Here is a 56,835-nt window from a genome sequence, read left to right on the forward strand (position 1 = left end):
AACTGAAAGCTCACTCTGCTCTTCTCTCTATTTTTGCACATGTTTAAAATATTCCATAATACAAAGGAAGACAAAAGCAATACAGTACTTAGCGATAAAAATATTGCAAAAATAAACAGTATGGAAGTTTTGTAGATGTCACAGATGCTTGCTTCTGGCTTGTGATAAGATTTCCAATGATGACGTCATACACAGTTTCCAAAAGTGCTCTATTAAAATCCTGAGACATCCTAAATATGTATGTGCTGTGGATGTACTGCAGCTACCCTCCTGAAAGATTTAAAATACTGCTCTAGATATACACACGTTGGAATAAAACTGTTGCATGAAATGTGAGAGTGAGGGAAGCAGTATTCTTGATCAGTATATTCTTTCCTATGAAGGGTGCAGCTACATGGAAATTAAGGATTGTAAGAAAGAGAGAGTAAAAGAGACTTAAGAAGCATTGCTGTGTTGGAATAAAATTGTTGCATGAAATGTAAGAGTGGGGGAAGTAGTATTCTTCAGTTCAGTTCAGTTCAGTCGCTCAGTCGTGTCCGACTCTTTGCGACCCCATGAATCACAGAACGCCAGGCCTCCCTGTCCATCACCATCTCCCGAAGTTCAGTCAAACTCACATCCATCGAGTCAGTGATGCCATCCAGCCATCTCATCCTTTGTCATCCCCTTTTCCTCCTGCCCCCAAGCCCTCCGAGCATCAGAGTTTTTTTCAATGAGTCAACTCTTCGCATGACGTGGCCTAAGTACTGGAGTTTCAGCTTTAGCATCATTCCTTCCAAAGAAATCCCAGGGCTGATCTCCTTCAGAATGGACTGGGTGGATCTCCTTGCAGTCCAAAGGGACTCTCAAGAGTCTTCTCAACACCACAGTTCAAAAGCATCAGTTCTTTGGCGCTCGGCTTTCTTCACAGTCCAACTCTCACATCCATACATGACCACAGGAAAAACCATAGCCTTGACTAGACGGACCTTTGTTGGCAAAGTAATGTCTCTGCTTTTCAATATGCCATCTAGGTTGGTCATAACTTTCCTTCCAAGGAGTAAGCGTCTTTTAATTTCATGGCTGCAGTCACCATCTGCAGTGATTTTGGAGCCCAGAAAAATAAAGTCTGACACTGTTTCCACTGTTTCCCCATCTATTTCCCATGAAGTGATGGGACCGGATGCCATGATCTTCATTTTCTGAATGTTGAGCTTTAAGCCAACTTTTTCACTCTCCTCTTTCACTTTCATCAAGAGGCTTTTTAGTTCCTCTTCACTTTCTGCCATAAGGGTGGTGTCATCTGCATATCTGAAGTTATTGATATTTCTCCCGGCAATCTTGATTCCAGCTTGTGCTTCTTCCAGCCCAGCGTTTCTCATGATGTACTCTGCATATAAGTTAAATAAACAGGGTGACAATATACAGCCTTGACGTACTCCTTTTCCTATTTGGAACCAGTCTGTTGTTCCATGTCCAGTTCTAACTGTTGCTTCCTGACCTGCATATAGGTTTCTCAAGAGGCAAGTCAGGTGGTCTGGTATTCCCATCTCTTGAAGAATTTTCCACAGTTTATTGTGATGCACACAGTCAAAAGCTTTGGCACAGTCAATAAAGCAGAAATAGATGTTTTTCTGGAACTCTCTTGCTTTTTCAATGATCCACAGGATGTTGGCAATTTGATCTCTGGTTCCTCTGCCTTTTCTAAATCCAGCTTGAACATCTGGAAGTTCACGGTTCACGTATTGCTGAAGCCTGGCTTGGAGAATTTTGAGCATTACTTTACTAGCGTGTAAGATGAGTGCAATTGTGTGGTAGTTTGAGCATTCTTTGGCATTGCCTTTCTTTGGGAGACATTGTACAGGAGACAGGGATCAAGACCATCCCCATGGAAAAGAAATGCAAAAAAGCAAAAAGGCTGTCTGAGGAGGCCTTACAAACAGCTGCGAAAGGAAGAGAAGTGAAAAGAAAAGGAGGAAAGGAAAGATATAAGCATCTGAATGCAGAGTTCCAAAGAATAGCAAGAAGAGATAAGAAAGCCTTCCTCAGCGATCAATGCAAAGAAATAAAGGAAAACAACAGAATGGGAAAGATTAGAGATCTCTTCAAGAAAATTAGAGATACCAAGGGAACATTTCATGCAAAGATGGGCTTGATAAAGGACAGAAATGGTATAGATCTAACAGAAGCAGAAGATATTAAGAAGAGGTGGCAAGAATACACAGAAGAACTGTACAAAAAAGATCTTTATGACCAAGATAATCACGATGGTGTGATCACTCACCTAGAGCCAGACATCCTGGAATGTGAAGTCAAGTGGGCTTTAAAAGCATCACTACGAACAAAGCTAGTGGAGGTGATGGAATTCCAGTAGTATTCTTAGTCAGTATATTATTTTCTATAATAAATACAACTACATGAAGATGAAATATTATAAGAAAGAGAGACCTAAGAAGCATTGCAACTGAGTGTACTGTGTGGGCCTATTCACGGGTCTCACTGGAACGAATCAATGATAAAAAGATATTTTTGAGATAACTGGGAAAACTGATAACTTACGAGATTCTAAAAACTTGTTGATTTTGAAGGATGTTGTAGTAGTCATTATGATTATATCATAATGAAGACTGCCTTTATAATTACATTATCCCCAAAAGCTTTATTTATTAAAGACGTAAAGAAGCAAAACACAAAAGATCACATATTGTATGAAATATTCAGAAAAGTAAACCCAAAGAGACAGACAGCAGATTAGTGGTTAATGGTGAGACTGCTTAATGGGAGTAAGGAGTTTATCTGGGGCTGATGAAAACAGTTTGAAGCGAGACAGAATGCATGGTTGTACATTGTGAATATGCCCAATGCCACTGAATTGTATACACTTCACAATGGTTAATCTTATGTAATCTTTACTTCGATTTCTAAGATATTTATTTATGGCTGTGCTAGGTCTTTGGTTGGAGAAGGCAATGGCACCCCACTCCAGTACTCTTGCCTGGAAAATCCCATGGACGGAGGAGCCTGGTAGGCTGCAGTCCGTGGGGTCGCTAAGAGTCGGGCACGACTGAATCGACGCAGCAGCAGCAGCAGCAGCAGCAGGTCTCTGGTGCTATGTGTGAGCTTCCCGAGTTGTGGCAAGCGGGGGCTACTCTTCGCTGTGGTGCTCAGGCGAGGCGGTGTTCACTGCACTGGTTTCTCTTGTTTCAGAGCCCGGGCTCTAGGGTACATGGGCTCAGTAGCTGTGGCACTTGGGCCTGCTTGCCCCATGGCATGTGGAATCTTCCTGGACCGGGGATCGAACCTGTGTCTGCTGCATTGACAGGAGCATTCTTAACCTTTGGACCACCAGGGAAGCCCTTATCTCAATTTTTAAAAGAGAAAAAGATGATATGGGAGAGATGAACAGGTGAACACAAAGAAAGTGAGATTGTCCAGGCACTGTTAATGACTGGAGCTAGTGATGGGTACTTGAGGTTTCACTGTACTGTTCTCTTGATGTGATACAAGTTTAAAATGTTCTGAAATAGAAAGGTATGTGTGTATGTGTGTGTGTGTGTTTATGAGGAGGATTTCAGTAATAATAAAGCCACTGGTGTCAAAGATTCAGGAAGGCATTTGGAAAAATTAGTTTCATGAAATCAGAGAGTGGGAAGTCCAATATTTGCAAATTAATAAATTGCTATATAATATACATTATAACATGCAGTTTTAAAAATGAGCATATACCTACATTAATAAATAATATTTTATAAATAGTACAAGTATAATATTATAAACAAGCATCATTCTCCCTAAAAGTTTCTATATTCAAGTTGGGAAAAAGACTCTTTATTTTAGGCTTCTTCAGAACTTGGTGTGGTCTTGCTATATCCTAGCATTTAAGCTGTATTTCTGTGATGAACAAGAGGATCTCATCATTAGAAAGAGATCCTTATTCCTGGAGCAGAACTATGTCTGAATATTTCCGCAGAGCCTGGGTGACACGAGACCAACCAAACCGTTTGGCTTCAAGTCCTTGCCCATCAACCACCTCACTTTACCAACTTGGTTTTCATGCTGAATAATTCTGATCTTCCATCCACAAAAAAGGTAAATTCAGGGACTTCCCTGGTGGTCCAGTGGTTAAGACTTCGCCTTCCAATATAGGGGGTGCAGGTTTGATCCCTGCTCATAGAGCTAAGACCCCACCCACATGCCTGCAGGCCAAAACATCAGAACATAAAACAGAAGCAGCATTGTAACGAATTCAATAAACACTTTTTAAAAAGTTCGGAAGTCCCCCAATGAAGTCCATGTATTTCGTTAAACACCCCCAAATGAGATTTACCTAGAGCCTGCTTTACCAATACAGGGACCCAGTTCCCCTCGTATTATTCACCTGTCATTTCTGTGTGTTCCTCAAGCGCTGCTTCTCATGACTCAGGTGAATTTCTCAGTTTCTTGCCCTCTGTCCTTCTGACCACATCTGTGTCTTATGAGATGACCATGCCCTGGCTCCCTTTTCTGACAGTATTCTCCACAGCTCTCAGCTTTCTGACTCCCGGAGAAGATACAATTTTTCTTTGACCCCATATATCTCTCAGTTCCCCACAGAGCAGCTGTGATCAGACTGTAACTTCTAACAAAACTAGTATATTGAACGTTGGGCTTCCCTGGTAAAGAATCCTGCCAATGCAGGAGACATGGTGTCGATTCCTGGTCCAGGAAGATCCCACATGCCTCGGAGCAACTAAGCCCGTGAGCCACAACTATTGAGCCTGTGCTCCAGAGCCCAGGAGCCCCAACTACTGAAGCCCAAGTGCCCAAGACCCCTTGCTCCACCACAAGAGAAGTCACTGCAATGAGAAGCCCTCACGCCTCAACTAGAGTAGCTGCTGCTCTCTGCAACTAGAGAAAAGCCCATGCAGCAAAGAAGACCCAGAAATAAAATAAATGAATAAGCATTTAGAAATAGCATATTGGACATTAATGGATAATCCATAGCAGGGTCTGCAGATTTGCTTTTGTAAAAGGCCAAATAATAAACGTTTTAGGCACTGTGGGCCATGGACAATCTGTGTCACATAGTCTTTTTGACTGGTTGTTTGTTTTGACAGCCTTTGAAACATGGAAAGCCCCATCTTAACTCCATGGGCTGCACACAGTGGCCTGCAAGGGATTTGGCTCACAAGCCATCATCTGCTGACCCTGATCCACACCCTCCCAGCTGAGCCTTGGAAGGGACGGCAGCCCAAATCCACAGGGGTCAATCCACCCACAGCCTCCTTTCCAACTCCATTCTTGCCCAACTCCTAGCCTCAGCCCTCGCAGGAGCTGGTTTCTGGAGAAATTGTGTGCGTTAATCAGGATTCTCAGAGAAACAGAACAATAGAGTGTTTATCTATAGCTATATAAACAGAGATAGAGATTTATTTTGAGGAATTGGCTCACATGACTGTACAAGTCCAAAATCTGTAGGACAAGATGGCAGGCTGGAAGTTCAGGCTGATGTCACAGGGTCAAGCCGAAGTTTCACAGGGCAGCAGACGGGAAGCTCAGAGAGGATTTGTGTATTGCAAGGAGAGTTCCTTCTTTCCCAGAATCCTCAGGCTTTGCTCTTAAGGCCTTCAACTGATTGGATGAAGCCCATCACGTTGTAATGCGAAGAGCTGACTCACTGGAAAAGACCCTGATGCTGGGAAAGATTGAGGGCAAGAGGAGAAGGGGATGACAGAGAGATGTGATGGCTAGAGAGCATCACCGATTCAATGGACATGAGTTTGAGCAAACTCAGGAGATGGTGAAGGACAGGGAAGCCCAGTACGCTGCAGTCCATGGGGTCACACAGTTGGACACGACTTAGCAAATGAACAGCAACATCACATTACAAAGAACGATCTGCTTTATTCAGTCACTGATTTAAATGTTAATCATGGCTAGGGACGTCCCTGGTGGTCCAGTGGTTAAGACTCTGCACTCCCAAGGCAGGGGACCAGGTTCGATCCCTGGTCAGGGAACTAGATCCCACATGCCGCAACTAAGAGTTCCCATTGTGTAGCTAAAGATCCTGCATGCTGCAGCAGAGATCGGACGTCCCAGTGCCGCCACTAGGAGCCGGTGCAGCCAAATAAACAAATAAAAGTAAATAAGTATTTTTTTAAATGTTCAGTTAGTTCAGTCACTCAGTCATGTCCGACTCTTTGCGACCCCATGACTCACAGCACGCCGGGCCTCTCTGTCCATCACCAACTCCCGGAGTTCACTCAGACTCAAGTCCATCGAGCCGGTGATGCCATCCAGCCATCTCATCCTCTGTCATCCCCTTTTCCTCCTGCCCCTAGTCCCTCCCTTAACCACATCTAAAAAATACCTCCGCAGCCACATCTAGACAGGAGTTCAACCAACACCTGGGCATCTTAGCCTGGCCAAGTTGACACATAAAATGAACCATTTCATTGCCTGAGCCTCAGAGCGTAGGTTCAGCGGGCCTGAGGCCAGGGAACAGAGAGAGACCTTTGCTCTCCATCAGTCTGAGCCCTGTCTCCCCCACCCCCCACCACCATTTACTGTCCAAGGACTGGCCTCTTTCCAGGTTGTCTTACAATGGAATTTCTACCCCTTCCAGAGGAAACACAGCTCCCACTGACGCTGATAAAGGACACTTCCTTAGTACTGAGTCAGAGTGATGAGATCTTTATTCTCATTTCAGCTGTGCTGTGGGGACTGGTTTTTCACCAGCTTGGAGCCTCCTGCTAGACTCAATACACAGAAGAACCTTGTAGAACAGTGTAGACGTCCAACAGATGTGTGTTACTTTAGCTTTCAGTTCAGTTCAGTCGCTCAGTTGTGTCTGACTCTTTGCGACCCCATGAACTGCAGCACACCAGCCCTCCCTGTCCATCACCAACTCCCGGAATCCACCCAAACCCATGTCCATTGTGTCGGTGATGCCATCCAGAAAATAGCTATGTGATCAGAAAATAGCTTTATTTCGCTAGGTCAGCCCTCCCTCCCCTTGTGCGCCTGAGCTCTGTGTCTTAGTGCCCATGTTTGGCCCAAAGAGCAGTACCGAGGTGTTGGCAGCCTGGGCCCAGAGTGGAAAGTTAGGCTTCCTTTCTAGTAAGGAGAACTTATCACTGACCAGTGTCACACCTGCCAGACACAGTCAGAATTCCATCTATCCTCGAAACGGTTCTAGGTAATTTCGCCTTCAAGCATCTTTGCTGTCGACATCTTTGCCACAAACATTTTTGCTACAAACATTTTCACCACACACCTGTGTGTGCTCAGTCACAGTATTTCCAACTCTTTGTGACCCCATGAACTGTATCCAACCAGACTTGCCATGGAAATCTGTCCATGGGATTTCCCAGGCAAGAATGCTGGAATGGGTGCCCATTTCCTCTTTCAGGGAATCTCCACAACTCAGAGATCAAACCTGCATTGGCAGGCAGATTCTTTACCACTGAGCCATCCAGAAAGCCACCACATCACTAATTGGCTTTGAAAGATAAAATACAGTAAGTCCCCTACATACAAAGGGTTCTGTCCTGAGAGCATGTTCGTTAAGTCCAATTTGTTTGTAAGTCCAACGAAGTTAGCCTAGGTACCAACTAATACAATCAGCTATATATACTGTACTATAATAGGTTTATAATAGTTTTCAAACAAATAATATGTACATAAAAAACAAACAAAAAAATAAAGAAAATATTTTTAATCGTAGAGTATCTTGGAAAGCACAATAGCACAACAGCTGGCGTGTGGAGGCACGTCTGCTTCTTTGAAAAGTTCACAACATGACAGTTTGTATATAGGGGACTTACTGTAACTGGTGACGCTTCGGTTTCAATTGGCTGAAATGTGTTAGTGTTTCTTCCAGTTAATGATGTTAACTGATGGCTTTATCAAGCTGATCGATGACAATGATTGGCCCCAAGAGCTGGGGTTTTTTTTCTTCTCCCCCACTCAAAGCTTGTGGGATCTTTGTTCCCCAACCAGGGCTTGAACTTGCGTGCCCTCAGCAGTGAAAGCAGAGTCCTAGACACTGGGCCACCAAGGAGTTCCCCAACAGCTGGTTTCTTATTTTTAAATATACCATGTTGGAGGAAAAAGAGGCTGAGGGCCTTAAAGGCTCAGCGTTGAACCCCCATTTCCCACAGAACTTTGGAACATCTATCAACCCGGATATGGACAATGCACCAAGAACAAAAACAGTGCAGAGGCTTTCCCAGTGCAGTCTGGAGCTGTTACAAACACACACCCCAGCGTCTGGAAACTGACACCTCCCTTGAAAATAGAAATTTTAGTGAGAAAGGAAAAAAAAGTGTAATGAGAATACGAATCAACAAGCAGAAAAATGCATGATGCTAGGAACGACGTACGTGACACTATGAGAGACAGGGTTTAGGCGCAATCCCAAAAACTTATTTGTGCAGTTTTGTCACAAACTTACACACATGTTCAATTCGTTCAAGTGTTTTGTATTTCGCAATAAAGTTTTTTTAGTTGGATTTTGTTATTCAGGTTTCGTGTTTCAGGGTGTCCTTTTTAATGTCCCTCTTTCATTTTGCACTGTTTTATCTTTTACAGCAAAATTGCCTGATGACAGATTTGTTCTTTTTCAGTCTCTCAGTCACGTCCAAGCCTTTGTGACCCCCTTGGACTGTAGACACCAAACTTCTCTGTCCTTCACCATCTCCCGGACTTTGCTCAAACTCATGTCCACTGAGTCAGTGATGCCATCCAACCATCTCAGCCTCTGTCGCCCCCTTCTCCTCCTGCCCTCAATCTTTCCCACCATCAGGGTATTTTCCAGTGAGTAGCCCTATGTGGCAAAAAAAATAAATAAGTTGAAAATGTTTGCAGGGAAAATGCTTGTGGCAAAGATGTCTAAAGCAAAGAGCTTAGAGTAAAAATAACAAGCTCTGCTCACTATTGGCCAAGTCTGTTCTGATTGGACATTCTCTCCCAGCCTGTCCATATAGAGGGCAGCCTTGAAGAGCCTGGTGCTTCTGCCCATGATTCAAAGGGGACTTCCTGTGAAATAAAGATGGGTTCTCTTTGTGAACAGGAATTCTCAACTCTTTAGCAAGAATGAAATTTATCTAAATTTAGGCTGTCAGCAGAGTTGAGGTTTACCACAGAGCTGAACTCTAGTGGAAAGGGAACATTTTGCTCTGGGGAATTCGCAAAGGATTGAGATAGGGGTGTGTTTGTGTGTGTGTTTGTGTTTGTGCTTGTGTGTGTGTGTGTGTGTGTGTGTGTGTGTGTGTTTTGGTCTGGGGAATTGTCAAGGGATTGAGATAGGGGTGTGTGTGTGTGTGTGTGTGCGTGTGTGTGTTTTGGTTTGGGGAGTTGTCAAGGGATTGCGATAAGGGTGTGAGTGTCTGTGTATCTGTGTGTGTGTGTGTGTGTTGAGAAATTCAGTTGCAGCTGGAAAGAAGGTAAAGGAAGAGGAAGTTGGATCAAAATGTATAGGAGAAGTTGTGGTTGGGACACAGTCAGATTGAGAGTTTGTTTCTCTGTAAGGCACGGTGACCTTGGTTGGCAGCATCTCAGACGCGGATCCAGGTCAACATGTGTTCATGTCAGTGAAGGTAACTGAGAAATGTGAACCTCTTGTCAGCACTGGGCCACGAGAGTGGAAGAATATTTGCCCTAAAGTTGCTCATGTTTGCCCAAAGAAGATGACTTTTAAATTTCATTTCATAATCAAATAGCATTTTATTAAGTCATTTCTAAAATCCTCCTGGCAAAAGTTCCCTAACTGGGATAGGGGGAAATTCCTTGATGTCTGGACTTCCTCCTAACCCAATACTCACCAACACACAATGGCAGAACAGGAAGGGTTAATCATGGTATACACTCCCACTCAAACAGGAGAAAGATGGAAGGCTGCCTGCCTGGGATTGGGGAAAATTCTTTGACTGGGTATCGTTTCTGTCTCTGGAAGGGTCTCCCTAGTCCATTGTTCCCTGCGGCTCTTGAATCTGCTCCTGAAGAAGCTCTGTCTACACCATTACACCCAGCGGCCTTATCTGAAGTAAACTTTGGAGCACAAGTTCTCTGTGGAAGCTGAGTAGCCTTCTCAGTTTCCTTCTTGCCTTAGAATGTTAAAGCGTCCCAGGATTATTTCAAATACTGAAATACTTCCGTTTTAGTTCAGATGGATGGTTCTTTTGATGCTACAACTTTCTCAAAAATTTAGTTAGCTTCATGAATATGTGTCAGATGCAACCGAGAGAAACCTAGTCATGGCCCCAAATTCTGTCTTCTCATTTCTTTATCCCAAAGCCAAAAATTCATTAGCTAAGTCAACTTCCTTCCCAGTTAGTTCAGGTGATAGTTTTGACAAAGGTTTTGCCACTGTGCAACACAAACTGCCATTTTTTTCCTGGATCTCCAATGACTGCCAATGCAATTAATTTTAGATTTTCGTATTTCTAGGTAGCCAATTTTTGTACAGGTCATTATTCACTATAATATTACAATAACCACCCATAAATCTCAGTTGCTTACCAAAAGAAAAAAGTAAAGGCGATTTCGTGCTCACTTTACATGTTATTCTATGGTCAACTCCGCTATGCTCACATATCCCAGGCTGCAAGAACAGCTTATATCTGAACAAGTCAGGTTCGTGGCAGAGAAAAAGGACAAATAGGGATGGTCAGATCAGATCAGATCAGTCGCTCAGTCGTGTCCGACTCTTTGCGACCCCATGAATCGCAGCATGCCAGGCCTCCCTGTCCATCACCAACTCCCAGAGTTCACTCAGACTCACGTCCATCGAGTCAGTGATGCCATCCAGCCATCTCATCCTCTGTCGTCCCCTTCTCCTCCTGCTCCCAATCCCTCCCAGCATCAGAGTCTTTTCCAATGAGTCAACTCTTCGAATGAGGTGGCCAAAGTACTGGAGTTTCAGCTTTAGCATCATTCCTTCCAAAGAAATCCCAGGGCTGATCTCCTTCAGAATGGACTGGTTGGATCTCCTTGCAGTCCAAGGGACTCTCAAGAGTCTTCTCCAACACCACAGTTCAAAAGCATCAGTTCTTCGGTGCTCAGCCTTCTTCACAGTCCAACTCTCACATCCATACATGACTACTGGAAAAACCATAGCCTTGACTAGACGGACCTTTGTTGGCAAAGTAACGTCTCTGCTTTTGAATATGCTATCTAGGTTGGTCATAACTTTCCTTCCAAGGAGTAAGCGTCTTGTACCCACGTGGTTCATTAGCTACATTCAATAAATGCACATCCTGACTTTAGGAGTGCGGAGAGAATAATCTCCTCTAGGGAAAAACAGTAAATCTTTGGAACAATAATACAACCCACCACGGGGCCAATGAACAGAACTCTTTTTTCTTTTGGCCTCCCCTCACAGCACATGGGACCCTAGTTCCTTGACCATGGATTGAACCCATGCCCCTGCATTGGAAGCACGGAGTCTCAACCACTGCACCACCAGGGAAGTTCCAGAACCTTCTGTTTTAAATTTAATTTTTATTCTACATTGGGTTGTGGTTGATTTATCCCAACCCAGGGATCGAATCCAGGCCTCCCGCATTGCAGGCAGATTCTTTACCATCTGAGCCACCAGGAAAGCCCAACTTCCACAGACATACAGCAAAGTGGTTCAGTTATACATACACATATTTCCCTTCTTCTTCAGATTCCTTTCCCATGCAGGTTGTTACAGAATGTTGGGTAGAGTTCCCTGTGCCATGTTGCTTATCTATTTTATATGTAGCGGTGTGTGTATGTTAATCTCAATCTCCTGATTTATCCCTCCCCTCCCTTCTTTCCCCTTTGGAAACCACAGGTTTGTTTTCGAAGTCTGTGAGTCTGTTTCTGTTTTGTAAATAACAGAACCCTCCTTCTGTCTGAGTTTTGAACTAAGACAGAAGACAAAGGAGACAACATATAGACAATCAAAATGACTCCTTTAGGGGCTTGGGCTTCCCTGGTGGCTCAGATGGTAAAGAATCCACCTGCAATATGGGATACCTGGGTTCAATCCCTGGGTTGGGGAGATCCCCTGGAGGAGGCATGGCAACCCATTCCAGTATTCTTGCCTAGAGAATCCCCATGGACAGAGGAGCCTGGTGGGCTACAGTCCATGAGGCTGCAGAGTCAGACACGACCGAGTGACTAAGCACACATCACTGGTGGTCCAGTGACTAAGACTTCGAGCTCCTACTGCAGGGGTCCTGGGTTCGATCCCTGGTCTGGGAACTAGATCCCACATGCCACAACTAAGACCCAGTGCAGACAAATAGATAAGTAAATATATATATTTTTAGATGACTCCTTTATCATTAATATAGGCTAGATCGGAGAATGGCAGCTTGGTATAAGAGCCATAATGAGATCAGATATAAAAGCCCAGAGTTAACAACCTTGCTGCCCAGTCGCTGCTTTGCTGGATGGGGCAGGCTTAGGCAGGGAACCTGTTCTTAGAAGAACAGAAAATATATTCCAAGGGAAAGAACCAGCTCTAAAGCAAAGGAAAAGAGGGTGGGCGGTGAGGGGAGACACGTGAATTCTCCTTCAAACTTTCCAGGCAACTGAGTTATTCCAACTTCTCTGGAACAGAGGAAGTGGACAGACAGAGGAAGGCCAGGAGTGTAATGCAAATAAACTTCCACCACGTGGAGGGAAACATCAGGAGTAGGCAAGAAACACTTATGAAGTTAAGTACCTTTCAGATGAGGAAACAAGTTGGTGAAAAGCAGTAACTTACTCAAGTTCCAAGTGGGCAGCTGAGTATGACTCAACTTTGGGGAGGGAGGAACTGATTTCTACCTAAGAGACCGGAGGCTTCCCTGGTAGAACAGTGGTTAAGAATCCGCCTGGGGCCACAGGTTCAATCCCTGGTCCGGGAAGAACCCACGTGCCGCCACAGAGCAGCTAAGCCCGTGAGCCACAGCTATTAAAGCCTGTACTCCACAAGAGAAGCCACTGCACCGATAAGCCTGGGCACGCCCACAAAGAGTAGCCCTAATCTCTGCAGCTAGAGAAAGCCCACAGCAATGAAGACTCAGCACAGTCAAAATTAAATAAATCAAACCAAATAGACATTTTTTAAAAAGAGCAAGAGAGACCAGACTGTGCTTCATGGAGAGGAATTTGCCATCTGGGTAGGAAGGTTAAGGTTTGAAGAACATTTTATCTGTGCCTTCATGTATCCAAATTTGTATCTGCTGATTTCGTATAAACCTTCTCTTTGTGTTTGATGAGACTATATAGTTTTAAACCATCCCCTGTCCACTCCCCAGAAGGGCCATTCAAGAAACCAAAAATCAGCCGAAAAAAAATAAAGAAAATTGGTTGATTCTGAATAAGAACAGCCTTGCTGGGACTTACTAGGCTTACTTTATAGGCCCAGAGGAGCTGAAATGATGCCTGAAAGCCAGACATAGGAGGCTGGGCTGGGATATAAGCCCTTGTCTTGTAATTCCCATGCAGGGTTTCTTCTCTGCTTCACACTGTCTCCTCCAACGAGGGCTTAAATGTCTCAGTGCATGAGGCCCACGCCCCAGTCCCTGGAGGATGGCCTCCTGGCTGATGTGATCATAGGATGCCAAGCCAGTGTCAGGCTGACCCACCCAGGGGCCTGGAAGGGGAGTCTGCGTTTACCAGGCAGCAAAGCAGACACAGTGGTAGGAAGCCATCACAGACATGCAATTCCAGAACCTACTGCCTGGGAGTGGGTCAGAGTCACAAACCCTTTTAAAAGTCTCCCCAGATTTGCCCCAAGATGGAGCCAAGGTAACACATGTGAGTTGTGATCCCTCCCGATTCTTGTTGCCTCATCTACATGAGTTTTCTCTCCTGACTCATCCCAGGAGTGGGGATAGAGTCTGTTACCAGGGCAACTGGAGGAGAATTTCCCTGGGTTCTCCCCTCCCCCGTTCCCTTTTCCTTCTTCAGTTCAGTTCAGCTCAGTTCAGTGTCCAACTCTTTGTGACCCCATGGACTGCAGCATGCCAGGCTTCTGTGTTCATCACCAACTCCCAGAGCTTACTCAAACTCATGTCCATCAAGTCGGTGATGCCATCCAACCATCTCACCCTCTGTTGTCCCCTTCTTCTCCTACCTTCAATCTTGCCCAGCATCGGGGTCTTTTCCAATGAGTCAGCTCTTCGCATCAGGTGGCCAAAGGATTGGAGCTTCAGCTTCAGCATCAGTCCTTCCAATGAATTTTCAGGACTGGTTCCTTTAGGATGGATTGGTTTGATCTCCTTGCTGTCCAAGGGACTCTCAAGAGTCTTCTCCAATACCATGGTTCAAAAGCATCAATTCTTGGGTTTCCTTACTCTTTCTGCCCAAAGAATTGCAAACCAAGCCATCCTTCTGCTTCCCTTTCTCTCTTACTTTGCTTCATTTTTCAAAGTCTGAATCCTCCTATGAGATCAGATTGACCTTTGTCATCTCCCCCAGCCAACTCACTTATGACTTTGTATTCCTCCAGCCAGTGGGTACCTTTGCCATCTCCTGTATAGCAAGATCTCTCTCGGATTTCTCCTTTGGGTTCCTACGACCCAACAGTGAGGAGTTCAGAGTTAGGGTTACTTCTAGGGGTGAGGAAGTTGCAGGTGGGTTTTGAAAGAAAACACCCCCCTTGCTTTTTTGGGGGGAGATTGGTCTATTCTTGTGTTGTGGATATTGGGTCATCCCTCTATTGGTACCTCTTGCCTGTCAGGCTCTGCAGGTCTAATGGCTCTTAGTCATTCCCAGCCCTGGGGTACCTACCTGCCTACCTGGCCACATCTTTACAAATAGTCCCTTTACCAAGTTTCCCTTAAGGGTCCCATTTTTTAAGATAGAGTCTTGGAGGTTTTTGTTTGTTGTCTAGAGAAGCATGCAAGCTTCTGTAATTGCATCACACAGACCTTGTTGCCCCAAGGCAAGTGTGATCTCAATTCCTAGACCAGGGATTGAACCCTGCATTGGCAGGCAAATTCTTAACCACTGGACCATCAAGGAAGTCCCAAGAGCCTCATGGCCCCATTTTGAGTCTGTCTGTCATCCTTTTACTCCAGGGTCTTGATAAGAAAGACAGACAAGCAGATTTCAGTGGTTAGACCCAATGCAAGTTTATTTCTTGTTCATGTCACAATCCACTGTGGGTTTGAGTATCTACACATGTATAGGATCTGGGGAGGAGATGAGGAAGTTGGGTTAGACAGCATAGAAGGAAAGTTGTGGGTGGAGGTTCATTTCTCTGGAAGGCTTAGGGTACATTGACCCGAGTTGGCAGCTGGCAACACCTTGGAAAGTGACTTTGCAGGTCAATGTGAGTTCGCTGTAATTGAAGACGTGTCAATTACAGAGAAACAGGAACCTTTTGTCAGCTCTAAACTGCGTAAATCTAAGAGTAATTGCCCCAAACATGCTGATGCTTGCCCAAAGAAAATAACTCGGATTTGATAATCATTTACTTTAATCCACAGCTACTAGCATAAAGCAATGTATTCAGCTTTCTGGGATTTATCGGTTTGATGCAGACAAAGGATCTGCCCGCAAGAAACCTAAACTCTTTCATACTTAAAAATTATATTTTAAGTTTACACACAAGAAAACTTATTTGGGGGGGGCATACAATCCTATCCATTTTTAGTTTATTTTTTCATTTGCATTTTTTGAGCACGTTCTTTCTTCCCTGCAATATAATTCACATACCATAAAATTCATTCACTATTTAAAGTATAGAGGTCAGTTATTTTTGGTTCTTTATTCTTTAATTATTTGTAATTTTTTGGCCATGCTATGTGACTTATGGGCTCTTAGTTCCCCAACCAGGGATTGAACACAGGCCCACAGCAGCGAAAGCACTGAATCCTAACCACTGGGCCAGCAGGGAACTCCCTCAATCGTGTTTAGTATGTTCAGAGTTAGGCAACCATCACCACTAACTCTAAAACACATTTTATCACCCCCCAAAAGAGACACCATACCTCATTCCCTCATCCCCTCTCTCTCCCCCATCCCTTTGCAACCTCTAACATATTTTCTGTCTCTGGATTTACCTACTTTGGGCTTTTCAAAAAAGGGGAATCACACAATATGACCTACTTTTGGACTTGTTCATAATGTTTTCAAGGCTCATCTATGTTACAACTGTTTCAGTACTTCATCCTTTTTCACAGCTGAATATTTCACTGTATTTATTTTGTCTACCACGCTTTGTCTACTCATCTACCAGCAGATGGGAATTTGGGTTGTTCCCACATTTTAGCTATTATGAATAATACTGCTATGCTCATGCCTATACCAATTCTTGTTTGAACGCTGGTTTTTCAGTTCTCTCAGGTTAGGTACATAGGGTTAAAATTGCTTAGCCATATGGTAACTCTATGCATAGCTTTTTGAAAACCTACCACTATTTTCCACAGTGGCTTTAGTATTTTACATTCTCCTCAGCAGTTACGAGGGTTCTGACTTCTCCACATCCCCAGTAACACTGCAATTTCCATTAAAAAAAAAAAATTATAACCATCCTGGGGATTGTAAAGTGGTATCTCAGTATGGTTTTGATTTGCATTTCCCAAAAGATTCATGATCTTAAGCATTTTCTTATTGCCCATTTGTATATCTTCTCTGGAGAAATGTCCATTCAGATCCTTTGCCCAGTTTTTAAACTGGGTTGTCTTTTTATTCTTAAGTTATTTGTATATCTGACTCTTTGAGATCCTTTAAACTGTATCCTGCCAGGTAAGACTACTGGAGTGGGTTGTCATTTCCTCCTCCAGGGGATCTTCCCAACCCAGGGATTGAACCCACATTTCCTGTGTTTCCTACCTTGGCAGGAAACAGATTCTTTTACCCACTGAGCAATTGAGGAAGCCTATAAACTGAATACTAGACCCTAATCATATATGTAATGTGTAAACATTTTTTTTCCCTATTCTGTGGATTGTCATTTCATTTTCTTGATAGTGTCCTTTGACACATAAAAATTCTTATTTTTGATGATGTTCAATTTATCTTTATTTTCTTTGGTTGCTTGGGTTTTTGGTATAAAAACTAAGAAATTAGTGCGTAATCAAAAGTCATAAAGATTTACACCTATATTGCCTTCAAAGAGTTTTCTCCCATTCTGTGGGTTGTCTTTTCACTCTCATCACAGTGTCCTTTGATGCACAGAATTTTCACATTTTGATGAGGTTCAATGTATCTATTTTGACTTTTATAGCCTGTGCTGTTGGCATCATATCCAAAAATAACTGCCATACCCAATGTCATGAAGATTTCTTCCATGCTATCTTCAAAGTGTTTTTATAGTTTTAGGGTTTTGATCCAGTTTGAGTTAATTTTTGTGTGTGTGTGTGTGTGTGTGTTTGGTATAAGGATCCAACTTTAAAATATATATATATATATATGGAACCAGTGTGCTGAGGTTAAAAAAAAAAGATTCAACTTCATTCTTCTGCATGTGGCATCCAGCTTTCCCAGCATCATTTGTTGAAAAGATTATTCCTTCCCCCGTGAATGGGATTGGTGCCTCTGTCAGGAATCAATTGACCGAGGACTTCTCCGGCGATCCAATGGTTAAGACTTTGCCTTCCAGTGCAGGGGATGCAGATTTTCCCTGGTCGGGGACCTAACATCCCACGTGCCTTGCAGTCAAAAAACCAAAACATAAATTGTAACAAATTTAATAAAGACTTTAAAAATTGACCCACATCAAAAATCTTTAGAAAAAAATCAGTTGAGCCCACATGTGAGGGTTTATATACGATGGGTCCTCTGTCTTACTCCACTGTTCACCAGTCCTTTGGCCAATACCGTGTGTGTGTTCAATCACGTCCAACTCTGCGACCCCGTGGACTGTAGCCCGCCAGGCCCTTCTTTCCATGGAATTTTCCATGGCAAGACTACTGGGGTGGGTTGCCATTTCCTTCTCCAATGAATCTTCCCAACCCAGGAATCGAACCCATATCTTCTGCATTGGCAAGCGGGTTCTTTACCGACTGAGCCACCAGGGAAGCCCCAGATCTTTATGGGGTACCATAATTCATGGAAGTATTGCCCTTGATTTTTCTCCTTCTCTTACTCTGCATACCCACTCCATCAGCTAACTCAGGTGCCACCTCCAGATTGCATTCCAAATCCATTTATTTTTCTCCACCTCAGCTGCTGTGTCCAGCCATGGTCATCTCTCTCTAAGGCATCTTTTTTGTTTCATTTTTAACATTTTCTTTGTATTCAAGCATTTCACAAAATGGCCACCATCATCAGTCATCACAGAAATGCAAATTAAATCAATGAATACATCCTGGTATTGACAAAGATGTGAATCAACTGGAATTCATTTTTACTGCCGGGAGGAGTATAAAGTAGCCCTACCACTTTGGAAAACTCCTAAAATTAACTCTATCTTTATGCATTGGGTTTTCTGGGAGGCACACTCTGAGAGAGAAGTGGTCATTTATTGGGGAGTGCTCTTGGGATCAATATCTATGCCAGGGAAGGAAGCAGGATTGGAGAGAAAAACTGAGGCAAAATGAGCCTTGGTGAAGGTCTGTAACCGGACTCAGATTGGGCCACTCACCACTCCATAGCCAACAAGGCAAGCTTTGGTCAAGAAGAAAGTTATTTTACTTAGGGTGAACTGATAAGTTCAGAGACCAATCCTGAAGATTCTGCTCAGCCATGATAATTTTTAAAGGGAAAAAGGAGAAATGATCTCAGTTAATCATTAGGTGCATAAGTGTGTGTTACATTGGTTCAGTCGTTTCCAACTCTTTGTGACCCTATGGACCGTAGCCCACCAGGTTCCTCTGTCCATGGGATTCTCCAGTCAAGATTACTGGAGTGGGTTTTCATGCCCTCCTCCAGGGGATCTTCCCGACCCAGGAATCTAACCTGGGCTTCCCACATCGCAGGCAGATTCTTTACTGTCTGAGCCACCAGGGAAGCCCACATATGGATCGGAGGGACACAAACATTCAGGCCATGGCAAATAGTTTAAAATTTTAAATATATCCAAGAGTTTACAAAGGAATGAGCCCTCCCAAACTTAGTCCCCAGTCATGCAGTTCCTCTCCCTGGAAGCCTCAGAATTATTCCACACAGAGTAGGGTATCTTTTTCTCCCCAAGTCTTTATATTTATGGTAGCACGGTATATCCACTGATATTAACCTTGCCTCTCCACTCAAGAAAATATTTCACATATCATCCCATACTGATATATAACTTTCTCAGTTTTTTTTTCTTTTTATGGTTATAGAATATTCCTTTGAAGAATGAACCATTGTTTATTAATCATTCTTTCCATGATGGACATCCTGTTGTTTCCAGTATTTACTACTGCGGTAGATAATGTTTTATGTAAGACATATTCCATGGATGCCAATAGGTCAGTAGGTTAAAATCCTAGAAGTGGAAATGCTGGATCAAAGATGAGTGCATTAGTCATTTTGCAAGATACTGCCAAATTTCCTTCTACAGAAATTCCACCAACTTTCAATCCTCCCAGTGTCTGAGAGGGCTCATTTCCTTACTTTCTAAACCATAAATGATTCAGGAAAATCTAGTTTAAGCCCTCTAAACTTTCCACTTTCTTGGAATAAGATTCACATTGCTCACCGCAGCCTGCAAGGGCTCCCACTGTTTGACTGTTGCCAACCTGGCTTCCCAGGTCCCAGTGAAACCATGTGTTGGGAGAGATCCAAGGAAGATCATTGCAGAAACAGCGATGCCAGCCAGGTGTCCTGGGACTGGTGTTCCTTTCTCTGAGGGCATGTGTATTTAGGGAGTGGGCTTGCTGCTGTGTGCCCCACTCCACGAGTGTGGGAAAAGAGAGGTGGGGTAGGCTGGCACGGAACATGAATGACATGGAAGGCTGAAGCTACATTACCTTGGGGGCATGTTGGGGGCCATCCAGGATTTTGGACCTACTCAGATGTCCCCAGATCAAGCCATCCATCTAGATGTGAGCCGCTTCCCCGAACAGCCGGCAAGGGGGCAGTATTCTGCTTCGGATTTGGCCTCTTCACCAACAAACTTAAAGGACTCCTGCACAGAACTGTCCACCAGGGGGCAGTAATGATACTTTTGAACTGTGGTGCTGGAGATTTTTGAGAGTGCCTTCGGTTCAATTCACTCAGTCGTGTCTGATTCTTTGTGACCCCATGGACTGCAGCACGCCAAGCTTCCCTGTCCATCACCAACTCCCAGAACTTGTTCAAGCTCATGTCCATCGAGCCAGTGATGCCATCCAACCATCTCAACCTCTGTCATCTTCTTCTCCTCCTGACTTCAATCTTGCCCAGCATCAGGGTCTTTTCTAATGAGTTGGCTTTTAGCATCAGGTGGCCAAAGTTTTGAAACTTCAGCTTCAGCATCAGTCCTTCCTATGAAGATTCAGGGTTGACTTCCTTTAGGATTTACTGGTTTGTTCTCCCTGTAGTCCAAGGGACTCTCAAGAGTCTTCTCCAACACCACAGTTCAAAGGCATCAATTCTTTGGCACTCAGTTTTCTTTATGGTCCAACTCTCACATCCATACATGACTACTGGAAAAACCATAGCTTTGACTAGACGGACCATTACCAAAGTAATGTCTCTGCTTTTTAATATGCTGTCTAGGTTGGTCATAGCTTTTCTTCCAAGGAGCAAGCGTTAGAGAGTCCCTTAGACAGCAGGAAATCAAACCAGTCAATCCTAAAGGAAATCAACCCTGAATATTCATGAGAAGGACAGATGCTGAAGCTGAAGCTCCAGTACTTTGGCACCTGATACAAAAAGCCGACTCACTGGAAAAGACCCTGATGCTGGGAAAGCTTGAGGGCAGGAAGAGAAGGGGGCCACAGAGGATGAGATGGTTGGATAGCATCACCATTGGATAGCATGGAGTCCAATGGACATGAGTTTCAGCAAATTCCAAGAGATACTAAAGGACAGGGAAGCCTGGCATGCTGCAGTCCATGGGGTTGCAAAGAGTTGGACACAGCTTAGCAACTGAACCACAGCCCCAGTAAATGGCAAGTGTCTCAACCCTCTATGTGCATTTGTTTGTTTATGGAGTCTTAGAACTGAAGGTCCAGAAAAACTTTTAAAGGCATCTAGTTCCATCTCCAACCTGACGTTTGAATCACTTTAAGAGGCTCCTCAAGTCCCCAGATTGCCTCTGCTTGCACACTTCCAGTTGTGGAGAGCTCACTATCATCTAAGGCCCCTCGTGCCACAGATGAACAACCCAAGTTGTCAGAAAGTTCTTTCATAAGCCCAGAGTGGTGCCCTATTGTTTTCCACCTTTCATCCCCAGGTGTCCCCTCTGGAGGAACACAGGATAAGTCTACTCCCTCACCTCCAGGAAAGCCTTTCACATAGTCAGTGGTCAGGACCCCTGAAGCTTTCTCAGGCAAGTCTCTCTGATCTCTTTAATTGTCCCTCATCAAATAGGATTTGAAGTCCCCCTTTCCCTCCCCATCCTAGTCACTTGTTGTTGGACAAGCCCTAATTTTTCTACATCCTTTTCCAAAATATATGTCTGAAAGCAGATGCAGAACTCCTGGAGTGGCACAGAGGAAATGGGACCACCATTCCCTTCCTCTTTCCAAGGCCCAGACTCTGGTTCCAGCAGCCCAAGTCCCCACTCGCTATTTTTAGCTGCTCCACTGCACTTCAGAGTCATATGCTGCTTCCTGTTGAGTAAAACCTTCATTTTCACGCCCACTGCTGCATCATGAGCAGCATTAGTTTAAATCTACACAGCATGGAAAAGGTCTGTTTTCATTCCAATTCCAAAGAAAGGCAATGCCAAAGAATGTTCAGACTACTGCACAATTGCACTCATTTCACACACTAGAAAAGTAATGCTCAAAATTCTCCAAGCCAGGCTTCAACAGTATGTGAACTTCCAGATGGTCAAGCTGGATTTAGAAAAGGCAGAGGAACCACAGATCAAATTGCCAACATCCGCTGGATCATTGATAAGGCACGAGAGTTCCAGAAGAACATCTGCTTCTGCTTTATTGACTACACCAAAGCCTTTGACTGTGTGGATCACAACAAACTGGAAAATTCTTCAAGCGGTGGGAATACGAGACCACATGGCCTGCCTCATGAGATATCTGTAGGAAGGTCAAGAAGCAAGAGTTAGAACTGGACATTGAACAACAGACTGGTTCCAAATCGGGAAAGGAGTATGTCAAGGTTGTATATTGTCACCCTGCTTATTTAACTTATATGCAGAGTACATCATGCAAAATGCCAGGCTGGATGAAGCACAAGCTGGAATCAAGATTGCCAGGAGAAATATCTATAACCTCAGATTTGCAGACGACACCACCCTTGTGGCAGAAAGCAAAGAAGAACTAAAGAGCCTCTTGATGAAAGTGAAAGAGGAGAGTGAAAAAGTTGGCTTAAAACTCAACATTCAGAAAACTAAGATCATGGCATCTGGTCCCATCACTTCATGGCAAATAGATGGGGAAACAATGGAAACAGTGACAGGCTTTATTTTCTTGGGCTCCAAAATTACTGGAGATGGTGACTGCAACCATGAAATTAAAAAACACTTACTCCTTGGAAAAAAGTTATGACCAACCTAGATAGCATATTAAAAAGCAGAGACATTACTTTGCCAACAAAGGTCTGTCTAGTCAAAGTTATGGTTTTTCCAGTAGTCATGTATGGATGTGAGAGTTGGACTATAAAGAAACCTGAGCACCAAAGAATTGATGCTTTTGAACTGTGGTGTTGGAGAAGACTCTTGAGAGTCCCTTGGCCTGCAAGGAGATCCAACCAGTCCATCCTAAAGGAAATCAGTCCTGAATATTGATTTGAAGTACTGATGCTGAAGCTGAAACTAAATAATTTGGCCACCTGATGCGAAGAACTGACTCATTGGAAAAGACCCTGATACTGGGCAAAATTGAAGGCAGGAGGAGAAAGGGATGACAGAGGATGAGATGGTTAGATGGCATCACCGACTCGATGGACATGAGTTTGGGTAAGCTTCGGGAATTGCTGATGGACAGGAAAGCCTGGCATGCTGCAGTCCAAGGGGTCTCAAAAAGTTGGACACGACTGAACAACTGAATTGAACTGAACTGAACTGACACAGAATTCGCTGAAATATGTTCCATGGCTGTATATTTATACCCATAAAATTACGGTTATTTTTGAGTACTAAACACAAATGATGAAAAGAATCTCAGGTTCCCTTCCTGAGGTTCATGGGAACACAGATATTGCCAGAACCACTGACAGGAGAGCAGACTAGGTCTGGGAACGGATCTGAAAGTCCAGCACAGAGAATGAAGCATTTGTTCATTTCTCAGTAGTCAAATTTATATACATGTAGCAGTAGGCTGTGGAGAAGGCAATGGCACCCCACTCCAGTACTCTTGCCTGGAAAATCCCATGGATGGAGGAGCCTGGAAGGCTGCAGTCCATGGGGTTGCTGAGGGTCGGACACGACTGAGCGACTTCACTTTCACTTTTCACTTTCATGCATTGGAGAAGGAAATGGCAACCCACTCCAGTGTTCTTGCCTGGAGAATCCCAGGGACGGGGGAGCCTGGTGGGCTGCCGTCTATGGGGTCGCACAGAGTCAGACACTACTGAAGTGACTTAGCATAGCATAGCATTAGCATAGCAGTAGGCTGCAGTCCATGGGGTCGCTAAGAGTTGGACACGACTGAGCAACTTCACTTTCACTTTTCACTTTCATGCATTGGAGAAGGAAATGGCAACCCACTCCAGTGTTCTTGCCTGGAGAATCCCATAGACGGAGAAGCCTGGTAGGCTGCAGTCCATGGGGTTGCACAGAGTCGGACACGACTGAAGCGACTTAGCACCAGCAGCAGCAGTAGGCAGGATATTAGAGGGAAATAGTGAAAAGGGAAGAAAGTCAGCACTTAGCAAACAGGGATTCAGATCCTAGTCTTAGTCTGGAGCATCTGTTACTGAGGAAACAATAGTTCAGTTGTCTAAACAACTGGTGCAGGTGAAGGTGCTTTTCTTCTCTGGTGAAGGTGCTTTTCAGACTTTAAGGGCTAAAACAGACCTTGGTTATTATTATTGTTATATTACATCCCGAATACTTCAGGTCATTGGGAAAGATCCTGATGCTGGAAAAGATGGAAGGCAAAAGGAGAAGAGGGTGGCAGAGGATGAGATGGTTAGATAGCATCACTGACTCAATGGATATGAATTTGAGCAACAGATGGTTAGATGACATCACTGTCTCAATGCATATGAATTTGAGCAAACTCCAAAAGATAGTGAAGGACAAGGAAGCCTGGCGTGCTGCAATCCACGGGGTCGCAGAGTCAGTCAGAGTCGGATACAATTTAGCGACTGAACAACACTTCAGGGCCTTCCGTGGAATTCCTCCTTCCTCTTCTACCCTGTTTCTTTAATCCAGGCACCAAAACCTGTCTTTCAGTTCAGTTCAGTCGCTCAGTCGTGTCCGACTTTTTGCGACCCCATGAATCGCAGCACGCCAGGCCTCCCTGTCCATCACCAACTCCCAGAGTTCACTCAAACTCATGTCAATCGAGTCAGTAATGCCATCCAGCCATCTCATTCTCTGTCATCCCCTTCTCCTCCTGCCCCCAATCTCTTTGCCAGTAGCCAGTTTCAGGCCATAGCAACAGCGGGAACCTGAGTTCTAATTGTCTTTGCCATCTAACTGCATTACCCAGACCCTAGTGTCTTCCCTGGTATTATTGAAGGTAAACACAGATAAGGGAGGCTGTGTGTGTGTGAGAGAGAAAGAGAAAAAGATCGAAGGCTCTGTAAACTGCAAGGCACAATACTCATTAGGTAGCTAGAGCTGAGATGATTAAATCCAAAATTCGAGCCGCCCCGCCCGGTGCCCCGCAAGCGGCTCCCACCCGGCACTCTTAGCCAGTTCCAAGGATGCTGCAGCCAGAGATTACTGGCTGGACTCCCTGCGGCCTACGCGCGTGGGAGGCATGCCAGCGCGAGTTACCGGATTGGGTAACTCCGCACGGGGCGGGGCCTCTGGGAGGCGGGGCTTCCGGCCACCCCCGCCGCTGTTGCCAGGGGTGACAGCCGCAGGGAGGCGGAAGGAGCCGAGAACCAGCCAGAGCTGCGTAGGTGAGCGGGAGCCTTGGCGGCCATGGCGGTCTCGGAGCCTGGGTACCGGAGCTGGTCCTTGTGGCCCGAGGTGCCATCCGCCACCTTCTTCACCGCGCTGCTCTCGCTGCTGGTATCCGGGCCCCGTCTATTCCTGCTGCAGCAGCCCCTGGCGCCCTCGGGTCTCTCGCTGCGGTCCGAGGCCCTGCGCAACTGGCAAGGTGAGCAGGGCGGGGCCGGGTCCCGGGTGCCAGTCCTTTTTCCTCCGACCTCGCCAGGCCCTGGGCTCCGGCCTCCCAGCACCCACGCCACCCCGTCTCCGTCCGCACCATTCTCCCCACCTGGAGGACCAGCCCCATATTCCAAGTCTGTGTGCAGAGCCCCATCTTGATCATCCCTTGTAACCCTTCCCTACCCAGATTTGTTCCCGTCCCTGTCGTCATCGTTCTGGTCAGGGCTCTCATATCCATTCGTAGCAATTAGGTTTCATTCACCCCTGCTTGCTCGCCGAGGAGGATTTTTCTCTCCCTTGTCACATTCACACCTACGTCTGCTTTAGGGCCCAACCCCCCACTGGAAAAAAAAAATTTTTTTTCCCACCTTCTCAAGACACTTGAGCTGTATCTGTGGCCACCTCTGTAAGCATCCTGGCCTCCTGGGGTTTAGAATTTCTTCTGCATCTTTGTTTTATCTTAATCCTGAATCCGATTCCCAGCTTATAGCGGGAGCCGGGTGTCTTGTACCTTTGGGAGAGGTGTTGGTTTTCTTGGGGAGATGGAGATATTTTGCAGACCAATTAATTATAAATATCTGTTCATAAAAGACGTTCTTAGTCTCCTGTTTCTTCCCCATTCTTTTCTGGGGAGAAAATGGGAGATTTGTATAACTTTTGTTGTTTTGCAAATCACTTTCACATGCATTAACCTCTTTTAATTCTCATGGTGATCTCATGACGTATTATTACTGTAGGCATTATTGCCCATGGGCTATTGTTGTCCATTCTTTAAATGAAACTGAGGCTTAATGAGAAGACTCACAGAGCTTTTGAGTCATACAGTTGACACAGGAACCCAGATTGTTCTTTGCATCTTGTGACGTTTTTGAACTGGAACCTTGGGCTTTCTAATCCCCAAATTATATAGAATTGCTTCTAGAATCTTCACATGTACCCTTGGGATTTCAGTGTTGGAAGTACTCAACAATAATGACGATACTCTTCAGATAACGAAGCCTTACAGAGATGGCCTGACTGAGGTATATGGTTCTTAGCCTGCCTCCCTGCTCAAATCTAAAAGTGGTCCCCCTCACCCTCACCCTGGATACACACAGCACGTCTGTCTTCAGAGACAGATGCAAAATGCCAGCCTAAACTGAGCTCCCTTTTTTTTTCCCTTTACTTTGCGGCTTCTCTTGAGTGTGGGATTCATGGACAATGTGAGTATTAGACACGTAAGAGACCTTTGAGGGCCTCGAGTGTATCCATTTTATTTTACAGTAAGAACACTGAAGCCGACAGGGCCCTGTGTCTGGGCTGAACTCAGCCAGTCTAGGCGTGACAGAGCCAAGATTGCTTTAGACTTCCAAATCCAATGTTACTGCCACTTCACTGATCACCCCCCTCCTTCAGTTTAGTGTTTTGGCCTGCAGGGATATAAAAATACAGAAGCAAGGACTGCTTTTAGAAAAATAAAAGATTCTTTACTGTCTTATTGCATATTGAGCATCACTCTACCTCTAAGACTGGATAAGCACTTGCAAGAAAGACTTCTGAGTTCTGTATCTACATTCTTAGTGATAGTTTTCTCATCTTTACAGGTGCACAATAATTCATGGTCCCTTTTTTCTTCCTCTGAACAGCCACTATGGAAGGAGAGGTCAGGATTACTGCCGAGGAGACGGGCACAAAGAGTGTTAAGTGACACCCACTCAATCCACCTGAAGCTGTTACAATTAATTAACCCTCAAACTGCCCGGTGAGATAGGTCAGTATTAAAGCCTCAAAGAGGATTATAAAGGACATTACAAATTATAAAAGACCATCCCATGCTAAAAAGTGTTATTTTTTTTCCCCCACGTGGAAGCCAGTCACAGATAAGACTTGCTCCAGGTCTGGGAAAGAGCAAAGATTAGACATCCCCGCCTCTACTTTGAGTCCTGGGTCCTTCGCTGTTGCTCCCCTCTGCTTATCCCACTGGCTCCGGGCTGATTTTCCCTGGCAACGAGAGCCAGCTACTCCCTGTTTTCCTAGGTGGGTTGTAACCTGGCTTTTCCCTTCTGGGAGCAAGCCACCATCGGGCCTCTAACTCGGTTCCCTCTGCAGTTTACAGGCTGGTGACCTACATCTTTGTCTACGAGAATCCCGTCTCCTTGCTCTGCGGTGCCATCGTCATCTGGCGCTTTGCTGGCAATTTTGAGAGAACCGTGGGCACCGTCCGCCACTGCTTCTTCACCGTGGTCTTCACCATCATCTGCGCCATCATCTTCCTGTCGTTTGAAGCTGTGTCATCGCTGTCAAAGCTCGGGGAGGTGGAGGATGCCCGCGGTTTCACCCCCGTGGCTTTCGCCATGCTGGGAGTCAACTGCGTCCGCTCTAGGATGAGGCGGGCCCTGGTGTTCGGCGTGGTGGTGCCCTCGCTGCTGGTGCCGTGGCTCCTGCTCTGTGCCTCCTGGCTCATTCCCCAGACCTCTTTCCTCAGTAACGTCTGTGGCCTGGGAATCGGGCTAGCATGTATCCTTCCTAGAGGGCTGTTGTAGTAACACTGACACGCCAAAGGGTGAACCACACTGTAGGTCCTGGGGGTCGGGGCAGGGGGGTTCAGGCAGGTAGAGCTCACACTTAGGTATTCTGTGTGCTAGCTTCAGATTTGGAACCACGCGGCCTCAGGCAGGTCACTTCCTTTCTTTATGCCAGAGTTTTCTTTTCTGGAAGAGATCCCCTTAGCTCTTTCCATACAATGGCTTAGCACTGCCAGTTAATAAAATACTTTGATTTGGTTTTTTCCAAGGTGTAAGCCCAGTTGACTAATTTTTTTTTACTGGAGGATCCTGAAATAACCATGAGCTAGAGATGTTCCATGAAAGGTATTCCCGGGAAACAGGTTTCTTTGTTTTTGTTTTGCTTAGTCTTTTTCTCAGAAGAATAAGAAAAGAATATTTTTAAGGTAGGCTTTGACCATATGAGTGGTTAAAAACTTAGAATAAGCCTTATATTCCTTGCATAAATATTCTGGCAATTAGGCTGACTCTTTTTGGCCATCTCGGCAGTGACGGGCTGATGCAGGTCGGACGACCAGGGTGCCCTCACCTCTCTGGGAGCTGGTGACAGTGTGGGGGGCGGGCTGCCACAGAGGCCCACGGGAAGCTCACTTGATCACATTGAGGCAAGGCTCCTTCGACCAGGGACAAAGGACAAGATGTCAGACCTCCCAGAGGGTATTAGACTAGCCGCCTGCTTCATCCCACTTAAAGAGACAGAGGCACATGCTGGCTTCTGACGGTCATTACAGGGGCTCAAGAGGCCCAGGGGAGAGGATGGGTAAGGTGTCAGCACTTGCCTGCCTATCGTTGCTGCCTTGTGTTCCCTCCGAGGAACGGAGGCCAGAAACTCCAACTCTTGGTTTCCCCTGAGCTGGAAACTGCAGTCCAGAGATGATGGTGGAATAAGCCCAGGCCTGCGTGGAGCCAGCGTGGCTCCTGGGTCCTGGGGGCAGTGTGCAGCCCCCTCCCTTCAGCTCTCTCCACTTCTCCTTAATACACCGACCCCAGACGGCCTCACCTACTGCTTCTCCTTTGACGTCCCAGAGCAAGTCGCCGTGAAGCTCGACCAGAAGTTCCCCTTCAGCCTGATGAGGAGGATTTCCATGTTCAAGTACATCTCCGGCTCTTCAGCCGAAAGGAGGGCAGCCCAAAGCCGGAAGTAAGTTACAGAAGGCCGTGCTTGCTTTATTCCTGAAGCAGCTGCAGGGCCTATAAAGGCGCAGTCCCCAGCCTTTTTGGCACCAGGGACCAGTTTCATGGAGGACAGTTTTTCCATGAACCAGGAGTGGGATTGGGGGTGGGGGGGAATGGTGGTTTCGGGGTATTTCAAGCGATTACATTTTTTGTGCACTTTTATTTCTGCTGTCAGATCCACCTCAGATCATCAGATCCCAGAGGTTGGGGACCCCTGCTATAGAGGGTGCGACTGATTTTCGGTGTCCTGGGGAATAGGGAAGAGGGTGTGGGTCGCCCAGGCCTACCCAGCCAAACCTGTCCACAGATTTCTCCCCAGCATCCTGGATTCTGCCCAGCTGCTTCCAGAGTGGGGTCCAAGCAGGACGGGCATTCCATGGGAGGCATTTGAAGCCCTTGCACATAATCCCGAGGGACTTGCGGCCCCATCAGTGGCATCACCAGCCCTCAGCACTGACAAGCACTCTGTGGGGCTGGGATTGGGCTCCGGCAGGTGACGCTGGCAAGAAGCGCGATCCACCTGACTGACTGGGAGGCTTAGGAGGTGGCATGGCCTGAACCTCAGGGTGTTCTTGGCCACCTGGCGGGAGAAGGCGAAGTTTATTTACTGTTTTCCAGTCCAGGTGCGTTAACTGTCAATGGAGTGCTCACATAGCCTCACTCCCTCCTGTCAGAGAGGAGGCCCAAAGAGGACAAACGTCTTTCTCCAGGTAACACAGAGTCAGAAGCGCCCAGTCGAGAGCCAGGGGCTCCTGCTTCCGGGTCCTGCTCACTTCCTGTCCCTCCTGCACACACGCTGCCAGCCTCGGATGGCCTTCACTGGTTTTTGTCGATGCTGAGAGTTCACGATGGAGGAGGTTTCCCTCCCAGAGAAGGGGTTCACCGCAAAGTCAAAGTGCTTTGTCCATGGCCCGTTTCTGCCTTGGGCCAGCTATGGAGTCCATCTTGTCCCCAACACTGGCCTGGAGGCAGGATCTTGGTTGAATCAGAAGCTGTTGCTTATAGTTTATTTTAGGAGGCGGACTCTCAGCCTTCAGTGGCTCAGAGCCCTCTGACCATTTTCTTTTCTTTTCTCTTTTTTTTGGCCATGCTGTGTGGCTTGTCGGATCTTAACCCCCCTCCCCCAACCAAGGATCAAACTCGGGGCCCCCTCAGTGAGAGTGCCAAGTCCTAACCACTGGACCTTGCCGGGGAAGTCCCAGCTCTGACCATTTCTTAAAGGCAGGGGCAGGTAGTGAGAAAAATAGAAACGCACATTCACTCATTTTATTTCAGGCAGGTAATTCCTGGAGTCTCAGTGGGTGGGAGGTGTTGACATTTAGAATTAGCTGTATTTTAGCTTTTTGGAAGGCCCCTGATACTGGGAAAGATCGAGGGCAGGAGGAAAAGGAGACAACAGATCGTAAGATGGTTGGATGGTGTTCCCGACTCAATGGACATGAGTTTGAGCAAGCTCTGGGAGGTGGTGAAGGACAGGGAGGCCTGGTGTGCTGCAGTGCACGGGGTCGCAAAGAGTCAGACAAGACTGAGCGACTGAACAGCAACAACGGGTGGGAGGTGTTTACATTTAGAATTAGCTGTATTATATAGCTTTTTGGTTCTTAATTGCTGTTCTCACAGAATGTAGAGAGAACTTAGTTCTAAGCTCAGTTCAGAGAGAACTTAGGGGTCCTCATTTGCAAACTCCTCAGCCGCGCTCTGTGAAGGAAGCCCCTCTAAAACAGCTGACCATGTTGACCCCTGGCGGCTGGGGCCTCGCTCTACAAGGCAGCCCCCGGTGAGGACGGTCTTGCACGCTGGATCACACTCACTTCTCTGTAACTGTGACACCCGTGGTGCCCAGTGATCCTGCTTCCCCATAACGTGCAGACCTGGCTGGGGATATGGTGACCCACATGGCATAGTGTCCCACCCCATGTCATCCTGGCCTGTTGCAGGCACCCAGAACAGAACATGATGCTTCTGATCACGCAACAACAGGACATGGGCAACGTTGATGCACGTGTTGGTTTTGGCATCAGTCCTGGCAGCCTGGACAGCTTTGTTTCCCTTGGAGGCTCTTATCAAGCTTCTTATAGGCCAGAGCCTCTGCATTTTTAAAATTCCGAAAGTGCTGCTAAGTGTCATGTGTCTGTACTTCAGTTGATTTATAAGCCTAGGTTTGGACTGAAATGTATCAAAGTTTAATTGTTACCTAACACAGGTAATGGCACCCCACTCCTGTACTCTTGCCTGGAAAATCCCATGAATGGAGGAGCCTGGTAGGCTGCAGTCCATGGGGTCGCTAAGAGTCAGACACGACTGAGCGGCTTCACTTTCACTTTTCACTTTCATGCATTGGAGAAGGAAATGGCAACCCACTCCAGTGTTCTTGCCTGGAGAATCCCAGGGACGGGGGAGCCTGGTGGGCTGCTGTCTATGGGGTCGCACAGGGTCAGACACGACTGAAGCGGCTTAGCGGTGGCAGCAGCAGCAACACAGGTGTCAGTGGTGTTGACATTCGTTCTTCGTATTGAGAAATCTCCACAAAAGTTCACAGGCTAAATCCCTTAGAATGTGTCCTCCTTTGTAGTCCCAGCCACCTGTCTCCCCGCACCTGTCATGTCCGTTCCCTGCCTGCCGGGACTTTGAGCTATAAGCCTTCTTTCCTGCCGTCACTGGGGGACCATCTGCCAGTAGACGAGGCCTGGGCCCGAGCCCTGTGTTACCGTGTTGGAGCCCTGCCCTCCGACCACCACAGAAGTGGACCTGTTCTCTTTGGTTGAATCGCTAGGCCAGCCATGGAAGACGCTTAACTACCGTGATCCCATCCCAAACTCCATCCAACTTGCAGACTGCCCTTATACCTCAAGGGGTCTCAGGCATGGGCCCGATCGCCCCTCTTCCTGCTGGCTTACTGCAGGGCCGTGAGTGGTCCCTGCCCGCTCTGGGCATCTGTTTTCTGTTCAGTTAATATGACCTTTCTCCCCATGTGGCACTTTGACAGCTGGTTACAGGAGATGCCCGTCCACAGCATGTTGTAATAGAAGGCAGTGCAGCGAGTCCAAGCCTTTCTCCTGTGGATCAACAGTTCGGGGTGCTGTGTTCCTGGCATGACTAGCTCAGCGCCCGTCTTCTCTCTTGTTCCTTTCCAGGCCGAACCCTGTGCCTGGCTCCTACCCCACGCAGAGCGGCCACCCTCACCTGACCCCAAACCACCCTGCCGCCCAGATGCAGCACGCCAGTAGCCAGAAACTGGCGGCCTGGCCATCGTGCGCTCCTGGGCACATGCCCAGCCTGCCTCCGTACCAGCCTGCCTCCGGCTTGTGCTACGTGCAGAATCATTTTGGCACAACCCCCAACTCCTCGGGTGTCTACCCAGCTTCCGCGGGTGCCTCCCTGGGAGTCCAGCCCCCCGCCCCCCTCAACTGCCCCGGCACCGTGTATTCCGGGGCCCTGGCCACTCCCGCAGCCGCAGGCTCCAAGGAGTGCTCAAGGGTCCTGATGTCCTGAGAAAGTTGCCAGGGATACGATCTCCCCTCCTGGCCTTCTCAAAAAGGGCCTCTCTGAGCTGAGATTTTCTTGACACGAAGTTATTTATTGGACACCTCTATGTGCCATGCTCTGTGTTGAGTATTTTGATATGTGTCCCTGTTTATCTCCTTTATCCTCGTGACAGCTTCTTGAAGTACAGTGGTCCCCACTTCCCAGGTGCAGAAAGCAGGGCGCACGGTCAGGACACGTGGCTCTCATGGCACAGCTAGGGCGCTTGGCTTCAGGCCCAGGCCCCTCCCACCCACTTCCCTGCCCCGAGGAAACCTCGGGGAGGGGGCCGGCTCATCCCAGCTCTCTGTTCCTTCCTGGCCTTGTGCGTAGTGCTCTTGGTTACCCAGTGTCCGTGTGTCTGTGCGTGCCCTTCGGGGGCTCCCTGTCGGTGTGCTCGCCAGTCCCCAGGCCTGTGCAGTGTTCCTCCCCTGCAGTGACACCCCTACCACCCAAACTTCTGCCCCAGGGGTGGTGAGACGGACCTGCGGGTGCCCCAGCAGTATGCTGACGGGTCCGTTGCGTTGGTTACGTTTGTATAAAGAAACTGCCTCCAACCTGCCCTTGGCGTGCTGTGTCTTTATGATCGGGGAATACAGAGGGCAGCAAAGGGAACCACAGCCAGGTCCGGTCGGGCAGACGACGCCCCAGCAGGGATGTGAAGTGGGGCGGGAGATAACAAGGCTCCCTGGAGAGCTGAAAGGGCAAACGGAAAGGTTTGGCGACCCTGAAGTGGGTGGACAGCAGGGAGCCACTGGGGTGGTCCCTGCACTCTAGGCTGGGTCACCGTGAGAAGGGCTGTCTGGCGGGACCTTACACGGAGGAGAGACACGGGTACTGGCGGCGATGCTGTCAGAAGCAAGAGGTGGGGAGGAGAGCTCTGGCCTCCCTGCCTGTCTCCTGATCTCCGAGCAGGAGATCCTGTGGGCTAAGTTAACCAGGAAGCTGTTGGCAAGTGAACCCAAACCACATGGTGTGCAGGGATCAGCTCCCCACCCCCCCACCCCTCGAGGCAGGGCAGGACAGGACATGAAGGTGACTGAGCCAACGGGCACCTGATCAGGCCCGGGGGAGCTCACAGCTTCTGATCAGCTGTCGGCTGGACTCCTTCAGGTGGGCTCGCGTTGAGGAAACGCCTGGTGCAGGTCCGGACAAACACCGTGACTCGTGGCCTTTGTGTATTCCCGGAGCTTGGGCTGGCTTTTTGGAGAGGCCTGGGAATTAGAGATGGATAAGACACACCCACAGATCTGTAGCAGTGGTCAGGGCGGTGAATGGCCTGCACTGGCCGAGGAAGGGGGACGAAGCCTAGAGGGTGGCTCCCGAGCGGGACTGTGAACAGGATTCACCACCCAAGGAGTCCAGACTGCGGCTGAGACTTGGCTGCAGTCCCAAGAGCCTGGCATGTCCCACCACACCGGCACCTTTCCCGTAGGGTCACTCAGTGAGGGCAGGCTGCTCTGTGTCCCCTGGTCATCGGCCCTCCACTGCAGACTCCAGTCCCAGGCCTGTGCCCAGAAGCAGGGGAGGAGGCCACCTACCTTTCAGCGTGCTACCATCACCTCCTTCGTATCTGGCCCTCCCGGTTGGATCAGCCAGAGCTGTGGAGGCCGGCAGCCTGCCTCGTGGATGGCCAGGCTCAAGGACCCTCACGCGACCCTGAGTAGCAGGGCTGTGAGGGTCATCTGAGATCACTCTGTCCCATCGTCTCCTCTGCCACTGGTTTCCTTGACCAGCTCCCCAGGAGGCGGGGTGGGTCTGGCAGAGCAGCCAACCGCTGCTCTGCAATTGGCTCTTTGCCTGTTCCCCTGGGCTTTGCTTGGGCCGCAGCAAGCAGCCTGGACCAGAGTGTGGGCACTTGCAGAGGGGATCCCAAAGCCCTCCCCCACTTGCCTGTTGAATCATCCATGCGCACCCGCTTCCGTGCATGTGTGCCAAGCTTGGGCTGGGCCTAAAGACAAGACAGAGGTGAGCTCCACGAGGGCGGAAAACCCCCAGCGTGGGGCTGACACAGTGAAGATCTGTTGACCAAGTAAATGGACTGGGATGCCCTACTCCTGGGGATCTCAATCTGGGAGTGGGGGAGAGTAGACAATTGAAAAATTGTAATTCAGTGATGCTGTTCAGGCATCAGAAGAGGCCCCCAGACCAGCCTGGAGATCTGGGGGTCAGTCGGATACCGACCACACATCCTTCCACGGGGGTGGGGTAGCTCTGGAAGGAGGGAAAGGGGAAAGCCCTAACTAGGTCCTCTGGCTATTGTTAGGCGCACGAAGAACACAGACCACCAGGCAAAGGGAAGGCCATTGTTCCCCCGCATGATAGAAACCACTCTCCTGTCCCCAGGCCAGGACGGGCCCACTGATAGCCAGAGAAGCGTCCAGACGTCCTCCAATTCCCCCTCTTCATCAGCAGGGGGCAGGAGAGAAGCAGCCCCTTGGCCACCTCTGAAATCTCCCTGGGGCTGGTGCTGGGACTACAGGAGGAAGAGGGTGTGCATCAGTCCTTGGAGGAGCCCCCTTTGGGGTGGGACTGGGGATCCAGCTCTGTGCATAAATGTGACCGAAGATAAGGTCTGGAAGAGAGGCATGGACGCCCAGCTCTGAGAGGCCCGGCTCCTTCAGATGTCTGCTGGTTCATTCCTTCATTTAACAAGCGCTTTGCGGGCAACTGGCGGCTCAGACGGTAAAAGCGTCTGTCTGCAATGCAGGAGACCCGGGTTCGATCCCTGGGTTGGGAAGATCCCCTGGAGAAGGAAATGGCAGCCCACTCCAGTATTCTTGCCTGGAAAATCCCATGGACAGCGGAGCCTGGTAGGCTACCGTCCGTGGGGTTGCAAAGAGCTGGACATGACTGAGCGACTTCACTTCACTTCACTTGTGGGCAACTAGAGCTCCAGGCCTGTGTTTGGCTCTGGGGACACGAAGAAGGAAAAGGATGAGCCCAGGCTTCATTGTGCTCAGTCTGTTGCGGGAGACGTGCTCTGTGGCATGGGAGAAGAGCCAGGTACAGAGGTGAGGCGTGCCCACCTGGCCGGGACAGGGTGAGGCGGGGGAGGGCAGTGGAGGGGAGTTAACCAGGCAGGATGCAGGGCAACAGTGTGAGCAGAGACGGGAAGGGAGGTGGGCAGGGCAGAGGCTGTGTGCAGCTAGGAAAGAGCTGGAAGTGGTGGGTGCCCATCCTGAGGCCCTGGCTGAGGGGTGGGACAGACAGAAATGGAGCCTAGAAGGCAAAGTGACTTCCTGGGTCACAGCAAGTGAGTGGCCAAGCGTGTGCACACAGCTCTCCCACCTGGAGTCCAGTGTTCTCGCCCTGCCGGAAGGCGTCTGCCCGCCCGCAGGTGGCAGGGTGGGGGAGGGCCCAGGATTGGGTTGGAAAGTCCTGTAGGATGAGGTTCCCCCAAGTGAGGAACGAGGGGACGGAGGAGGATGGAGTTGGCTCCTGAGACCTGCAGGGGCCCCTCCCCGGGCCTGCATCCCAGGGTGCCCGCAGGGCTCTACTCAGAGCATCTCTGCCTGGATAACTGCCTGCAGCCAGAGGCAGCGAGTCCCCCACCTGGACTCGAAGCTCCGCACCACCACACCATCAGGATCTTGCTCGTTTTGAGCCTGGAGCTCGTCCCCCATGAAAGGTGGCCTGTCCAAGTCTGCTTAAACACCTCAAGGCTACTTCCTTGAGAATCCTCCTCCTGGGGGCCTGGCTACAGCATCAGAGGCGAGAGGGCTCGGAGCACTTGGGGCACAAAGCACACACAGACACATACACACACACAGACACCCACACGCAGACACACACGCAGACACACACACATAGACACAGACACGCAGACACCCACACGCAGACACACACACGCAGACACAGACACACACAGACACACAAACAGATGCACAGACACAGACACACACACACAGACACACACACACACAGACACAGACATGCAGACACACACACGCAGACACACACGCAGACACACACATGCAGACAGACACACACACACATACACACACACAGACACACACACGCAGACACACACGCAGACACAGACACGCAGACACAGACACACAGACACACACACGCAGACACACACACATAGACACAGACACGCAGACACACACACGCAGACACAGACACACACACACAGACGCGCAGACACAGACACGCAGACACACACGCAGACACAGACACACAGACACAGACACACACAGACACAGACATGCAGACACACACACACAGACACACAGACACAGACACACACACAGACACAGACATGCAGACACACACACACACACACACGCAGACACACACACCCAACACAGGCACGTAAAAACATAGACACGACATTCTGAACTCACAAATCTGGGCCCTTACCCAAGGGCCTTCCACGCCAACCTGCACTCTCTGTAGTCAGGGTTGTGGGCTCCGTTGGTGAAGGAAAGCTACGTGGCTCAAAATAGCCTGGAGTTAAAGCTCCCCTCCAGGCCCTCCCCACCATTCTATACAGAATAAAGAACTTTCTCCCCCAAAGAAAGGAACGGACATTAAGATTGATTACGTTCAGCTCCCAGCCGATCCCAGTCTCCAGCTGGTCTCAGGAATTCCTTGCCCCAGTTGTTGAAAGCTAACTAATCAAAAATAATCTTGAGGAGAAACAGACCCCTCAAAACAATGTATCTCCGTATATATATGTTTTCCATATACACCTGCTCTCCTCTTAGCGCAGCAGCCCACTAACCTGACTGCTGCCCCTTCTCGCTTCATTAAAGGTGATCTATTCCTGTAAAGTGCCCGTCTCATTCTTTCTCTGAATTTCACCTTCTCTAATTCCCTTACCCTATAGTTGTTGCTGCTGCTGCTGCTGCTGCTAAGTCACTTCTGTTGTGTCCGACTCTGTGTGACCCCAGGGACGGCAGCCCACCAGGCTCCCCCGTCCCTGGGGTTCTCCAGGTAAGAACACTGGAGTGGGTTGCCATTTCCTTCTCCAATGCATGAAAGTGAAAAGTGAAAGTGAAGTCGCTCAGTCGTGTCAGACTCCTAGCGACCCCATGGACTGCAGCCTACCAGGCTCCTCCGTCCATGGGATTTGCGGGTTCCCTCAAATATGTTGAAGGCCTAACCGTAGCCCCCACTTGTACCTGTGAATGTGACGTGATGAGGTCATATGGGATTCAGGTGGGGCCTAAACTCAACAGCTGGCTTCCCTATAAAGACGAAGCTACACAGAGACCCCACAGGGAGGAAACGGCCGTGTGATGAGGGAGGCAGAGTCTGGGTCGACGTGTCTCCCAGCCACAGGCGCCAAAGACTGCTAGGAACCACTGGAAGCTGAAAAGAGGGAAGAAAGTGTTCCTCCCTAGAACTCTTAAGGGCAGCACGGGCCCCTGGATGCCTTGATTTCAGACTTCCGGCCTCCAGGACTGTGAAAGAATAAACGTCTGGGGGTTTTTTTGTTTGTTTGTTTTTAAGTCTTTATTGAATTTGTTACAATTTTGTTTCCGTCTTATGTTTTGGTTTTTTGGCCATGAGGCATGTGGAATCTTAGCTTCCAGACCAGGGATGGAACCTGTACCCCCTACATTGGAAAGCGACCTCTTAATCACCGGACTGCCAGGGAAGTCTCCATGTCTGTTGTTTGAAGCCACTCAGTTTGGGGTGCGTTGTTACAACCACCCTGGGAAACAGGCAAGGTCATCTCCCTAGATGGCTACATTCAGCACATCACCACCCCCACACAGAATCCAGGGAGCTCCCCACAGCCGGCTCCTCTACCCGCACCTGGGGCCCCCCATCCCCGTCTCTCCTCCAGCAATGTGGTCAGTTCCATGGCATCCTGTACTCATGCGATGGGAAGGAAAAGTGGGAGGGAAGCAGAAGAGAAATAACATTTTGAACTCTCCCTGCTGGAGACAGTAGCTGGAAGAGGGAGGTGGTCTGCGGGCAGGGGCTCGGGGGATATGCCGCGTAGGGCACAGTGATTCTGTGGCCAAGAGGTTGCAAGGCAGAGATGGCCCGAGGCCTTGGGAAGACATGGTGCTAGAACCCAGATCATGGAGGATAGAGACCTCATCCCCCACCTGGTTCCCCAGGCCAGAGGGGAGAGAAGGCAGGGCTGGAATGAGTAGCCCCAGGAAGGAGCTCTGATCAGAAGGCAGAGGGGGGCCTCAAGACTCCAGCAGCCTCTCCTGGCTACCAGGCCTTGGGCAAGCCACTGACACCAGAGGGAGAATTACATAGGTAATATAGCTACTGCTATTTAGTCGCTAAGGCATATCCGACTCTGCAATCCCGTGGACTGTAGGCAGCCAAGCTCCTCTGTCCATGTAATTTTCCAGGCAAGAATACTGGAGTGGGTTGCCAATTCTTTCTCCAGGGGATCTTCCCAATCCACGGATGGAACCCAAGTCTACTGCCTTGGCAGGTGGATTCTTTACCACTGAGCCACCTGAACAGCCTCAGGTAATAAAGACAGAGGCATTATAAACGTGTTTGACCTGAGGGCAAAGCACACAGCCTCACCTGAGCTTCCTTCACTCACCTGTCAAATGCAAAGAGCCATCCCTTCCTTCAGGGATGTCAGTAAAGGACAGAGGCCCCTGTCATGATGTGACTGTAGCTTCCATGGATGGGGAAAAGGCTTTTATCAACGGTGGCAAATTGCACCAATGTGGGTGGCCTTCTCCAAGCAGGTGCCTGTCTATTGTACCTTGAACCTTGTGAAAAGGGGGACTGTCTGGCTTGTGTTCATTCATTCACTGAACATCTACTGAACACCCACTTTATGCGAGGCCCTATTCCAGTTATGGGAATGCAGCAGAGAGCAAGGTGGCCAAATGCCTACATTTAAAGAGCCTTACATTCTGTGTGTCAGAGGCAGGGAGGAAGAGAAAGACAATTACCAAACAGATGAATAAATGAAAATTAGGGGCTAGTAATAGCATGGTGCAGAGCATTAAAGTGAAATGAAAGAAAGTGAAAGTGAAGTCAATCAGTTGTGTCCGACTCTTTGCAACCCTACGGACTGTAGCCTACCAGGCTCTTCCTCCATCCATGTGATTTTCCAGGCAAGGGTACTGTAGCCTGCCAGGCTCCTCCATCCATGGGATTTTCCAGGCAAGAATACTGGAGTGGGTTGCCAATTTCTTCTCCAGGGGATCTTCCCGACCCAGGGATCAAACTCAGGTCTCCCACATTGCAGGCAGACTCTTTACCCTCTGAGCCACCAGGGAATCCCAAGAATACTGAAGTGGGTAGCCTATCCCTTTTCCAGCAGATCTTCCCAACCCAGGAATCAAACCAGGATCTCCTGCATTGCAGGCAGATTCTTTACCAACTGAGCTATCAGGGAAGCCCTTACAGAGCATTAAGACAAGACAATGAGGCATAGAGAGGGGAGAACCTTAAGTCATAGAAGGCCTCCTGGAGGAGGTGACTTTTCTGCAGAGATCTGATGAAATCCAAGGAACAGCCATAAGAGGATCTGGGTGAAGAACATTCTGGGTGGAGAGAAGGACAGAGAAAGGGCCAGATGGGAAGGGCCAAGCATGGGAGAGAATGGCCTGGGGTGATGCACACAGTAGGTGCTCAATGAATGCTTGTTCCCCTGGGAATCTGTATGTGGGCAGCCTGGGTTTGGGAGTCCACACCCATGCTCATGGCTTGGTGCTCTGAGCCCCGATGACCTAACCACCTGGCCCACAGGGAGTTCACGGTCAAGGGTCAGAGATCCTGGGAGCCCAAGTCCTCACACTGCCCGCCCTCATTCACTCACTCATTTCCTCATCAAAGAGTTACTGAGCATTTGCTACATTTAGGCCCCATCCAAGGGGCTGGGCCACAAAGATGACCACGGCCCGCTCTCACTGAAGTCTGGTGAGGGAGGCAGAAAGCCCCCTGGGAGACCCCAGCTCTGGGAGAGACCCCTGCTCACTCCTGCAGACCCCAGGCAAGGGAGCAGCCAGCCCTGCGGGACCCAGGGAAGGTGTTCCAGAGGAGGCAATCCCCGAACCTGGCCCGGAAGGCTGAGCAGGCCTCTCCAGAATAGAATGTGGAAAAGGGCATTCCAGAAGGAGAGGGCTGCCCGGGTCAAGATGCCCAGCCAGCCCGGAAAGTGTGCTGTAGAAGGGCCAACGGGGCCAGCGCCAAGGGATGGATGCAGAGAGGCCATGGCAGCCAGGGCGGGAAGGGCCCTCACGGCCAGCCTAAGGAGCCTGGACTGGACCCTGGGGGTGGTGGAGACCACTGTGTGTTTCCCTGTTCGGGAACCTGGGGTCTGGAGGTAGCCTCACAAATTCACGCAATTGAAGCCAGGCTTCTCCCCTGAGGCTGCCCTGGCCCAGGGACCTCGGGGCTGGAGGAGGACAGGTAGAGCTGGTTCTTCCATGTACCCAAGCTCTGTGCCTAAGGGTGAGCTGGCTCTCTGGGTCTCTGTGTGATAGGTGGGTTCCCCACCCCACCCCTGCCACCCCCCGCAGAGCCATCAGGAACATTCCTGTGGTTGGCAGAGAAGAAATCTAAAACCCCTGAGCCTCCTGTTTGTTCTTTGTTGTGCTCCGCTCCCAGGTGTGGCTCCTCTTCTGTGAACTCTCGGGACTCCAGGTGCACAGAAGGGTTACTTGCCAGGACCAGGGGAAGTGGGGCAGAGCCAAACTCCCAGAATGGAAGGTTGGAACACAGGTGTCCCAGCACCCAGATCCCACCTGCCCTGAGTTCTTCCCCTCTGAGGAAGTGGGAGGTGGGGAAAAGGAGGGTATTTCAGCTCTCCCTTCCTGAGGGCTCTGCCGGTGGGGATGGGTCGGGGGCCACCATCTTGGCCATGGCTGCTGGGACAATCCTGAGCCTGCGTCTCCCTGGCCTCCAGATGGAAGAGAAATCAGCTGGCTTTAAGTGCAGCTGTCAGATCCTGTCCATCTGGTATCCCTTATCTGAGTTGTGAGGAGGGACGGGAGACACCTGAACCTCCACTGGGCCTGAGCGGTGGGGCAGTAGGTCCCAGTAATGTCATCCCCCTCCCCTCTTCCTCCCCGGAGGAACCCAGGGATGAATGGAGGAGAAGCTGAGAATGTGTATGAGTACGGGGGCTCAGGGAGGTTATGGGCCAGTGCATCGCTCTGTGTGTTCAACGTGGAGCAAGGGGGATCAGCTTGAAGGTGCGGGCGGTGCTGCCTATTAGATACTCTCCAGTGGGAAAGGTCCTTCCCCAGCCTGGTTCAGCCTCGGAGCTCCGATGACCATGCTGAAAAGATCCTTAGACCCTCTGGTCCTGAGAGGAAAGAAGTCTTTCCTGAGGCTGCACAGGGAATGGACACAAACCCCACACAAAGGCTGCGTGGCCTGGCCAAAAAATATATATATATTAAGTTCCATGAGATCAGAGCCTTGGTTCCATCCACAGTGTTATCCCTCGCTTGTGCCCAGGACAGTTCTGGTTCTCCCTGTCCAAGCACCTAGCAGGCAGGCACTCAACAAATATTTGCCAGATATATATAGTAACTCATTTAATTATTGTCAGTCAGTCAGTTCAGTCGATCAGTTGTGTCCGACTCTTTGTGACCCAATGAATCGCAGCACGCCAGGCCTCCCTGTCCATCACCAACTCCCAGAGTTTACCCAAACTCATGTCCATTGAGTTGGTGATGCCATCCAGCCATCTCATCCTCTGTTGTCCCCTTTTCCTCCTGCCCCCAATCCCTCCTAGCGTCAGAGTCTTTTCCAGTGAGTCAACTCTTCGCATGAGGTGGTCAAAGTACTGGAGTTTCAGCTTTAGCATCATTCCCTCCAAAGGACATCCCAGGACTGATCTCCTTCAGGATGGACTGGTTGGATCTCCTTGCAGTCCAAGACCACAGTTCAAAAGCATCAATTCTTCGGTGCTCAGCTTTCCTCACAGTCCAACTCTCACATCCATACATGACCACAGGAAAAACCATAGCCTTGACTAGACGGACCTTTGTTGGCAAAGTAATGTCTCTGCTTTTGAATATGCTATCTAGGTTGGTCATAACTTTCCTTCCAAGGAGTAAGTGTCTTTTAATTTCATGGCTGCAGTCACCATCTGCAGTGATTTTGGAGCCCCCCAAAATAAAGTCTGACACTGTTTCCACTGTTTCCCCATCTATTTGCCATGAAGTGATGGGACCAGATGCCATGATCTTAGTTTTCTGAATGTTGAGCTTTAAGCCAACTTTTTCACTCTCCTCTTTCACCCCTCTGGAAGGAATGTTATGAGCAACCTAGACAGCATATTAAAAAGCAGAGACATTACTTTGCCAACAAAGGTACATCTAGTCAAGGCTATGGTTTTTCCAGTAGTCGTGTATGGATGTGAGAGTTGGACTATAAAGAAACCTGAGCGCAGAAGAATTGAGGCTTTTGAACTGTGGTGTTGGACAAGATTCTTGAAAGTCCCTTGGACTGCAAGGAGATCCAACCAGTCCATCCTAAAGGAGATCAGTCCTGGGTGTTCCTTGGAGGAACTGATGCTGAAGCTGAAACTCCAATATTTTGGCCACCTGATGCAGAGAGCAGACTCATTTGGAAAGACCCTGATGCTGGGAAAGTTGAGGGCAGAAGGAGAAGGGGACGACAGAGGATGAGATGGTTGGATGGCATCACCGACACAATGGACATGGGTTTGGGTGAACTCCGGGGGTTGGTGATGAACAGGGAGGCCTGGCGTGCTGCAGTTCACGGGGTCACAAAGAGTCGGACATGACGGAGCGACTGAACTGAACTGAACAATCTTATGATGTAGGAATGACTATCAGCCCTGTTGCCTAGAAGCAGTACAGTTAAGAAGCGAGGTTTGAGCCCAGAGGCAGATACCAAGGCTCTGGGTTTTGACCTCTATGCCAGCCTGCTGGGTACCTCCAGGGTCCACTCCCTGCAGCATTGGCAGGGGACACGAGGCACGTCATCATCAGCTGGGGACAACTTCTGGGCCCACACGCAGGCCTGGCCTGGCTGGTGTCCAGCCTGCTGAGCTCTCAAGGTGGTCCACAGGCTCCTCATGGTCTCACACGTCCTCTGCAGAGAGAGCCCAGCTCTGCTCCCGCTGAGAGCAGATGGGGCTGCACCCAGAGGGGGACAGAGAAAAACAAAAGAAGTCTGGGGGGAAAGTCCAGAAGGTTCCTCACAAGACAGTGGAAGGCAAAGGGCCAGCTCCCAGTACAGGACAGTATAGAACCAGAAAGATATGCCAGGGTGTCTGTTCCTGCCGACAGACATTGGTGCTGGAAGTGTATGTGTGTGTGTGTGCGCGCATGTGCGTGTGCACGCATGTGTGTGTGTCTTCTGCTGGGAGAGGAGGAGGAGGGGACTGTCTAGGCAGGGCTGAGCCCCGGAGAGGGAAGGACCACAGGGGAGCTGCCCGCTCCCTGGTGTGAAAGAAGGGGCAGCTGCATGGGCATCAGGAGGCCTGCTTTACTGTGTGAACTTGGCCTCCAGTTCAGGTCACTCAACTGCAAAACGAAGGTCATACTGCCCACTGCAGAGGTTGCTCCGGGAGCTGCTACGGCAGGGGCGAGGCCCATCTGAGGATGAGCAGGCTGCTTTGGAAAGTGGTCCTGTTACCAAGCTGAGCAGATGAGGGATGCTGTGGAGGCTGAATGTGATGAAGACCACTAACTCTGAGAATTTGGGCAGAATGGGGGCAGATCACAGTCAACCTGGGCCTCATCCATATAATGGGCATTTCTCCCCAGTGCTTGATGTCCTACTGTGAGAACCACACCTGGAGCCAAGTTGTCTCTCCTCTTCCCTCACCGCCCTGCACCCAAGCCTCATCCTTTTCAGGGGGCTGTACCTCCCTGGGGGCACTGGGAGGGTGGGATGATGGGGGCAGGGGTGTGAACAGACCTTACCTCTCTAGGGGTCTGGATCCCTGCTCAGAAGTAAACAGGGCTACCAGACATCACCCTTCTCCAGGCTCTGGTCCCTTGTTCAGGGCTTTCCTGGGAATTGCTGGGTCTCTGAGGATGTTCCTGCCAACGGCTGGAGGGTGAGTTTCATTCTGGACCAGTCAGTGCAGTGACAGAGCTATGTCCACAGAAAGAAGGCTCACTCAAAAACGGTGCTGGTGCTCTCTTTGCTGGCTTTGCCCCTAGATGGCTGGGTAGAAGGTGGCTGGGTGTTGGCATCTTCTTCCTGCAAGGAAGAAGCCAGGTGTCCAGAGATGAGACCCACGAGGTGGGAATCACAGGAAGACCCCCCAGACAAGGAAATGGCAACCCAATATTCTTGCCTGGAAAATCCCATGGACAGAGGAGCCTGGCGGCTGCAGTCCATCAGTTCAGTTCAGTCGCTCAGTCGTGTCCGATTCTTCGCAACCCCATGGACTGCAGCACACCAGGCTTCCCTGTCCACCACCAACTCCCAGAGCTTGCTCAAATTCATCTCCATCGAGGCCATGATGCCATCCAACCATCTTGTCCTCTGTCATCCCCTTTTCCTCCTGCCTTCAATCTTTCCCAGCATCAGGGTCTTTTCTAATGAGTCAGTTCCTCACATCAGGTGGCCAAAGTATTGGAGTTTCAGCTTCAGCATCAGTCCTTCCAATGAATATTCAGGACTGATTTCCTTTAGGAAGAACTGGTTTGATCTCCTTGCTGTCCAAGGGACTCCCAAGAGTCTTCTCCAACACCACAGTTCAAAAGCATCAATTCTTTGGCGCTCAGTCCATAGTGTCGCACAGAGTCAGAGACAACTTGCACACATGCAGAATGCAGAGGCTGGAATCTCTAGATTTCTTTTTGCTTCAGTGGGGGCCCACCTGGAATGGTCTGGGGTCCTCAGAGGCAGAACCAGAGACTTGAAATCCTCCTATCTGGTCTCCCCTCTCCAGCCTGCCGGTGCCTCATCCCCCATTCCTTCCAGCCCCCTCTGATCAGGAACCAATAGAGTGACCAGAATACAAGGAAACAAGCCACGGCTCTTCCCAGCTCACACCCCTTTGGTGCCTCCCCTCCCCACCCCTCCCCCATCACACATGTTGCCCTTTGTTCATCAGCTCGCTCAACAGACGTTCATGAAGGGTCTGCTAAGTGCCAGGTGCGGTGCACGGAATCAGCTTACAGGCTGGCGGAGAGAAAGCCAGTAATCACACAGCCACACAAATGATAGAATATCCAATAACCAACCATGCAGATGCTCAGGGGGAAAGGAACATGGTTGAGTTGCGAGGGGGTCCTTACACAGAGGACCCTGGCTGGCCAGGTAGAGGAGCAGGAGTTCACTAAGGACCCTGAGCAGGAGCCGAGGAAGGGAGTGCCAGGGAGTCATTAGCTGCAGAAGGCAAGAGAAGAAAGGGGGACAAAGAGGCCAAATGCCACTGAGATGTCAAGTAAGGTGTTGGTGTTGTTTAGTTACTAAGTCATGTCCTACTCTTTGCGACCCCATGGACTGTAGCCTTCTAGACTCCTCTGTCCATGAGATTTCCCAGGCAAGAATACTGGAGCAGGTTGCCATTTTCTCCTCCAGGTGATCTTCCCTACCCGGGGATGGAACCAGCACTGGCAGGTGGATTCTTTGTCACTGAGTCACCTGGGAAGCCCTTGAGTAAAATGAGAGAAAAGTGTTCTCAGGGTAAAGCACAGACTTCTTAGCTTGGTCCTCAAGGCCCTTCAGGCTGGCCTCATTTGTATCTCGATCCACCCCTAAGCCATAGCAATCACCACGCCTACCATGCTGTTGCGTGTGTGCGTTTTCCTCCCTGCCTGGAATTTCCTTCTCATCCTGGTGAATTCCCAAAGACCCCGCAAGCCTCAGCTCAAAAGCTGCCTCCTCCATGAAGCCTTCCCTGACCGCCACCCCTCTGGCAGAGCATGTCACTACCTCCTTGGGTGTTCCCATAGCCCTTGGTATAAACCTCTGTTTGGCGCATACGGCAGAATAGTAAGAATGAGGCTGGTGAGAATAACAGCCAATGGGATATATGGAGATGTTGAGAACGATAGGTCAGGTTTTCCAGAAGGGCAGTGCTGAGACCAGGCCCTTTGGGTCCACTGACAGGGGCCAGTGAGTAGCCCTCCCCGCACTGGCCTGTGGCTTGGTGTTGGATTCCCCCTGCTTCTCCTACTCCGGGGCCTCGTACAACCCACAGCACCTCCTGTCCTGCTTGGCAAGCTGCCAGGTGTCTGCCTGTCTCCCTGTGGATGCACAAATCCCTTGAGGGTTATTTCTTCATGGTCCCTTTATGCTTCAGCATAAAGTGCTCTGGAATGGAAAGCGGAACTCGAGGCCAAGGCAAGGGATGCTCTGCCAATTTCCTTCAGCCCCAACTAAGGATGTTTCTGGGCTCCCTCCCTGATTCCTTCATTGCACACGCGCTTCTCAAACGATGGAACCAGCCACTTAGTCCCTGGCCTCAAGCACTTTCTAGGCCTGAAACCTGAAAGGAGAGGAAGCTGGGTTCCTTGAAATGTTAGTCACTCAATCGTGTCCGACTCTTTGCGACCCCATGGACTGTAGCCCGCCAGGCTCCTCTGGTTCTCCAGGCAAGAATACTGGAGTGGGTTGCCATTTCTTTCTCCAGGGGATCTTCCCAATCCAGGGATCGAACCTGAGTCTCCCTCCTTCAGGTAGATTCTTTACCATCTGAGCTACCAGGGAAGAATTACTTTATAATATAGGGGGTGCCATCTGACCCAGGCTGGCCTTCCAAGATCATTGTGAATTCCAGGGCCACCACTAATAGATCTACCTACCTGGCGAGGTCCTAGGAGGCTGGGGCAGCAGCCCCCTGCATGGGCCCCTGGGCTGGGCTCTCCTGGCTTTGCACTTGGCCAGTCAGGCCCTAGGCTATGCTGAGAGTTCTAAGAGTTCTCAGTCTCAGTTTTTATTCAGAGACCTTACTGAGGACTATAGCCTGGGAAACAGTCTCTCAATAGCTCTGAGGGTACTACTCTGAAGAGGTTCCGGCATAGAGAAGACAGGATATATGTATATATGATTTTGGCTGCAGAATACAGGCAATCCAGTGTTTCTCTCAATAGAAGGTCACTGCTAGATACAAGGTACAGATATCTCAGTTAAAGATTTTAGTGTTTTTGTTTTTTTTCTATGTATGGGAAAGTGCAAGAATCTGGGTCTATTATAATTCTTCCTGAGATATATCTAACTGTTTAAGGGGCCTGTTTTTTCAAAGCACAGAGTGCTTTGTCCTGGTCTTGGTCTTAAATTCCTTTCAGGGTATATAGGTCAGTAACTGTAACGGCTGATGACTTAATTCTTGTAGAACTGGGTGGTGGGCGGCATTCTTTGATGGACATCAGGTGGGATGTGGATCCACTCAGAGCCTGTTTCTGGTCCAGACTTGCCACTGACAACCTATATAATCTTCAGCAAGTCACGCCAACTAATGGGGCCTCTGTTTCTCCCTCTGTAAAATGGGATGATAACCACCTCCTGGGGTTGGTTGCAACAGTGAAAAGTTTCCTTATGTAAAAACACTCTGTAAGCTATAAAGAGAGGTGGATGACGGCATGGGCCATGTGGGCTGGGGGGCATCCCTCCCAGTGATAATATTTTCCCCCACTCTAGGAAGGATAGGTACAAAAATAAGATCTTGATGATCTAGGTCTCAGTATTATCTATAGCTGTATAGCAAACTACTCCCAGATCTAGCAGCTTAAAATAACAAATATCTATCATCTCACAGGTTTTGCGGGTCAGAAATTTGGGAGCAACTTCATGGGGTGGTCCTGCTCAAGGTTTCTCTATTTTTTTTTTTTTTTTGGTCACATGGCATGTGGGATCTTAGTTCCTCAACCAGGGATCAAAAGCCCCCTGCAGTGGAAGCAGAATCTTAACTAATGGACCACCAGAGGAGTTCCTCAAAACTTCTGTTGAAGTTACAACCAAGGCATCATCTGAAGGCTTGACTGGGACCGGAAGATCTGTTTCCATGATTACCCACTGACATGGCTGTTGGTAGGAGAGCCCAGTTGCCTTGCTGGCTGTTGACAGAAGGCCCCCTCCTCTAGCACATAGGTCTCTTCATGAGGCTACTTGAATGTACCCAATGTGCCAGCTGGCTGGCTTTCCCCCACAGCTGGAGAAGCAAGAGAGAGAAGGCAGAAGTTACGATGGCTTTTGATCCAGTTTTTGGAAGTCACATATCCTTTCTGCCTATACTAGAAGTCATGTCGGTCAGTCTCCTGATACAGTGTGAAAGGGGACTACACGTGGCCTGACTATCGGGGCACAGGATCGTTGGGGGCCATCCTGGAGACTGACTACCACAGTTCTCTCCTCCAAGCCTTATACGATCACCCCTCCTCCTCACATACCAGGAATCCAGCCATCATGTTTCCCTCCCCTTCCACTCTCACTCTCCCTGAGTCACCAAGGCCCAAGGTTGGGCCTCTAGAATGCCTCTTTTACCAGTTGCCACATTTCACCCTCCTGTCCCCACCCAGGCAAGATCTTGGTCATGTCTCTTCTGAACACCCAGGCTCTTCTAATCCAAGATGTACATATTGCATGAAACTTTCATTGGCTCCCCAGCATACACAGACTCCTGTGTATGCTCCTGGGAACAACTCCTGGGTGAGGTGTTCAGTCTCTGCTCACCACTCCCAAATGGGCCTAATTTGAGCCTCAATGATGTTCTCTAAGCAAAGTTATACCCCTTCATTGACCTTGTTAGCTCTGCCTGGAAGACATTCTTTTCATTTGTTTGTAAAACTCCTAGGCATCCTTCAAAACCCATCTCCCAGAACCCTTCTCTTACTGCCCAGGACAGTCAGTTTGTCCCTTTCCAGATATTCTCAGCCTCTGCTCGCAACCTTCTAACCATCTAATTACCTGCCAGCCCCTCTTCACAACTATGAGCTTCCCCAGGGCGAGCACAGAGCCCGGCTCATCTTAGGGTCTTCAGAACAAAACCCAGAGCTGGGTGTATCTGCAGGTAGGACCTGGAGAGAAGATCAGGCCGGATACATTTAGCTGTGAGTGGGAAAGAAAACCCCAAATCAAACTGGCTTAACGAATGAGGACCTTCATTACCTTACATGGAAAGAACTCCAGAAGCAGGTGGGCAATTGGCACGGTGTGACCAGCGGTTCAGGAACCATTATTGGCTTCATTCTCTGGCCAGTTCTCTTCATGGCTGCATGAGGGCTACCAGAGTGCCCAGGTCACCAATGGGCATGATAACATCCAGAGTCATAGAGGCACCATGTCCTCTGAGATCTTTCTCTTGGGAGCCTCCTCTATGCAGCCCCTCAGAAGACCTCCCCTCCTTGTTTCCTTGACCAGAACCAGGTCATGGGTCACTCCTAAGCCAGGTACCACGGGGGAGACTGTCTGGGCACAGAGGCTGTTGGGAGGCCACCTTCCAGACTGGAAGGGAGTCACAGCCTGATCATGAGAGCATGTGGGACATATTTACAGATGGAGCTGGGAAATGAGAGAGACTCTGGCATGTCTAGAGCAATTAAGGTGAGATGTGAGGAAATAAGGTTTCTAAGGATGGGTTTCCAGACCCCTTGTCCACTGTAGTCATCTTTCCATTCATTCATTCATTCAAATAGTGATTGAATAGCTTACGTGCTAGGTTCTGTATCAATCCTATGAAGTACGTATTATTATTTACATCTCAGAGTGAACAAACTGGGCCACAGGTGGAATAACTTGTTCAAGCTCCCAGAGTAGGTGGGAACAGTCATATCTGTGTGGCTCACGGTGCAAAGTTCTGAGTCACCCCAAGAGAGGACCATAGGCTACAATGGCAGGTTGCATGTCCAGAACTGGCCTCACTCGCCTAGGCCCTGACCAGCCTCACAGGAAGGCTGGGCTTGGCTGGATGGGGCATCTGTGCTGTTTTGTAAGGGATGAGGGTCTTGGCCAAGGCACAAACCATTCTGGAACCAGCTCTGATTCCAGCACCTGGCAGGAGCACTTGGGGTGGGGATGTTTTTCAGATATAGGTACCCCGGGCTCCACCCCTAATCCTTCAAACCACACCTCTCCACTCCATAAAAGGCCACCATGGGTCTCAAGCCCTGGGAAGGCAGGACGGTGCCTCAGCCGAGGAGCTTCCCTGGCCGGTTGGCCCTGTCCAGGGCATCCACACCAGCAGCTGCCCAGGTGGGTGTCTTCTCAGCATGCGGCAGGGCAGGAGGAGGTGGAGGGGGCCAGAGACTAAGCACTGGAGGTGGCAGCTTTGGTGCCCCACCCTTCCTCGGCCCTCCTGGGAAGCCAGGTTCAGGGCAAGGAGGGCAGAGAGCCGGCTGCCTGTACCTGGCAGGTCAACCGGAACCGCGACTGAGGGTAGCTAAAGGCAGGGTGGCTGAAACCAAGCCTCGATGAGGAGGTGGAGTGGCTGGCTGGGGTCTGTCCTGTCCCAGACTGGGTGGGGGGTGGAGGGGCGGTGTGAGAAGGGAAGGGAAGAGGAAGGAGCTGGTGTGGGACTTGTCCCCAGCCTGTGCCCAGGCCTGGTGGTACAGCAGGGAAAGTCCTGGATAGGGCCGCTGAAGCAAGGGCTCTAGTCCCGTCCCTGCCATTCATTTACTGTGTGACATTGGACAAGTGCTGTGACCCCTCTGGTCTGAGTTTTCTCACCTGTACAAGAGGGAGGTGGCCTGGGATGATCTTAAAGACTCCTCGGGGTGAACCATCTCAGCTTTTGGTTTGTGGTGGGCCTGGATGTGGGTGCCCCACCCTCTTCCACCTTCCATCCCACCTGCTCTCATCTTCATCCCCTCCCGCAGCCACTTCCGACTTCCAGCCTTGGGGCCCCAAGCCAAGGACTGGCGACTTTGGATAAATTTTCAGGGCCTGGTGGGGGCCCAGGTCTTCATGGTCATCTTCCTTCTTCCCTAGGGCATCCCGGGCAGGCATTTTTATTAGAGAGGATGCAGATGCCCTTGTGCCTGGGGAGGTGCAGGACAGAACTGTGAAGCGGGTGGTGCTGAGTCCCTGGGGAACCAGCCCTAATTTCTCTAGCTCTGTGCTTCTGGGACCCCCTGCCTCAGAGTGATAATGTGTGCGCTTGCCTGACCCCTGGCCTCCTGAAGGGGCCTCTTTGGCATGCATGTTGCCCAGGGATTCCCCTGCCTAAGGGTTTCTAGAGCAGAAGACCCCGGAAGGGGTAGGGGATAAGAACAAGCATCTTTTGCAAGCAGCACTACAGAGATGGATGCGGTTCCGCTTGCAGCCTGGGAAGCTCCTGAACTCTCAGGGGGGCAGGCACCAGCAGCCTCTGCAATGGGGGACCCCCAGGCACCCAGCTTAGGCCAGGAGCTGAGGTATCCTCTGGAGACCTTCTAAAAAGGGGAGGAGCCAGGATAGGGAACATATGTATACCTGTGGTGGATTCATGTTGATATATGGCAAAACCAATACAATATTGTAAAGTTAAAAAATAAAATTAAATTTAAAAAAATAATAAAAAGGGGAGGAGGAGGACTCCCTTGGCAGTTCGGTGGTTAAGACTTCACCTCCCAGTGTGAAGGGGGTGCAGGTTTGATTCCTGATCAGGGAACAAAGATCCCACAAGCAGGTGGGCTCATACATGCTCAGCAGCTGTCGTGCCTGACTCTCTGTGACCCCAGGGACTGCAGACTGCCAGGCTCTTCTTCTGTCCATTGGATTTCCTTAGGCAAGAATACTGGACTGGGTTGCCATGTCCTCCTCCAGGGGATCTTCTCAACCCGGGGATCGAATCCATATCTCCTGCATTGGCAGGCGGGTTCTTTACCATCGAGCCACCTAGATCCCACATGCCCTGAGCCGAAAAACCAAAACGTAAAACAAGCAACACTGTAACAAATTCAATAAAGGCTTAAAAAAATGGTCCACATCAAAAATATTAAAATGAACACATAAAAAATAAAAAGGGAGAGGAGAAGGAGACACCCTCTGCAAAGCAGGGTTGGCAGTCAAGGTGCTGCAGGCTGGCTGGGCACCCCGAGGCAGGGCAGGAGTTTCTAGCACTCCTTCCTTCTCCTGCTAAACCCTCATCCCTCTTGCAAAAGACGTTCTGGGGAATGAAACCAGAGTTTTTTTAATTTCCTGAGCTACCACAGCCTTTTCTCTTGGCAGAGCCAGAGTTGCCAAAACGATTAAAATAATCCTGTTATCGTCCTTATGGATCAGCACAAGCCTTTCCTTTCTGGTAGGAAGAGAGCTAGTTCCCTGAATTTACTGGTTCTACTGGTTTGGTCCTGGAGCTCCAGTTGAGGCCTCCCCAGGGCAGAATGCTAATCTGGGTTGCCCATCTGGTCCTCTTCCAGCAACGGGAATAATCAACCAGCTTCCCTCATGCCCAGGCTGCAAGCATTCATCTTTAGAAATCAGAGGACACACTAACATCTCAGCTGATGGTTTCACCTTCCTTTAAGCTCATTTCTCAAACCAACTTTGGATGAGGGATAGGATGAGAAACTGAGGCCCAGAGTCAGAGGCAGATTTCCACAAAACTCAAGTCACTTAAGCTTCAAGATTCCCATTTGCTGAAACAATAAAGTATGTGAAAACGATCACTGAAGACATGCTAAGTTTTGCCTTTTCTGTCATTACAAACCATCCATCTGTGACTGTATTCAACAAAATGAAACAAGTTCTGGGAAATCATATTTGCATTATTGTGCTCTTTTTCTTGAAGGGGGCTCCTGTGAAAACCGCTGTGGTCCTGCCAGTGTCTCTTGGGCAAGAAGTGGTAAGACGGAGCATCCCAGTCAGCGACCTTTCCCTCCACCGCCTCGGATCCTTCTGCCTGTTCCTTTCTGCTCCCACCTCATCTTGTTGTTCTTACTGTTTTCAAGGTAAAGGGTTGATATCGTCTACCTGCTTTGTTTAATCTGCAAATCTGAGTGGTAGGTTTATGGGAAATAGTTGGCATGGATCGTCTTACTTTAAAAATAAGCCTGTAATCTCTGTTACGGGGGATTAGACTAACTCATATTGTAAAAGGTGGATATTTCACAGGGATGGATGTCAGCTCATTTAAAGGGAAACTTAACCCCGTCAGAGATTTCGTAGATGGATGGGTTCCCTGAAAAGGCAGGAAGCACCCAGTCACAGGATGTGGGCAAAGAGAAGCTGGAGGCCATTGGTTGCCAAAGAGGCATTTCCAACTTTGGGGAGAGAATGGATGTTCAGGCAGATGCAGTGTAAGAGGGGACCCTGAGAGCCTTTGGGGGCAAAAGCGTGGAAAGAGACCAACCAAGTATGCAGGTGAGTGAACACAGGAGAGGAGGCCTCAGGATTGGGGGTCCAGCTTAGACGCCTAGATGATCTCGGCTGTGAGGGCAGCAGGGTATTATGTCAGTTCGGTGTCCCCACGTTTGGGGCGGGTGGTTATCACCAGGGCTGCTGCTGCTCTTTCTGACCCTATTCCCAGCTCTTCTTCCCCCTGTTGTGATTTCCCATTTCCACGTGAGTTGTCACTTGGCCCTGACCCTGCTGGACAGAGAATAAGGTACCCCTTTGTTTCTCCAGCCAGGATCCAGGAAAAAGAATACCTGCTACCTTACCTTATCACAGGTGTTGCAGAGGTAGAATTTGACACTGGAAGGGATCCGAGAACCCAACCCCTTCACAAGCTGTCAGCTAGTCTGCACACAGAGCATGGCAGAGCCTCTGTTCTTTCATCTATGACGTGGGAACAATAGTTCCCAGTTCTTGGGATGGGGTGAGGTTTTAATTAGATCTACGGTTCTCAAACTCCAGCCTCCATCACCATCACGGGGAGGGGGCTTTTGTTAAAACCCAGATTTCAGGACCCCCTCTACCCACCCTAGTAGACCTTGAAAGAAGCCTGAAAGGTGGCATTTCAAACCAATTCAAAGGTAACGGGAAAGCTCCTGGTTTGAGGGCCAACACTTTGAGAGTCACTGAACTAGACCAAGAGGTTCTATATCTTGGCCAGGAGACCACCAGCCTCTCAAAGTCAGGGACCAGCTCTAAATCAATCCCATTTCTGCTTAGTGACTGCTCAGCACAGGTACAAGGCAGATGCTCTCAGCAAGAGCTGTCCGAACTGAATGTTAATACAAACCAAGCAGGCTCCTCCTCAGAGGCTCTTTTTCAATGGCCGGCACTGGGTTCTGGTTGCCATGGTGACAGCTGGAGCAGAAACCAGGAGATAATGTAAACACCTGGCTTTTTGCAGTATTGAGGAGAGCAGGCAAAGGTCTTGTCCCAGCTGCATGTGGAAAAAAACGTGGAGGGAGGCAGGGAAGATGGGACTTTCGAAACCTCCCATTACAGAGACACCCTCCCATCTGCTCGGCAGCTGGCCCCAAACTGGGAAGGATTTAAACTTTTGTTGCATAACAGAGAAAGGAACAAAGGGAAGGGGGCTGGGAGGGAGTCTGTTTGTAGGAAACCGGAAAGAGGAGGGCATCCTGATCCCTGAGAACCAATATATACACTCAGTGACTTAATCCATTAGCCCATTTCATCCTCACCCAAACCCAAGCAGCCGCCTTTACAAGGATCCACAGAAGCCGTCCAAGGTCACACAGCTGTCTGGGCCTTGGTGTTAATCCAGATTGGAAAAATGATCTGCTGTTGCCAAAGGCCAAGTTTGTTCTTTGATTTCAGGGCTGCCTTTTTGCTGAACTTTGGACGTGGTTTAGAGAACCTAGGAGTGTGGGGGTGGCAGGGAGGCTGTGAGAAAGGTTTGGGGAGATTTTTAACACCCCAGGGAGCCAGGCTGGTCATCATCCTGGCTTCTCCCTTCAAAACAACTGTCCCTTCCTCCTTTATCTGCTTTTGTGTTTGGATCTACCCGAGCCGTGCTGTGCGATGGACACGCTATTCCCCATGCTGTTCTGGTCACGTTAACCCCATAAGGCAATGGTTCTCATATTCCAATGTGGAAAAAAGTGAAGCTTATTTAAAACGTCAATTTCTGCCTGGCCTCCAGAGATTCTGATCTGATGGCTGCGGGTGGGGCTGCCTTAGGAACTGGCAGTTTTAATAGGCCCATGACGATTCTGATATAGGGGACTGGTACCCTTTGAGACATCCAGCCAGGGCCTCCGCTGTCTCCTGTACCTACACGGTCCATCTGGAGCCCCCAGTTTCAGTGCCTTCTCATTCTAGCTCCCTGGCTGCCTCTGCGCTCCTCTCCTCCTAGCTGTTTTCCTGAAACAATTCACGTTGTTGCCAAACTCTGGCTTCAGACTGCATGTCCACAGTTGCCTCCAGCTGGTCAGCTCACCCTGCAGCCAGCAGGCCCCCACACACACAACTGGCTTAGTAAACCCCACAGCCGAAGCCTCCGATCTATTTTCTAAAGATCTGGCTCCTGAGCAGCCAGAGAGCCTTTGGTCAGGCTGAGCCAGCTGCCCCTGACATCAGAAGAAACTACGATGTCTGCCCTTTGTAAAAGAGGTTTGGGCAGAAGATCATCCTGTTGACAAGAGAAAGATCAGATTTTGGGGATGAACCAATCAGACAGGGCTGCTTCATTTCCCTGCCTTAGTTTTCCCATCTGTAAAATGGGGGCAAGACCAAGTGCTCATCAAAGACTTTCAGAAAGTTCAGAGTCCTCCCAGGCCAGAGGTCAGGCAGGTTTGGCCAGGGGCTTAGGGGCTTAGCCTGAAGAACTGGGGCTTCAGGCTCCTTCTCCTGCTCCTCTTTGATGACAGGGCTCACCTGTGTCCTTGCCTTTGCCCTGTCACAGAGCCATCCTTTGAGCATCATGACAAACCTCAGAGCGCCTGGGAAAAGGGGGCGGGACAGGGTTTTTCCTCCCCATCTTGTTCAGAAGGAAACTGATTTCTTATCTAAAGAGGCCAGGCATCTGGTGAGCAGCCGAAGCAGAACTTGGCTTCTAATCTCGGGGTGGAGGGTCTGTGTGTGTGTGCGTGTGTGTGCTTAGTCGTTCAGTTGTGTTCAACTCTGCGACCCCACGGACTGCAGCCCGCCAGGCTCCTCCGTCCATGGGGATTCTCCAGACTTCCCAACCCAGGGACTGAACATGCATCTCCTGCATTGCAGGCAGATTCTTTACTGCTGAGCCACCAGGAAAGCCTGTATGTCTGTGCTTTGGTGACCACCTTATCCCTGGCCCTGTAGGTAGATAGGGCAGCTCCTTTGAACATGCCTGGCATGAGTTCCTGCTCAAGAAACTCCTTTCCTTCCTGTAAAGCAGGAACTTGGAGCTAGTCTAAGACTGCGCTCATGAAGGAGGAAGCTGGAGTCGGAGACAGCAGGGAGGAGTCAGGCCGCTGAACCCTTCAAGGCAGGCACTGCCCTGGGAGAGGATGAGGGGAGCCGCACCAGTGTGGAAATGGTACCACTCTGAAGCGAGAGTGGCACAGAGCTCCCCTCGCCCAGCCCCCACCAGGCTGGGAGAGTTTTCCCTGGGGAAGGGTGGCTTCCAGGGTTGGGGTGAAG

General features: G+C 49.2%; 1 protein-coding gene and 1 non-coding gene across 3 annotated transcripts; both read left to right on the forward strand.

The window, feature by feature from the left end:
* Positions 1–5,903: 5,903 nt before the first annotated feature.
* Positions 5,904–5,975, forward strand: TRNAG-CCC (transfer RNA glycine (anticodon CCC)). Its single transcript has one exon. It is a non-coding gene; the product is annotated as a tRNA-Gly (tRNA).
* A 19,001-nt stretch (positions 5,976–24,976) lies between these two features.
* On the forward strand, positions 24,977–33,052 carry RHBDD2 (rhomboid domain containing 2). Of its 2 annotated transcripts, none has more exon segments than NM_001046478.2 (4): positions 24,977–25,238; positions 27,338–27,745; positions 28,783–28,933; positions 32,103–33,051. In NM_001046478.2, coding segments are annotated over 4 exon segments (1,095 nt in total). In that variant the 5' UTR covers positions 24,977–25,060; the 3' UTR covers positions 32,461–33,051.
* Positions 33,053–56,835: the final 23,783 nt, after the last annotated feature.

The sequence above is a fragment of the Bos taurus genome, chromosome 25, assembly GCF_002263795.3.
Source record: "Bos taurus isolate L1 Dominette 01449 registration number 42190680 breed Hereford chromosome 25, ARS-UCD2.0, whole genome shotgun sequence".
NCBI lineage: Eukaryota > Metazoa > Chordata > Mammalia > Artiodactyla > Bovidae > Bos > Bos taurus.

Excerpts from the sequence above, each read along its gene's own strand:
- RHBDD2 (XM_059881414.1), top strand. The coding sequence starts at position 27,583 with ATGCTGGGAGTCAACTGCGTCCGCTCTAGGATGAGGCGGGCCCTGGTG. Across the intron at positions 27,746-28,782 it reads CCTGGGAATCGGGCTAGCAT|ACGGCCTCACCTACTGCTTC; the intron begins GTATCCTTCCTA and ends CACCGACCCCAG. Across the intron at positions 28,934-32,102 it reads AGGGCAGCCCAAAGCCGGAA|GCCGAACCCTGTGCCTGGCT; the intron begins GTAAGTTACAGA and ends GTTCCTTTCCAG.